Here is a 64,906-nt window from a genome sequence, read left to right on the forward strand (position 1 = left end):
GTCCCTGACCCAACTCCAGTCCAGACCTGCTTCTGGCAGGCAGGAAGCAAACAGCTCCAATGCAGCAGCCTCCCAGACCCCAGGCCCCTAAAAAAAGCCTCAAGGCCAAATTTCAGGCAAGCCCCTGCTTACTCCCACCTAATAATCTGGGTCTGCACCGCCACCTGGTGTTCACACTCAGAATGGCTCCAAACAGTGTGCCCTTGCCTCCTCCACCAAGGAAACTTGCACCCACCCCACCCACCCAGGTTTGGGATGGTCACCATTTGGGCGATGGGAACAGGCCTCCTGGGCCCCTTTGGAGGGTGTGGAGGCGGGTGCAGTCTCTCTGGGGGAGTCATTCAGCAGCACCTGTTGCCCCAGTGGCTCTTACAGAGCAGTGTCCAACAGATCCACTCCCCACCCAACACCATCGTCTGCGACAAGGGCCTCAGCAGAGCAGGCAGGATGAGTATCGCACATCGTGCTGGCCCAGCACCATGCGGGCGCTCCATGCCCGCAGGACTCACCTGGTGAGGTCACCATCTTAGTGTCCTGGCTGTGGGGAAGTTCACGTCCTTCACCCCTTGCCCCCTGCCCAGCCTGAAACATCCACTGCCACCTTTTATCAAACCCAGCACGAGGCCCAGCAGATGAAAGCCTTGCCTCGCCCCCAGGCAGCGGTGTCAGCTCCTCTGGAGTCCCCTGTCCTCAGCTGCCTCTCTGGTCACTTCCTCCTGAGGGGGCTGTCGTTGCTGTCAATGCTGCCATCCTGGCTCTCCTGCTGGTGGGTCTCTTCCAAGTCCAGAACCGACTGGGTGCCCCTCAGCACCAAAGCCCAGCAGAGGGCCTGCTGTAGAAGAGCTAGGAATGTGTGAAGAGAATAAATGAGTGGTGTCAGGAGAAGCCAGCTCTGTCTTCAGAGAATATTCTTTCCTTCTTCGGGGGTGTGAACTCAGGTTCACCCACCTGGGACCAAATTCAGGCCCTGCCTTGTGCTCAGCAACCCTACTGCCCTGTGCCTCAGTTTCCCCATCTGTAATGTGGGAGCAAAAGGGGTGCCCACTCTGTGGGTTGCTGGGGAGTTAAATGGGCTTGGATTCTGTCTGTGAGTGCCCCAGGAGGTCCACACGCACACAGACTCTGGGCCTGACTCATCTGCAGGGATTTATAGCAGGAATCTTCCTGCCTCCTTCACCTGGAGTTTCAGAGTGTCATTTTTATTGACCCATTATCGAGCCGCTGAGAAATCCTTTAAATCTCTCATAATCTGGTGTTCTCAGGCTCCTCTGGGTAAAGAGCTTCCTGATGAGCTTCAGCTGGGGCAGGGTTTGGCCCACACTCTCATTGCTTGGACCTCTGGGGCCTCCAGCCTGCTAGCAGGGTGCGGGAGGAGGGTAGGGGTTTAATATCAGCCTGCTGGGCCTCAGCTGGGGAGGGGCCTGAGATTCCGGTGAGTGAGGTATCCAGGGCATGAGATTTAAGGAAGCACACACATTAACGTTGGTGAAAGTGCAGTGTCAGTACCTGAAAGTGAGTGGCTCCTCAAATTTTGAAGCCTAGGCCCTTCATTCACTTGGCCTAGTCCTGTCCCTGCCAGTTGATCCCCACATCAGGGCCTGCAGTCTGGGGGCTGCTCTCCATGCCACATGTGGGAGAGGCCGAGTGCAGAGAAGAGATCTGAGGATGGGACCACAGAACCCCTGGGCCACCAGACAGGTGACCTGCCTGAGGGTGGCAGTGCCTGGAACTGCAAGCAGGTGGCAGAACAGGTTGGCATGGAAGGCTGGTGGGCAGATTGGGGAGTGAATTGGATAGTGCCTGCTGGGTGCCCTGTCAGGCCCCTGCACCCCCAGTCTCTGAGGCTTATCTGAAGCTCCTTTCTAGAATGGTGTGGGAGAAGGGCCAGGTCCCTGGCTCTGAGTCTGATGCCCTCAGTCTCTGGGTGCTGGGTCTCCTCCCCTGCAATAGGGGTGATCGTATACCCTGCCAGGGGCTACTGAGAATAAAGTGAGATGGTGCCAGATGGCGCCAATCAAGGGTAACTTATTAGGACCAGATTCTGGCCCTCGAGGTAGCCCAAGGTCCACTACCAAGGCCTTTCTGGCAGCTCTCCGGACTTGTTGGCTGGAGCCCCTGGAAGTGCATGTATGGAATTGTTATACATGCCTGGCAGCGCTCCTGGCTGGGGATACAGGGGCCTGTGTGCAAAGCCACCTTACAGGGCTCTCAGTCCAGCACACAAGAGATGTCCTGGGCGAGGTAGATAGAATTGGACTGAACTCTCAAACCAGCCCCCATCCCACTAGCATCCAGAAAGGTGCCATGGGAAACCATAGCCAGGAAGAAACCTCAAGGTGGGCAGTACACCAAGAGGGAGCTCTAGGGTCCCAGGATCAGCCAAAAGGTGGTCAGGATGAGGCTTCCTGGGGTGAGGGGCTCTGCTGCTCTTTGAGGAGCCCAGGTTTGGGGAGTCCCATTTGCCAAGTGCCTCACCCTTCCCACCTGGACCAAGGTTAGCGGTCCTATCTCTTTTACAGGGATCTCCATGAGCAAGACCACTTAGTCAGAAAATGGCCTGGAGGATTGTGAAATTGGCGACATTCCTGGGTGCCAGCTATGTGCAGGGAGCCGGCCCTGTGCTCAGGTTCTCCCCGAGCTCTGCCCTTGTGACCTGCCATCCCTGCCTCGCGGCTGCACTGCCCTGGGCCAGTCTCACTGCTTCTCTGAGCCCCCCTGTGCTTTCTCTGTAAGATGGGGCTAATGTTTGTCACAGGGATTAAATGAGATGATGGGAGGGGGTACACAGCAGGCAGTAGGTACTGTGCGGTGGGGTAGGAGTAGAGATCCCCATGGACAGCCCCTCTCAGGGTACCAGGCTCAAGACAGGCATAGGCTCAAGTCCAAGTGGGGACTAGGGACTGAGACAGGGCTTAGACCAGCCCAGGCACTTGCCTTCTTTTAGAGTAAAGAGAGAACATTGGCCAGGACAAAATTCAAAGAGAAGGTGAAGATGAAGGGGCCAAGGCTGAGGAGCCTGAGGGATCAGGGTGAGCCACAGGTGAGGGACATCCCAGGGAAAGTCCCCATGAGGGTAGCCTGAAGCCAGGGGCTTTGTGTGTTCTCCGTGCCTTCCCTGCCGATGGCTCTGGCACAGGGGACAGCTCCCCACTTGCCTTGGCTTCCAGCAATGGTGTACCCCAGGTAGAAGGGCGCACCAGGCCCCTGCCCTGCCAGCCCCTCCAGCTGGACTGCAGGCTTTACCCAAGCTCCAGCCACTGGCTGAACTGTGTCTTCTTCTGTCACTAGGACAGATGGGCAGAGGTGGTGCCCAGGAGCATCAGGCAGGCCTCCTTCTCATACCCACGACCCCCTGCCCTCTCCAAAATCAAAGATGTGAGGTCCGCAAGGAGACTTCATCCAAATCCCCCTCCAAGGACCCCTCCTGAGAGACAATCCTTGCCCTCCACTTTAGACCTGGGAGACTTCGGGGCCTGGGAAGCAGTTATATTTGGTGTGGCTGGAGAAGCTCTGAATCGTTGTCTTTTTCCCAGGTTGTCTCTCCAAGATTCTCAGTGAAGGGGAAGCACCTAGTGATTCTGAGCCTTGTTGGAGCTTGGCCAGGCTGAAGGTGGGCCCAGATGACAGCCCCTAACCCCTTCCCGTCCCCACCTAGGCCTTCCCTTTTTAAACCCTATCCAAGCAATTCCTGCCTCCCACCTCCCCGTGCCTGGGCAGAAAAAGGGGCAGGATTGCTTTGCCCACTTTACAAATGAGTCAACGGAGGGCCAGGGGAGGGAACAGATCCTCCCTCCTGGTTTGGTCAGTTCATGCCAAATTCAGGACTGGGGCCTGAACCTTGAGACTGCCGAGGAACAACCCCCTCACCCCCATTTCTTGCTCCCTCTATGGCCCAGGACCTGCTCTTTCTCAAGCTTCCACCCCAACTCCCCTCCCCATTGCTCTGCCTGCTCACCCAGGCTGGAACCATGGGGCCATCTTCTTCTGCAGCCCCCAAACTCCTCAGGCAGGGCAAGCCTGAAGTTGGTACCAAGAACTGTGGTAAGGGGCCAAGTGGCTGCCAACCTCACTTTCTCCCTTGGTGTTGTGGGAAGAGCAGATAGCATGGGACTCCAAAGCCCCACACAGTGGGGCAATCATGGACACTTCATTCAGCCCCTCTGACCACCCAGTTCCTCATGGGTAAACGGGGCTGGGCAGCTCTTGCAGGTCTGGCCCACTGGGGCCGTCCAGCAGCCCAGGCCTGGTGGCTTCTAACTGGTGACCTGCCCTCTTAACACCCCTTGGTGGGACTGGCTTTTACATTATTGGGTTCCCCAGGCTGGGAATGAGGGGCTGCTCTGCTGGGCCACGAGCTGAACCCAGCGAAGGGAAGCTGGTGTTGCTGCCACAGGAGGATCAGCCAGGAGTGTGGCACCTCCTGGATGCCGCTGTGCCTGCTGGGAGAGAAAGCAGCACTCCACTGGGTTTCTTGGGAAACGCCACAGGTAGAGAATGTTTCTCACTGGGTTCTGTTGTTCTGTTCCACTGCTAGACAGCCTGTGCCACATCTGTCACAGCGACGGCCACACCCACAGAATGGGCAGCAGAGGCTGCCACACCCTGGCCTGCAACCCAGGTCCTGGTGAGTCAGGCAGAAAGTGAAGGTGGCTGGTGCCTGCTCCTCTGCCTCCTCCAGGCAGGCCTCCCTGAATGCAACTCTTGGAGATTGGGAGCAACTCAGTCAGCAGACTTTCTCTGACCCAGCAGACTTGGCTCTCAAGGGCAGCAAGCCCTCATTCACCTCCAAGCTCACGGTTGAGCATACAGAAACTGCTTGATTCCTCCTGTGGACTCGGCATGAGGGAGACACCAGGGAGGCCCCTGTGTGATTTTTCACTTTGCTTTCAAGTTAAATGGTGTGATGGGCTACCTGAGATTTTGCTCAAAATGTGAACATCTGGCTCAGGCTGTGATCGACTGATCAGAGCTGACCTGGACTACTGAAGGCCTTGGTATCCCCTGGGTGAGGCCAGGGAGGGGGCCCCCTGGCCTCAGAGTAAAGACTGTCTAGACCTCCCTCCCCTGTCTGCAGATTTGAGTTCAGGGTAACATCTCCAGACAGAAACCTTGGCCCCAGGCTCCCAGAGGATCACCTTCCCAGCAGAACCCTGAGAGAGAGGGGGATCCTTCAAAGCTGAGGGCAGACCTGAGAAGCAGGTCCTCCTCCTCTGCCCAGCAGAAGGTCTCTTTGACACAGACTGCTTTCCCCAGGCCAGGGGTTGGGAAAAGGAAACCCCCTTCCCAGATGGGTCTCAGCTCCGCCCCCCTCTCTGCTTCCCGGACAGACCCTCTCCTGGGCTGAAGGCTGTAGCCCTAGAGTTTTCTCTGGGATGGGGGAGGGGACACCCACTTCTTGTTCCTCCCTGTATGCCTGCTGCCCTTCCCTTAGCTCCCTTGGGTTGGGGGAGAGGGGCAGGGAGTTGTTCCTGGGGAGCACTGACACCTATCCTGATCTTCCACTTGCAGGACCAAAGCACCTAGGGTGAGGGGGGCAGGGACTGCTGCCAAGGAGCTCTGATGGCTGAGGGGAGGTGAGAGAAGGTGCCATGGGCAGACCCAGGCCCAGGTGGGATGGCATCCTAGTCCCACCCCACCTAAGGGGTCTCCATGCTCTCCCCCTCCCTTCCTCCTTTCCCTGCAGCTGATGTCTACATACTTCTTGTTCTTTTCTCAGCAACTCTGGCCTTTTAGAGTGTCCCCTGGTTGACTAAGGCCCCCTGTCCTGAGCCCTCAGAGGACAAGGTGTGTGGGGATGTCAAAACAGCATCTCCTAGGGTTCCCCCAGATATCATTGACCACGGCTCTCCACACTGAGGCCTGCTGAGGGGTGCAGCTGGGCAGGATGGGGTGGGGGTGTCTGCCCTCAGCCTATAAAATCCCTAGGTGCACCCTGCCCCCACCCCACCTTCTTTTTCCTACAGATGTAGATATAGAGATATATAGACCTAAACAATGTGTGTTATGTGTGTACACACACATACACACACATCTTTTTTCCTATTTGATATCTGTCTCCTCCATCTAAAATGGAAATGCAGAGTCTAGGTTGGTTCACCCTCAGGACCGTGGTGCCAGGCTCATGATAGACGCTTAGCAATGTTTCTGGAAGGAATCCACAGCAAGGTCAAGCTGCTCTACTGGAGTTTCTGGGCCCTCCCCCGCAAGAACTTTCCTTTACATTCTGTAGGCATCCCCAGTGTCTGCCTGCAGACAGGCAATGGGATTATTTCATTCACTTTGGCTCGAAGGTGACATTTCTCTTTATTAAACAAGAAGATGGCCTCTGAAGGCGCCGAGCCACATCCACCCAGATACCACCTACCGCAAACTGCCCAGCTTCTGAGCCCAAGCCCTGGTTGCTACTCCCAAGGAAGGGTTTTACTTATGGAAGTGTGTGTGTGTGTGTGTGTGTGTGTGTGTGTGTGTGTTGTCGGGCAGGGGGCATTTCTCAAAGGGCTCCATTTAATAGTCAATTCCAGGAGCAGTGAGGCAGGCAGGCGACTCCATCTCATTCCACTGCCTGGCTGAGGGTGGTGACCACACCAGCCTCAAGGCCTCAAGGAGGACACACCAACCAGAACCTTTCACCCCAATATTTATTGACCCCACACTCTGGAAGACCTGGGAACTTGCTGGGAACTTGGTTTTCCTGCAGGACTGGGAATAAGAGCTAGAGGGCAGAAGGTGGGTGGAAGGGGGAGAAGGTGCCTGTGAGGGCACAAGAGGTGTGAACATGTGCCCTGGCACCCACAGAGACAGCTGCCCTGTGCAAATTGTCTAGCCAAGCCCACCCCGCAGGAGAGGGGCATGGGGCAGGCAGCAGGAGCAGATGGGCACTGGGGTTCTCCTGGAGCCCCCATCCAGGTCCTGGTCCCTGGGAGCCAGCCTTACTCCACAGGCCCCTTTTCTTCAGAATCCCCCAGACGCTGGATCTTCTGCAGCTCCCACATCCCTGGGCTGAAGGCCCACCCAACAGGGTGGGAGGACACAGCCCACCACCGCCTTTCCTCTCACTCCATGCCCCTCCAGATCCTGCCAATCTGCTGAGGGAAGGAGACCCCTTCCAAAGATCAAGGCCATCACTGACAGGCTGAGCTGTGACCCCAGTGTGGCTGGCTCATGGGCACGTGGCCCTCCCCTCACCTAAGGCCCTGTTCCCCAGCCCCTTCCTCTAGCTCAGCCCTCCATCGTGGAACTGGGGGAGTTGGGGCTCGCCCGCCCCTTATTTCCATGACGCTGGCCTGAAGGCTCAGCTCTCTGGGGAGAGCCTGGATGTCACTTAGAGTCCTGGTTTGTGGGACTTTCAGGGTTAAAACTGGAATAGTCCTGGGAAAACCAGGATGGCTGGTCACCTTAGTGTCATTCTCCCCCAAACCCTTCTGAACCCTGCGGGTGGATTCCACACAGATGACCCTAATGGCTTCCCACCCCCCACCGTTCCCCTGCACCCTTGTGCTCCAGAAAAAGCCACACTATTTTGCTTCCTTTCATGTTTCAGACCCAGCTCCTATGGGTCCTGAGGTGCCATATCCCTGCCAGGGCCCTTGGGGCTCAAGCCCCCTTCCTCCCCCGGTCTCACAAGGTCCTGTCCAGTTGACCTTTCCACCCTAGGGGGTGACAGGCCTTGGGACCCCAATCCACAGTTGGGAAATGAAGCCCCAGGGCAACCTCGAAGTCAGGGCCAGAGGCATTTCCTCAGACGGCTCAAGAGAAACCTGGGCTGCCACCTCATAGCTGTGATCCAAGCAACTATCCCCAGGCCCCCCACAGCCCCTCACCCATCCTGCCCCTCCTAGGGTTCCACACCCCAAGCGTCACAGGCTCACACGCTCTCCATGTAAACATCTTCATTACATCTTTAATGCTCTCACGTGGAGCTGCTCTGGGTTAAATTACAGCTGTATGCATCCTGAATTCTTGGCAGCCTCCAGTCGACTCAAGTGCTAACGTATTTATAGCATTTAAAGGAGGTTCTGAATAAATCCAGAACCTTCCCCATAGGGGCTTCCTAGGCCCTTCCCTCCTGACACATGGCATTTGCCCAGTGGAAGGTCTGCATACACTACCCCTGCATCCCCTCCAGCCAGCAGCGGACAGTGACGGTGGAGAGGCTGGGCATGGGACATGCCTCTGTGCATGCTTGTGTGCATATGTATGCCCAGCGTAAAAAAATGCCCCACTCTTGGAGTCTGTCTCTGCCCAATGGCTTGCCAGGACCCCTGGTATCAGCCCTGACCCTCCAAGGCTTATGGAGAGGCCAAGTGCAGGGACCCATCTCCCCACTCTTTAAACACTGAACGGCTCTTCCCATAGATGGGATGGAGGTGGGGAATTCAAACATAGACTAAGTTTTTTAGATGTTTTTCTGAGGTGCAATCCCTCACCCGCTTTCAGGCAGTCACAACTGCCCCCTCTAGCCTGCAGCCTGTGATTACTGCCCTCAGACCAACAGCCTCTCCCAACCCCAGATCCTCAGTAGAGCCCAAGACAGGGAGCCGTTTTCAGAAGCAGGTGAGCCCAGTGAAACAATGCAGTGGAGAGAGGAACCGTGCTGTGCGTGCTTCCCTCTTCCCTGCAGTCCCTGAAGATTGAAGGCAGAGAAGATAGCCTACCCTGATGCTCCACTACATACCATGGGGTAGAGGTCGACTTGGAGGGTGGGGCCAGTGTGGACAATCTCATCCTGCCTGCTGTGCTGGGACAGGCACATGTCTGCCCATGGGCACACTCATGCACATGCATGAGGCCTCTCGGCAGGTCCCGGGGGGCTGCATCCTTCCACTTCCATTCCCCTACTTCCTTCCCCCTCAGCTCCCATCCTAGCTTGGCCCCAGTAACATCTGGTTGCCAAGGATGGGTGGCTGGGAGACCTCCTGGACCCTCCGTAGTATGGATGGACCCTGGGTGTGAATTGCCCTTCTCCTGGCATCCTTGCATACTGGACAGTTTCAGCTCCATCTCTGGGCTTCTCAGGGCCCATAACAGATGCTGCCCTACCCTGTCCCTATAACTTGGGTGGTTTCCTCTCCCCACCCCAGAGGAGGCTCCAGATTCCAAAAAACAGGTCTCTCCCTAACAGAGGGAAACCTCCCCTTTCCTCCCCCAATCCCTCCCACTCCGTATCTCCCTCATTTCCTCCACATTAGCGGGGCAGACCCTGATGTGAGGGATCTGGACAGGGGATGAGGAAGCCAGCAGAGGCTCTTGACCTTCTCAGCATGAGGGATGCCCTCTGTGCCAGGGCCCTCAGGTCAGGAGAAGTCAGTGGTCAGAAGTCCAGCCTGGCTAGGGCCCTCTCTTAGAGTCTAGAGTCAGCAGGTGGGTCTGGAGAACAGCTAGGGCCTGGCTCAGCCCTCTTGTGTCTTGGCAGGGAAGATCTTCAGAGTAGGTCTTGACAATCAGGGAGTGGGGAGCTCTGTGGGCACCGTGATGGGTCTCTATCAGAAGTCCAGGCTTGTCCCAGGCCACTCACGCATGGATGGCATTGGCCACATCGGTAAACACCAGCTGGCTGGGTCTCTGCAGTGGGCCCTGGGAGGGCAGAGTAGTCTGCAGGAAGACAGGCAGGGGCATCAGAGACCATGGGCAAGGCCATGCACTCACTGGCCTGGTCACCTCCACCCTCACTTCCTGGTGCCTGCTTATGCTTGGCACTAGCAATGGCTTCTGCCTGGAATGCCCTCCCTGCAAGCTCAGCCTACAAATACGACTTGGCTCAGATGATTCCTCCCCAGCTTGCCCTGTCACCTTGGAGGCACTTACTGTGTTGATTTAATTATGCATGCACTGCCTTTTCCCAGTGGGGGATCAGAGGGCTGGACTCTGTACCCCCAGGCCCTAGCACAGGGGCTGGTACAAGGAGGAACATGGGAAACAAGTATCAAGTGGCCAGAAGTCCCAGCGGCTGGGTGGACCAAGGTTCTCAGTGCGAGTTCCTGAATATCCCAAGGGGGCAATATATCTTGACCCAGGTGATGCAGAGCTGGTGGCAAAACCAAAGGGTCTTCAGACTTCCAGCCTGGATTCTTTCTGAGCCCAAGAAGACGCAAAGAGGCTGGATAAGTCAGGGGCAGGCCAGGCCTGCTCATGGTGCTCTGGCCCTTGGGGATTTGGGGAAATGGTGGCAAGTGGTCAGGCAGCCCAGTGGCTACAACAGGATGGCCACACAGGCACCTATCCCTTTGGACACAGGAGGCAAGTTTGGCTGGGATCTTCACATGCCTGGGTCTGTCAGCCACTGGGAATCCACCAGCCTACTCAGAGGTACCGCTGCCCAAGAGTCTGACCCCATCCACAACCCACTCAGGACCATGGACCCTCAGGAAGCAGAGGAACCTGGGGTCCTAGCCGCCAACAATCTCTCCCATTAGTCCTTTCCTACTTTCCTAACCAGTATGTGGGGGCACATGGGGCAAGAATTAGGATTTTCAATTGTGGAAGAGAACACTGAGGCTCAGAGATGCCAGTGGGGCTCCAAAGATCAGCAGGCTATGGGGCAGAGCCAGGCTGTATCCCAGGACTGCTTTGGCCTGGCCTTGCGCTGTGAGTTTGTGGGTGGCCCCAGAGCAATATGACCACTTTCTGAACAAATCTGGAAAAAGCCGTATACCCAATACCTGCCATCTGACCACAAGGCAGGTGCTAGAAAGCTGCATGAGAAAGGAGGGAGGGTGAGGGTGGAGGACAGAGGATGCTGCAGGCGGGGTGGGGAGCCTGGTCAGTGCCCACCTTGCCCTGCATGGCCTGCACAGAAGTAGCAGCCTGTACAGAGGCGGCGTCCCGCCCATGCTCCAGCAGCTCCTGCTCCAACTCATCTTGTTCCTCCGTGGGGTCGAAGTTGTACATGGGCATGAGCTGGTGGCGTAGCTTCTCCAGCCTGGGGATGGGGGCAAAGGCTGCTGGGGACAGGGCAGGCCCTTCCCCTCCCAGCAGCCCTCCAGGCCCTGCCTCCTGACTAGCTGAGCCACAGCACACAACCATGCTTAGGGCCTTAAGATTTCCCTTGAAATGGGAAAAAATGACAGACATTTTTGCACCTATAGTACCAGCTCAACCCCTTAAATGGGTAGCCAGGGAGGCAGCAGTTACCCACTCCAGGGTAAGGCCATACGCCAAGTAGCTGTCATCCATGGGCCCCACAGAGATCACCTAGGCTAGGGCCTTGCTGTAATCCATAGCGTCTGAGTCTCAGGTGGGACTGGGGAGCCAGTAGCAGTCAGCTCAGAGCAGCAGGGCAAGGGTGGCTGGGCAGTTGGGTGGGAGTAATCCCAGCCTTCCCCCTCCCTGCCATCCCCAGTCCCAGGGTTATACCCACTTATCTAGAATCCTCACACCTGCCTGCCCTGTGTGTGAGATCCTTGTGCAAGGGGGGCCCTCAACCCTCCCCAAAGGGAAGTGGTCACCCCCAACCATGAATGCGCAGGACAGGCCTTGACTCCCTGATCAGCTTTTCACCCACTTCCTTCGGAGCCCAGCCCAGCACTCCCCATGGCCTCAAGTTTTGGGTGGGATTTGGGTTTGGATGGGGAATTACCTCTTCTTCTTCCTGATGTACAAAACCTGCAAGAGAAGGAGCAGCATCAAATGGCAAGGAGAGGAGGCCCTGAGGAACCCAGCAGCCCTTCTGGATGGGGACATGCTGAGGCTGATGAACAAGAGACCCGTGGGTCCCCATCCTAATGACACATACACCACTCCCCCTTCATCTTCATGCCTCCTCTTTTGTTTTTTGTTTTTTTTTTTTTTTTTTTTTTGAGACAGAGTCTTGCTCTGTCACCCAGGCTGGAGTACAGTGGCACAATCTCGGCTCACTGCAACCTCCGCCTCCAAGGTTCAAGTGATTCTCCTGCCTAAGCCTCCCGAGTAGCTAGGATTACAGGTGTGCACCACCACACCTGGCTAATTTTTGTATTTTTAGTAGAGATGGGGTTTTACCATGTTGGCCAGGCTGGTCTTGAACTCCTGACCTTGTGATCCACCCGCCTCGGCCTCCCAAAGTGCTGGGATTACAGGCGTGAGCCACCACACTGGCCCCATGCCTCCTTTTGACATTGTTAGCTGCAGACAGTGCCCAGACTGAGTTTGGGGACTCAAGAGGCTCCCTCTAGCCTGGGAGCCCACACAGTTAGGCCCGGCCTGGGGACTGGTGGGCCCCACCTATTGGCTGGGCTGCCAATATAACTGTAGCTCCAGCCACTCAGCACCTGCCTGTGGCTCCCCAGGGCTGAAGAAGAAAGGGAAAACTTCAGCACGTTCCCTCCCCTCAACTCTTCCCAGGCTCAAAGCCACGTGCAGGCAAAAAGTAAAGGGACCCAGTAAGGTAGCACATGCCTGTAGTCCCAGTTACTCAAGAGGCTGAGGCAGGAGGATCTCTTGAGCCCAGGAGTTCAAGTCCAGCCTGGGCAACATACTGACACTCCGTCTCTATAACATGTAAAAAGAACCAGGGACAGGCAGTGGCCAGACTCTGTAGCGTGTAGAGCAGTGGCTCTAGGCAAGGCTCTGAGCTGGTGGTCTCCGGAGTTCCTATGGGAGGCTGACGGCCCCCAGTGGACTAAGGTAGGGGTGGGGGACTGGAGCCCCTAGGCATCAGCCCAGGTCAACTCCCAAAAACTCTGATGCAAGAGGAACCTAAGAAGGCCCCTAGGTCTGGTCCCCCATTGTACAACCTTGAAGATGAGGACCTAGGCAGCCTGAGAAAACATCTAGAACCTCTAGGCCAGGGTAGGAAACCCTGTACAATGCACTGAGAGGGAGGAAGTGGGTAAGACTTGGGGGACCACCTTGGGCGGGGAATCCAGGGACTTCTGCCATCATCCTGCTCTTCCCTAAACTGGCAGTTTCTGACTACCAGGAGCATGACTACCTCTGCCTCGGGGAAAGCACAGCCCTGTGGTTTACCCCAAATCCTCCCACATTCTTTGTGCCCCATTCACAGCTTGAATCTGGTTTGATTTCCAGCCTGGCCCAGAGCTCCTCCTGCAGGACCCCCAAAACCTGAAAAGAAACTAGGGTATCAATCCTCACTCTCCCCTCCTGTCCAGGGTTGCATGTAGGGGTGCTCCCTTGCTCTCCTGTGGGTAGGCTGTGACAGGAACTCTAAGGTCTTCTGGCCCAGCCCCTGCCACCCTGAGCAAGTGGATCCAGCCCCAGCCCCAGCCCCTGTGGTCCCCACCTCTCAGCCCTTGCCCCAAGCCCTCCTCCCTCCCCTGAGACCCTGGGATTCAGAAGGATCTACAGAAAAGGCCAGAACCTTTACCCAATTTCCATGCCTTTTCCCCTCTTCCTCAGCTAACAGCCACCCCCACACCTTCCTTTCCAAATCTTCCCTACCCCTCACTGTCCAGCAGGTGCAGCCCCCTCTCCTCCAGGAACCTCCCCCACCACTGATCCTGGTCTGCCTATACCAAGCACTTTTCCTTCCTGGGTAAGGCAGAAAGCCTGGTGCAGATTTGCTCCTCCTTGTACCCACAGCCCTGCTTGAGGCTGGCATCGGGGAGAGGAAGCAGCACTCAGTGAGCACCTCTGGGCCTGTCTCCGGTCCCCAGGAGCTATCTTCTGCCCTCCGCTGCCTTTGTCCTATGAGCTTCCTACCTCTGATTTTGGCAAGAGGGGCATCCACCCAGGCCTTCTGAATGTTCCTCTAGAACAAGAGTAAGAGAGCGTTCTCAAGTTCCAAGGACAAAACCTTTCACTGAAAGTAACGAGGGCAGTTTCTAGGCCCCATTCTGCCCTTAAGGGTGCCTCCATCTGCTTACCCACTGCATGGGTGCCAAGGGAAAACATTGGCATCCTGCCTTACCTCCACCCAGGAGACCTCTCAGGCCCTGGCCTCATTCTGCCTGTGCTGCACCCTGGGCCTGCTTGCTGGCTGGCAGTTGCTCCCTGGCAGCAATCTGGAGCCTGTGGGGCCCATATGGCAACCCTGGTTTAACAGCAGCTCCAACCAGGCCATGATGGGCCACACCACAGCCCTACTTGTCAGAGCAACATGCTCCTAAGCCCAAGGCCAGCCATCAGAGCCTGCGAGGAGCAGTGGGCAGAATCCTACCATTGCCAGGCATACTGGGGAACCTCAGGGGCACCCCATCCTCCCTAGTCTCAGCCTGCACGATCTCCAGTGGTCCCTCAGTGACATTCTGAGTGTCCATGTATCATCTTAGGGGGACAGCCCATATCCTTAGGGACTGACACCAGATCAAGAGGCATCACACTCACTACTGAAGGATACCTGCAGCCCTCTCCCCAGCCCCCTTCCTTCCTGATGGCTGCCACCTCCACCCCTTCTCATGACACGGAGGCCAGGCTTCCATTTTGAGGTCTCAGCTCTAATTTTGCTCCTCAGCTGTCCCTAACCACCTAGCCTGGAAAGCATTCCTGCTTTCCTGCTTGAGTCCCCAAGTCAGTCCCTGCAGGCTTCCCTTGGAACCCTTGGTTTTTATCTGTTTCCCACTCCCTGTAAGAACCACAGGGCAGGACCTTGTCTTCCCAGCCTCTATTGGGTTCCAAAGGCCTGGTCCAGGGCAGGTACTCAGTAAATAATTGCCAAGTGAATAAATGAATGTTCACTGCCAACAGCCTCCCATGCACAGATCATCTTACCCAGACTCTGCAGCCCACGGTCCACATCAACCACCTTTAAGCCTTTTCTTCTATTGCAACCCCACATCCACTGCCCTAACTGTCCTGCTGGCTGCTCACAGAACCCTCTGTCTGCCTCCAAACTTTTGCCCATCAGGACCCTCCACTTGGAACTCCTTGACTACTATGTGGCCTTCATGACCCAGCTCAAGACACCATGTATTCCCAAGAACCTTTTCTGTTGTTTCCAATTGGAAGCGTAGCCTCTCTGGTCTCTGGGCCCCAGTGGACAAATCTCTGCAGGAGAGGAGGACCGCACTCTCATTAATAGATTGTTGGCGGGCACAGAGGCTCATGTCTGTAATCCCAGCACTTTGGGAGGCCAACGGGGGCAGATCACTTGAGGCCAGGAGTTCAAGACCAGCCTGGCTAACATAGCGAAACCCCATCTCTACTAAAAATACAAAAATTAGCCGGGCGTGGCAGCTCACGCCTGTAATCCCAGCTACTTGGGAGGCTGAGGCAGGAGACTCGATTAAGCCCCGGAGGTGGAGGTTGCAGTGAGCTGAGATCGAGCCATTGCACTCCAGCCTGCATGACAGAGCAAGACTCTGTCTCAAAAACAACAATAACAACAACCAGATTGTCTTCTGATTGATTAGGTTCTCTATAAATCTAAACACTGATTATCCTCCCCCAGCCTACCCCAGCTCTCACCATGGCCACAGCCAGGCCTATCACCGTGATGATCCCAAAGGACAGAAGCATGGTACCCACGCTGGCCGTGCCACCAGCTGCATCAGGGATTCTGGTGTCATTAAAGGTGGTGGCCTCTGGGCTGAGGGTAGTGGTCTCGGAGGCTGGCCCATCTGTGGCAGGTTCCAGGTCAGACTCAGAGGTGGGTGGGCGGCTGCTGAACCAGCCCCTAGCAGATGCGGTCCTGGAGTTCATGCTGATCCGGAGAGGGCCCTGGCTGAGAGGCTGCCTGATGCCAGTCAACCTGCCCACTCACTCCTGACTCCGGAGTGCCCCAGCCTGTGGTTCCTGCCACCTGTGGTGGCCACCTGCACAGCCACCTCCTTGGATAAAGGGAGCCCCCTGCCTTCCTGGGTGCTAGAAAGGAAAGAATAAGAAACATGAGGCTAAGGACAGGGGCTCAGTAGTGAGATGAAGTCTCTCTAGGTTCTGAAAGCACTGGGGAGGTAAAGGTTTGAGGGCAAGGATGAGGGTAAGTTCAGGAGACATTAGGACACATACTTTACGTATCTACGGTGCCCCTGTTTTTAGGAACAAAAATGAAGCCCTGCATCCTCTGTCTGTGGGTGAGATGATCATAGTGATCAAACCTGGAAGATATGAAAGGCAGCGGGGATGTTTGAAAGAAAAAGTCTCCCTCCCCTGATCAAAAACTCCCCCCAACCTGCGTCCCCATATCCCCCACCTCCCCATATCCACCTCCTCATTCCCTGCCTCCCACATCCCTCATCCTGCTTGGGGGGAAAAATACCACAGCTTTTTCCTTTCCTGGAGGGAAACACTTGCCCAAGAGTCAGACAGGCCTGTCTTTGAAACCTAGCTCAGCCGCTTAACTAGTGATCCCTAGAAAGTCACTCCACCTCTCTGTGTCTCCGTTTTCCTGAGTCTAAGGTGGGGATATTGAGAACATCCCCACAGGGTCATGGGGTTACAGAAATGGCAGAACAAACAGGTCTCGAAGAAAGACTTAGCTCAGCACAACCCCCATCCACAGTAAGCATCCACTACATGTTAGATTTTCTCCCCATGGCCAACCCAGTCACAAAGGGGAGCCAAGGGAGCCCCTGGACCCAGTCCACTGTATGGTCCAGACTATGCTTGGAGTGTGGGTGGAGGCTGATGTGGAAAGACCAGAAGACAAGAAGGAGAGAGAGGCTCTGGTTCTCTGGCGGGGCTTCTCCGCAGGCTCTCGGGGACATTGGACTGCCCTCCCTACCCACCAACAATAGAGGGGCTGCTAGGGTCAAGGAGAAAGGTGAGGCAGGAATGGAGCTCCCAGTTTGGGTGCCTTCTCTTTCTTTACCCTCCTCCCCTGGAAGCAGAGGGTGAGAGATTTGCCCAGTGCAGAGGGCCCTGGTTAAGGTGGGGTGGGAAGAGGTGCCAGCCAAGCTGCAGATGGGACGGCCTAGGGAGAGGAGGGATACCTAGCTCGTGGGTGCATACATCCCCCTGTGCTGGTTCATGGGCATTAGTGGGGTTGCCTCCCTGTGCAGATGCATGGGCGTGTGTGAGGTGTGTACACACCTCTGATGGTCCCTGAGGAAGGGGCAAGGCTGGCAGAGGGTTATGGGGTAGAAAGGCTCATCCCTCTTTGCCTTCTCCCTCCAGCTAGGCTGGGCACATCTGGGTACATAGGAAGTCCCAGGTTCTTTTCTTGGCTTTGCAACTGATCCCGGGCGTGACCTTGGGCCAAACCCTTAACTCGTGCCCTGGGGCTCTGTTAACATCGCCTCCCAAAGGAGAGAAGGGGCCCTACTGACCACTTTCCAGGCCTGCCTCAGGGTCCAAAGGGGAAGGGAAGGAAACCGGGGTAAAAGGGGTCGGCACCGCGACCTTCGAGAACCGGCATGCTGTTCTCCACCAGGTCTCTCAGTCCTCCCTGCCCCAATCCCCATGCCCGCCTCCGCGACCCTGTGATGCCTCCCTTCTTGCACAGGAGCAGTGACCTCAGCACTTACTTAATCCTCTCCCGGCGCCGAGCTCAGTTGGAGAGGCTAGGGGTGGTAGTGACTGGCAGGAGGCCGGGGCGGGGGGAACCCCCAAGCTCGGCGTCTGGGGCTGCGGGTCCGACCCGAGATCCGCCCTCCCTGCAAGCCCCGAGCCGCTGGCCAGGCCCGCTACTGCGCACCAGCCGCATCCGCGAGCGCTGGCTCTGCCGGCCTGAGCTAGGGTGGGTAGGGCCGGGACCCACGGCGGAGGTGGGGCCGGGCCGAGCAGCCTCGGGGGATCCCCGAAGCTACAGCGCCTTGCCTCCCTGCACGCTCCGCGCCCCCGGCCTCCGATTGGCTCTCGGGCCTAGAGCCCGCCCAGAATTGGACCGTTCGCTTGTCGCTCGGGTCTGGCTCCACCCCCAGAGGGAGCCTAGAACCTGGTCGCAGTTTTTAGAGACTACCCTCACCCCGTGGCCTGCGCCGAAGTTGGGCGGAGGACAGTGGGTGGCCAGGCCCTTCCGGGCCAGAACTCGGGACCCCTGCCAGCTACCCGTGCCAGGACAGACTCAAGCCCCCAAAACGCGGATGGATGTACAGAGGAGACTTGGGGAGAGCACTGGACTGGGAGTCCTTGCGCCTGCACTGAACTCTGGCTGACTTTGTGACCTTGAAGAAACTGCTTTTCCCTTCCTGAACCTTGGCTTTCTACTCAGACGGGTCCTCTGGTGTGAGGGTTCTAGACGAAGATGGGGAATCTTCGTCTAGAGAAGTTGAGAGTGGGGTGGATTTATTATTGGGCACCCCGACCCAGGCAAGTCTACATATACCCTCACAATAGCTTCCATCCACGGCATGATCAGCTCAGGGAAGGAGCCCTCAGATACTCCTGATCCGCCGGTTTTCAAAGGAGTTTATGGGAGTCACCGGGTAGCCTGGTACAAATGCAAACGCCCCTGTGTCTCCCGGTCTGGGAAGGAGGCAGGGAAACAGCATGTTTAATAGCAGTTTAAGGCCGGGCGTGGTGGCTCACTCCTGTAATCCCAGCACTTTGAGAGGCCGAGGCGATGGATCACCTGAAGTCAGGAGTTCGAGACCAGCCTGACCAACATGGTGAACCCCTGTCTCTATTAAAAATACAGAATTAGCCGGTCGTGTTGGCTCACGCCTGTAATCCCAGCTACTTGGGAGGCTGAGGCAGGAGAATGGCTTGAACCCGGAGGCTGAGGTTGCAGTGAGCAGAGATCGCGCCATTGTACTTCAGCCTGCGCAACAAGAGTAAAACTCCGTCTCAAAAAAAAAAAAAAGTAGTTAACAGTGTTCTAGTTAACAGTACTTTCTGGTGGGGGGATGTTGACAAGACACACTTTGCAGACGCTGCCGAGTATTTTATAGAAGGCGCAACTGAGGTCCAGAGGTCCCAACACCTGGAGGAGTTGCCAATAGAGTCAAGATTCGAATCGGTAAAAGAGCAGCCCCTGGGGTCTGGCCGCCAGTCGGCCGACCCCCTGGTGGACTCGGGCCACTGACCTCGGTAGGGTCACGACACTGGGACTGGACCCCAAAGATGGACCAGCCTTCAACACTGGAACCCGCCCATACACAGCTCCACCCGGCCCCCAGGCTAAGATAGACCACGCCCCCGGACATCTGGTCCCCGCCGGAACACCCGGGCCCTCTGGTGACACGCCCCCTTTCCGGCAGGCTACTGGGCTCCGCCCACACACCTCCCGGCCTGGTTCCTAAACGCCAGCTCGGAGCAATCCCCTTGGGATGGAGCCAAATCCCTGCTGTGATTTTAAGGAAGACCGGCAGGTCCGGGCCCCCAGGGGTCAACCCCACACACATCCCCGCACTTTCCTGCATGCAGGCCTGCGAGCGTACAGGGAGTGGAATTCACAGCCTCCCCACCCATCCGCAGGGGTCTCCTGGGAGGAACCCACCAGCGATAGGAACACTGAAGCTGGGCTACGGCGTCCGCCCGAGCCTTTTCTTAAACGCGCCGACCCCGGAAGCGGGGCGTCCGAGGGAGCGCGCGACGGGCCACGCACGTCCGGGCGTCCAGTTCGGGGCAGCTTCTCCGGCTGGTGGGTGGGTGGGTGGGGCAGCCTTTCAGGCAGGTATGCATGGGAGGTGGGGATCGGAACGGGGTGTTTCGACTGCAACCGCCTGGAGACCTGGCCGGTACCATTCTCCATAGTGCAGATGGGGAAACAGGGTTGGAGAGAGGGGACCTCATCTGGGTCGTTAACAATGCGGTGCGTAGCTGTGAGGGAGTTTACACTTCTGACTTCGGGCCTTGGCTCCTGGGACGGCGCACTGGTGCAAGAGCCGCTTCTGGAGTCTGGTGGACTCGGGTTCGTGTCTTGCCTGGGACAGTCTTTTTTTTCTTTTTTTTGAGACGGAGTCTCTCTCTGGCACCCAGGCTGGAGTGCAGTGGCATGACCGCGGCTCGCTGCAACCTCCGCCTGCTTGAACTGGGTTCAAGCAGTTCTCCTGCCTCAGCCTCCCAAGTAGCTGGGACTACAGGTGCGCGTCAGTATGCCCGGCCAATTTTTTGTATTTTTAGTAGAGACAGTGTTTCACCATGCTGGCCAGGCTGGTCTCGAACTCCTGACCTCGTGATCCGCCCACCTCGGCCTCCCAAAGTGCTGGGATTACAGGCGTGAGCCACCGTGCCCAGCTTGCCTGGGACAGTTTCTACCTGAGTGACGCTGGGCAAGTCGCTTCCCTTCTCTGACCATACTTGTATCTGAAGATGTGGCACTTAGCAGGTGCTCAATAAACGCTAGTTTGGACTTTTATCTGGAAGCAAAGGGGACCGCTGATTTTAAGCCTTCAGTTAAACTTGCTTGTGACCTCTTTAAATATACAGTTGTAAATTTTTTAGTTGGTGGTTTACGCTGATGTCCTGGATTATAGGTTAAATTAGGAGGAAATTTTCAGCATGTAAATCCATGACAGTACACACACAATGTCAGATTCAAAGCTCCCAATTAAAGGCAATCATCTGCCCCTTGTAACATCAGTTAAGATCATGTAACATCTGGTCCCTGCTGTGTGTTGAGCTGCCTCCCAGGCCTTGGATATTCATAGACTAATGCATTGCTTGCCATGGGTTTGGTGTGATTTTCCCCCATCTTATGGATTAAGAAAGTGAAAATCAGAAATAATGACTTGCTCAAGATCACACACGCTAGGTTAGACACAGATCTGTCCTGTCCCCACATATGTGCCCTAACCTACCACCAACCCGTTTATTAGCAGAGACTGAGCTATGGGCTCAGCCCACTCCAGCTAAAAATGTGAAGAAAACGTAAGTGGCCAAGACAAGAATGATCAAATAGGTGGGTAAGGCTCTAAATGGAGTCAAGGGGGTGTCAGAGCAAGAGCACAACTATTCTCAGGCAATGTATTGGTAGAAGGGGGGGTGTCATACAAGGCTCACCTGCTTTCCTGGTTCCTCTCACTCCCAGGGTAGCAACCAACTATATCTGAGGACCAGAGCCATTTTGGGGCACCAGAGCTTGTGACCTCTCCATCTTCACCCAGCTGGGTCCAGGGGCCACTCTCAGCACTCACCTCAGCAGCTGACATTATAAAGCAGACTTGGGAACCTGGAAGCACTCTGGAGAACCTTTCCCTGAGACATGGAGCTTTGGGGCCGAATGCTGTGGGCCCTCCTGTCTGGCCCAGGGAGGAGGGGAAGTACCTGGGGCTGGGCCTTCAGCTCATGGCAACCCCAACCACCTCTGGCTGGGTTATCCAGTGCCATAGAACTGGTCAGCCACTGGACTGGGGTCTTTGAGAAGAGGGGTATCCCTGAGGCCCGGGAATCCAGTGAGTACATCGTGGCTCATGTCCTTGGAGCCAAAACAGTTAAGTTTAGTGTTGTCAAGAGGACAGGAAGAGGGAGGAGGGAGGACTTGGGGAAGGGATATCCAGGTTTTCTGTTCACTAAGAGTGCTTAGCTGAGACTGATGGGATTTTTCTGAAGGAACGTCTTAGCGCCTGGCACACACTGTAACAGTTTGTTGGATGAACGAATATATCTCTGCCTAAGTGTTCTGGGATAGACACCTGGAAGCCTGGTGTTAGCTGTGTAACCTTAGGCAGGATGCTGCCCCCTCTGGGCCCAGATGATGAGAGGGTTGGGCCTCCAGACCAGTGCTGGGCAGGCATTATCCACATAAGACACCTGGGTTGGGGGCCTTGGGCCCAGTGAGCCAGCCACTTACATTCTCTGTGGGGACAGTTTCAGAGCCTGAGGCCGGCACTTTGGACCCAGCCCTTGACCTCTCAGCAACTACAGTGTATCCAGGAGCTGAGTAGCCGTCGATTGCAGAGGTGAGCACCCATGGATCAGACCTGAAGGATGTGTTTGGGGAGCAGCAGTCCAGCCTCCCCCATCCCCACCAAGTTCAGGGAGGAGGAGAATGTCCAAGGACTAGGGAGGTGTTGGGGTGCAGGAGTGGCAAGAGTGGGGCCGGGGTACTGAATAGGAAGAAGGGAGGGAGGGAGGGTTTTGCCTCAGGAGTCCCAAGGCCCTGGAGACATGGTCTTGCCTGATACCTTTGGCCACAAGTGGTATCTCAACCCAGGCATGGTCCTGTTGGTCCTAGCTCTGTCACTGATGACCACCCAGCTGCCCCCTCTGCAGGATGCCGGTGCAGTACATCCTTGGAGAGTGGGACTTCCAGGGGCTCAGCCTAAGGATGGTGCCCCCAGTGTTTATTCCTCGGCCAGAAACAGAGGTAGGTGTGCCACCAGCGCAAGGCAGGATCAGGATGATGGTGGAGTTCAGGACACCAGTCTTACCCCAGGCTTCCTCCAGGGGGCACTGGGGCCCCATGACTTCAGGGACAGTGCCTTTCTAGACATGTATCTCCTCTCTGACTGTGTTGGCAGAGCCCAGAGGACAGAGGATTCCTGTTGGTCCCCTTGACTGTTATGTTCCAAGCTATCAACCCAGCCTCTAGGTCTGGCAATGGCCCAGAGTGCCTCAAATAGTGCTGCCCAAGTACTTAGCCTGTTCTGCCATTTCTCTGGGAGCCATCCCATGGCTCACCCAATCCACAGGGAACAAATGTCCTCCAGCAGCTTCTCAGGAGGCATGGAGGAAGTGGAGAGGGCTCCAGCCGGAGACCTGGAGACCTGGTATCAGCTGTGCAACCTCGGGCAGGTCACTGCCCTCCTGCCATCTCTGGGCCCAGATGATGAGAGGGTTAGGCCTCCAGCCCAGAGAATCTGGTGGCCCTCTTAGGTCTACTGACTGGTCTGGTAATCACCTGTGTTGTCCCTCAAATTACTAGGACTAGGGATGTGTGGCGCAAGTGTGTTATCCCTTGGTAAGGCACCCTGGTCCTGGAAGAGACGCTTTCTATGGCCCTTCTTGGACTCCCCTCTGACCTTGTAGATGACAGAGCTGGGAGCCAGAGGGCGCAGACCAGGGAGTAGAGCTGGGTGAGAGCTGGTGGGCAAGCCAGAGGGCGCCAGGTTCTGAGAAGCAGTGTTTCCAGAAAGACCTAGGCACACAAACATTTCTGGGAAAGGTTAGTTCCCATTCCCCTGCTGTGGCCAGGGGGCCCCAAACCCTTCTTTCACTTTCTCAGCTTCTGTCCCCTAGCCAAGAAACTCTCTGACCCCTCTCCCCTCCATATCATGTGGTTGGGAGGCCAGGTCCTTGCTTCACTGCCCAGTGTCAGGGCAGGGACAGTAGGGAATCTGAGGCCTTGCTGAAGTCACAGGGCTGTCAAGGAAGGGAGCATGGGGGCAGCACGTGGACTTCCTGACTCCCAGGTCAGAGCCCCATCCCTCACATGGGGCTGCCCCATCTGGGATTGGCATGACCTAGGACACAGCATGGAGACCCAGAGCAGGGTGTGGCCTGCCACCTGCAGACTTTGGGAGGCTTACCTGTGGCTCCTGAAAACACGTGATCTCTGGCGAAGAAATCATTTGCTGTCTCCGGCTTCCCAGGTTCAGGGCATGGTGACATTTGAGTTCCTTCAGAGCTGACCTGGCACCAGCCATATGTGCCAGGGTTCTGAGTATCAAGTGTGGACTTTGGCTCCCATGTGGCCCCCTGATTCTTGGATGGGTCTGGGCCAAGAGAGCAGCTCTACTGCAAGGGGTGGGGTGAGGGGAGATGCTGTGATTGGGAGGCCAGGTGCTCATCTTGCTGTGCAGACATTTCTGAGAACTCACCAGGTTCACCCCAATGTAAAGCCACATTGGGGGATGCCTTACCAAGAACTCAAGAGGACGTGGCCTGTGGCAGGGAGTAGTGAGAATGGGTGCAGGGGATGGTTTCTGATGAAAGGGGAGTCTGAAGTGCAAACTTGCAGGAGGCATGTGACCCAGTGAGTTGCATTTTCCCTAAGGGTGAGAAGGTGGTTCAGCCCCTGGCCTGGCAGTGAATACAGTAGGAAACTCAGGGCTGGGGGTGTGAACCATTCTCACCCAGCCTGCTGTGAGGCTGTACAGGTTGTGGGAGGCTCAGTGTTTTGTCTGTGATTGGCTTGAAGGAGGCAATGCCACCTCCCTGGGTCTGCCCCACCAGGGATGCCATCCTAATAGAGGGTACTCATGGGCACTCAGGTTCTGCCCAGGCCTTGGGCCAACCTCTTGATGGGGTATGGAGTCCATGTTGGGGCAGCAGTTCTAGGCAGAGCCAACAACTGCCTGCCCCTCACCTCCTTCCTGCATGCGTCTGTGCCCCACCCTGTTCTTGGATTCTTACCATATTCACCTGGAGGGGGTGCCCTGAGCCTGTGACCAGCATGGCTTTTAGTCTTGCCGAAAGAGCCACCAGCGTTAGGCTGAGGGAGGCTCTTCACTAGGAGGAGAAGAGAAAGTTTCTGGACTCCTTGGGCTGTTGTCTACCCCTGCCCCAGGTGGCTCTACAACCAAGATGAGTTTCCTGTGCTCTGGAGTGTTATGGCAAACAAGAGGCCACTAGTGGTGGCAGGGGCTCAGTTTCTTAGCTTCTTACCCTCCCCAAGGTGGCCATCCACATACGTGGTGTGTGTCTTTGAGGTCTTTGAGTATCTCTGTGAGGTGGCTGGCCAGTGTGGCTGGCTGAGGGATCATTCTCCAGCCATAGTAGGTCTGTCTATGACCAGGAAACCAAGAGAGGCTTACACACCTGACAACTCCTGGTCACCCTACCAACCTCTCAGCTTGTGGCCTCACCACTGAGACGACAGGCTCTCAGCCACAGCCCTATACTGCTCACTCTGTACCTGGCCCAACCTTGCAGGCTCAGCTTGCCACAAGTACCTTAGTGGTCTCCAATAGTGCCTGGCACAGGGCTGGTGAGAGCTAGTGAATACACACTCTCTCCTGCTGGAGCTGGGCCCCCTCACCCACAGGCAATCATTTGTTAGGTGCAGAAGAGGCTTGGAACAGGGAGGGTTGGACCTGCTGGCCAAGTTCTGCCTACTTTGGACTTGCCACCCTCAGGGTGGGTGAACATTGTTGCTGGGGTTGGGGGCCTGGAAGGGTGAGATGCTTTTTGGAACCCAGCACTGGGGAACTTATGTGGAAAATGGGTGTGAGTGATCTGGAGCCCTCTGCTCCATTGGGCCTGGCTGATGGCATTGGGGTGTGGGGGAGACCTGGGGGTGTGAGACTCAGAGGGTGGTGCCACAGAGAGCTTGCCCATCACTTAGAAAGTAGCCAAGAGGGCCAGGCGCTGTGGCTTACACCTGTAATCCCAGCACTTTGGGAGGCTGAGGCGGGTAGATCACCTGAGGTCGGGAGTTCGAGACCAGCCTGACCAACATGGAGAAACCCTGTCTCTACTAAAAATACAAAATTAGCCAGGCACAATGGTGCATGCCTGTAATCCCAGCTACTTGGGAAGGCTGAGACAGGCGAATCGCTTGAACTTGGGAGGCGGAGGTTGCGGTGAGCCAAGATCGCGCCATTGTACTCCAGCCTGGGCAACAGAGCGAAACTCTGTTTCAAAAAAAAAAAAAAAAAAAGAAAAGAAAAGAAAAAAAGAAAGTAGCCAAGAGGTTTGTCTGTGGGCCAAGCCCTGCCAGTGTGGGACACAATGCGATGAGTCAGACCTCAGGTCTTCCTATTATGGCGTCTGGTGGGAGAGGCACACCCCATCCTTAGGCTAGACCTTAGGCTCAGGGTGGAGAAAGCCGTGGTAGAGCCTGGCCCAGGCTTGAGGAAGGCTTTCTGGAATAGGTGGTCCTCTTTTCAGATCAGGGAAGCACCCACTTGCTGCCCACCATCCCCAGCTCCCTGAGCCAGTCTTTCCTGAGACCTGGGGTCCCAGGAGTCCTGACCCTCTGGGGGGCTTCTCTGCCCACATCCAAAGGGATGCCTTTGAGAAGGGGCTACACTGCCCTTTCCTTGTCTCATGCCTGGCTACTCAGGTGTCCCACTCCACTGCTGGTTAGAAAAATTTTGGCCATTGGACGGCAGGAGCCTTCCACCCTTTACCCCTACCCTATGTTGGTTTACAGGCATAGTCCTTGCAGGCAGTGGCCGGGTAGGCAAGGCTTGAAACCCTCTTGTTTCCAAAGTGACAGTGTCTGAAAATGTCCTCCTGCTGCCAGGGCAGGTACAGTGCAGTCAGGCACCTCCCTCTGCACCCATGCCTGTTGACCTATGCCTGTGTATGCCACAGCCCTCAGGTCTTTAGTCAGGACCGTGTTCCCCCATGGCCCATCTCCTCCAAAAGAGGGAATTCCCTGTCCCTTTGGCCTAGGAGCCTCCCTGGGGGCCTCTGAAGCCCAGCTCTGTGAGGAGGCTGGGGACACACCAGCTCCTGATTCTTGGCCACCATGAACCACAGGCCAGGCTCAGGTGGGGCCTTGACCCCAGGCCTCAGTTTCCTCATGGGACACTTGTGAGGATTTAACAGATTAATACAGGAAAAACTCTGGGAGCAGGATCAGGCCAGAGGGAGTGGACAGGAACTATAAGATATGGTTCTTAGCTTTTTTCTTTTGAGATGGAGTGTTGCTCTGTCTCCCAGGCTGGAGTGCAGTGGCGCGATCCTGATCCACTGCACCCTCTACCTCCCAGGCTCAAGCAATTCTCCCTCTCACCTCAGCCTTCTGAGTAGCTGGGACTAGAGACATCCGCCACCGTGCCCATGCCTGGCAAATTTTCACACCTTTAGCAGAGACGGGGTTTCACCATGTTGGCCAGGCTGGTCTCAAACTCCAAACTCAAGTGATCTGTCCACCTTAGCCTCACAAAGTGTTGGGATTACAGGCATGAGCCACCATGCCCAGCCAGTTCTTAGCATTTCTGTAAGCACAGAATGGGAGGATGTCTGTAAAGGGCTTAGCTGGGGTTGATTGAACACTTAACATGAAACAGGTGTGGATTAGTGCATTTAATCCCCACCACATCCCCACAAGGTGGGCTATCCTCAACTGGGCTCAGGTGTACAGATGGGGAAGCTGAGGCCTGGAGGGGCAGGGTGACTTGGCCATGCCCCAGCTGACATGAAGGTCAGTCTGGCTTTGGCTACCTCCCCTTCCTACGTTCACAAGGGTAACTGCTTAGGCCTCTGTACCAAGACCCCCAGGAGCCACGTTGGCACCAACTCTGATCCAGATCCCTCTGCTTCACAGGAACTGGTTGAGTGGGTGCTGGAAGAGGTGGCCCAGAGGTCCCATGCTGTGGGATCCCCAGGCAGCCCCCTCATTCTGGAGGTGGGCTGCGGATCAGGAGCCATCTCCCTCAGCCTGCTGAGCCAGCTCCCCCAGGTGAGCCCCTCCACCCACTCTGGATAGACTGTGACTGACACTCACTGTCCCTCCCATTAGTGCTTCCCCCACATCCCTCTGCTAGGAGCGCTTGAGGGGAAGCAGCTAGATGAGGGAGGACAGGGCTGCCCCTAGCCCAGTGTTTCACAGACTCTAACGCCTACCACATCTATCTGGCTAGACTTTGGCCAAGAAGAAAAGGCTGTTGGGTATTTCCCTTCTCTTCTGGTGGGGGGTTGGAGGACGGTCCCCCAGGCCCAGTATCTCCCAGCATCTCTCAGCATTGCCTTCCACATATCCTCTGTTTGTTCTTGGGACAGAGCCGAGTCATTGCTGTGGATAAGGGGGAAGCTGCTATCTCTCTGACCCATGAGAATGCTCAGAGGTAGGTGGGGGAGTTGCACTTTGGGGCCTAATCTTGACTCCTTTTCAGGTTTCAAACTCACCAATGTCTGATTTCTACTCCCAAGAAGGAGGAAGCAGTGGGGTAGCCTGGCATGGGTCCCACGGGGTTCTGAATGGGTAGTGGGCAGTGAGTATCTTGCCAGTCCAAGAAGGGTTGACTACAAGACCTCATTCTTGTAGTGAAGGGTAGGGGTCTGCCCCCGTGCCTACCCCTTTCTCCCTATCTGTGTAGGCTTCGGTTGCAGGACAGGATTTGGATCATCCACCTCGACATGACCTCAGGTACCCTCCCCTGCATGTTCCTTGAGATAGGGAGACTAGATGCAGGTGCTGCTGGGTGGATGAGGCACTCCGTGGAGATGGAGGGAGAGCTCCCCCAACAGCCACACAGCCACACACAACACACACACATACACGTGTGTGTGTGCACGTTTGTGGCAGCTCAAACGAAGCCTTGGCTGAGGACAGACAAGTTGCTTTTGCCTCCTAGGCTGACCTGACCCATAAGGGACCAGCCACAGAGAACTTCCGAATTCCTCATAACCAATGAGTTAAGGGCTTGCTTGTTGGCAACAGATAAGCAAAAGCTTAAAATAATGCCTTCAGGACCAAAATACTTGAGTGACCCTTTCCCCCTGCCTGGCAGGGGAAGTGGTCCAGGCACTGCACAGCTCAGCCATAGCCTTTACAGTGTCTCCAGGCCTCCAACTCCAGTTCTGGCTCCATTGCCTTACCCGTGGGATCCTTGAGCCTCAGTGCCCCCTCCATGGAATGTGATATACTTGGTGTAGCACCTGGCACAGGGTGAAACCAGTAGTCAGAGGCATCAGGAATTGGCTGATGAGGCCAGGCCTACCCTCCATGTACTCTCAGTCCATGTTGGCTATAAGGCTAGTGGAGCTACAGAAGAGAAAGGCTCTTTTCTGCCTAGGCAATCAGGGAGGACACCCTGGAAGTGGCACTTGAACAGAGTCTTGCATAATAAGGAGGATTTTTGGCAAGGACACTCTATGCCTTGAAATGAAGGGCTGCCATGTTAAAGCATGCACATTCCCCACCAGGCTGCCAGCTGGGGACCCTGGGCACTAATTTGCAGGTCTGGCTTATCAGATCCAGAGGCAGGCCCAAGGTGTGGCATGGTGAGAGGGACATGGTGGCAGGTGGAGCTATCATCCTTTACCTCCCAATGGGTTAGTCCCTACTGTGTGTCCTCTTCTTTGATGACAGAAAGGAGCTGGACACACCTGCCCTGGGGCCCCGTGGACCTGATTGTCAGCAACCCTCCCTACGTCTTCCACCAGGACATGGAGCAGCTGGCCCCTGAGATCCGCAGGTGCTAAGCAGGGTGGGCCAGGGAGGCCAGGCCTGAAAAGGCCTAATGGGATTAGTCTGCCCTCGAGGACCACACCATCTGGAGGGACAGGGGAGTTGGTGCTGAAATGGGCAGTGGTGTTAAGTTGACGCACTCGAGAGCCCACAGTCCTACCTAGATTCAGCTTCTACCTTCCTACTTCCTTACTTCCTACTAAAACTACTGGACAGCCACCGAACCTCTCTGGGCCTGTTTCCTGCCTCTAGAAAAAGAGAGGTAGTGCTCTGCAGGGCCATGGGAGGACTCAGTGACGACTTGGAAGCATCAAACACAGTGGAGGGCTCATACGGGGTGCTCAGTAGATGGGCACACCATTTTATAGAATACTGAGGCCCAGAGAGGGAAGGTGTCTTGTCTGTGGTCGCATGGGGGCTCAGTGGGAAAGCCGGGACTAAAAGCTGGCCCCAGGCTAGCTTTGTGCCAGGCCATCCTGCTGTTACACAGGGGCTGAGAACCAGGGGCAGCCCAGGAGTCCTGGATGGGGCAGCAGTCATGTTGGATGGGGTTCGGGTGTTGGCTCTCCCTTTCTGGGCTCTCAGGAGTGGTCAGGGCTAGCCCCAGATCTCCCAGACCAAGAAGAGGAGCAGCCTTGTGGGGAGACACTCATGCCCTGACATGAGTCAGTGCATCAAGAGAGGCCATCAGCCAGTGGGATTCAGCAAGCATGCCTGGCGCTGCCTGGTAGGGTGCTGCCCATGGGAGGAAGAGAAGAGGAGCTGCCACCCATTTGGGGCCCTCCTTCTCTGGGTCCTCAGAATTGCCCTTCAGCCCAGAGTGTAAGTTCCACAGGGCCCCATTCATGGAGGCCTTGCCCATGCCCTCCATGCATTTCAGATACCCCTTTCTCAGGCTGTCACCTCCCACTGCTTTGCCTTTCAGCTATGAAGACCCCGCGGCCCTGGATGGTGGGGAGGAGGGCATGGACATCATTACCCACATTCTGGCCTTGGCACCCCGGCTCCTGAAAGACTCTGGGTATGAATGGGATGGGTCTCCTAGGTCTGTCCCCAGCAGGCTCCTCTGCTCCTAATGTGTACTGGGCAGGCCCTGGCAGAGGTCAGCACAGGACCCTCACCTCGCCAGCCCAAGCAGCCCAGAAGGGCAGGCGCCAGACCTGTCGTGCTGAGCCCACCCATTTCTCCCCCATGTAGTAGTATCTTCTTAGAAGTGGACCCAAGGCACCCGGAGCTTGTCAGCAGCTGGCTTCAGAGCCGGCCTGACCTGTACCTTAATCTTGTGGCTGTGCGCAGGGACTTCTGTGGGAGGTAAGATCCTAGCCCCCTTTAGCCCTGTAGCATGCTGGTCTTTCCACTGGGGCCATCCTCAGCCCTGGCTGTCAGGAGAGTGTGCTGTTCCCACTCCCTGTTCATTCCCTGAGGCCCAGGCGGTAACCAGCCCCTGTCCCTGTCTCCTCAGGCCCCGGTTCCTGCATATCCGGAGGTCTGGGCCATAGCATGGCTGCCCTGTGGATGCCTTGTCAGTGCTGCCAGCCTGACCAGAGGGAGGTGGATGGCACTTTCCAGAGCCCAGGTTCTTATGGCATTTCCCAAGGTTCTGTGATTTCCCCATGCTCTGCATTTCTAGGATATTTCTAGGACACCTGGATTGGCTCCATCACATCAGAGTGGCTGAGGGCAGTTGCTCTGTGTTGGTGAAATTGCTGTGGGGGTATTGGGGGATATGGCCAGTAAAGTATTGAGAGACTAACAAATGGTGACCTAATGTTTTGTCCATGACTTGCAGGTCCCCTGACCCCCTTACTCCCAGGTAGCACTGGGGCAAGGGTTTCCTTCTGCCCCAGCAGGGCTGGCCGTCAGTCCCCTGCTTGGTAGTGGTGTGGGGGTGCAGTGTGGAGGAAGGCACGTGAGTCCTCACTCCTGGCATTGGATACCATGGGTCCTGGCATAGAGCAGCTCACTCCCAGGGATTGATTAGTCCTCCACTGCCCTGGGTGCATGTGTACACAATTCCCTGGCCAAGCCTGGCTCGAGCACAGGAAGCTCATCTGCGTTTGGCTCAAGGATGACTGCCTGCTTTCTGGAGGGGAGGGTCTGGAGGTCTTTGCTGCACAATTCCTGGGTCGCACATCCACGTTCATTTAACTGAAGGCTTGAGCCAGTGAGGGGTGTTTCCTTTTTATCCCCATAGCTTTTAGCTAAAACATCCCTCCCGAGTTGACCCCTGGGGTTTCAAATAACCCATGTGTCCCTGGTTGGGGCTGGGGAGAGTGAGAAGCTGAGATACTGGGCATAGGGTTGTGGCCTCCACCACAGCTCTGGTCTGTGCAGACTCATGGCCACCAGGAGGCCTGCAGATCCAGCCTTCCTGTCAACAGCGACAGGAAATCTCTAGGTTGGTGAGTGCTGGTGATGTGAGCCTGCATCAGGGTGGGTCCTAAGGAACATGGCAAACCAGGCTGGCTCATTCCACTAGACTGCCCCCTGCCACCCTGGCACTTCCCAGGGCCTGGCAGTATGGTCTGATGGGCAGTATGGTCCAATAGGCAGCATCCTCTGCTGCAGCTGGGATTGCTGAGTTCCAGGGCTGTGTCCTGCAGTGGGACCTTGGGCAGCTCCTTTCCCTGTGAGAAGCTGGCTCTTCTGAGTCCAAGGCCAACGCCAACTGGCAACCTCTTTACTCTTAGTCAAGTGGAATGTGCGTGCTGGCGTCTGAATGTCCATTCTCCAGGCACGGAGAGCAAGAGAAGGTATGGACTGCCTGAGGTCACATGACAGTGACCAAGTGGAGACAGTAAGTTAGATCCCTCCCTTTGGGAAGCCTATATTGCTGGAGTCATACCCAGCCTAAGTGTTGCCCTGCACTATGGCTGGAGGACACATTTGGTAGAGGTCACACTGCAGCTCCCAGTGCCCCAGTGTCCTGCCCTGTGCCCAGCCCCAGCTGCATGGACCCTGAGCTACCCCTGGCTTCCTTTAAGGAGGCTGCTCCAGAAGGAACCTGGGTGGGGAGGGCGAAGGGGGTGCACAACCAGGGCAAGGCTCCCCACTTCCTTAGTCCCCCATGCTCACAGACCTTTGCCTGCTAAGGTCCTCACCAGTATTGCCCTTTCTGTCTTTCTCCTTGTGCCCTTTGGCTCTTGCTGTCTTCAGCAGCATCTCAGGGTAGCTGCCCTGACCTCGGAGCAGTCTGTCGCCCCCCTACACCTCAGCCAGTCCTGGCTTCCCTGATGGTCTCTCCCTCCTGGCCTCAGGCCCATTCCTGAGGAAGGGCCTTGGCGAGCTTGTGGATGTTGCACCAGAAGAGAGTGCAGTGTTGGAGAGTGACACTGTCGGGGCAGCTGGGGCCACAAGCAGGAGCCGGCCTCGGGCACAACTTTCTGCCCAGAAAAATGTGCAGCTTGACTCTGCTGAGGAAAAGGTCCAAGCCAAGAGGACTGGCAGGCGGGGCCTCAAGCCTGCAGCCACCTGCTTGATTGGGCCCTGGACATTGAGCCCAGATGTTGGAGCCACACCAGCCTGGATTTCAATCCCAGAATCTGCCCCTCACCAGGATGTGACCTTGGGCAGATGACTTCACCTCACTCAGCCTTGGCTTCTAAGGCTGAGAAATGGGACTTAATGCTTTATTTTATAGGATGCATGTGAGGAGCCCATGGAATGTGCCTGGCTTGGCACGTTGTGGCATTTTTCCTTGCCTTCCTCGGAGGGCAGACACAGGGAGGAAGGACCCAGTGCCCTCAGGCGTCCATCTGATGCTTGGGACCAACATAAGGCAGGCAGGGATACAAGGCAGTCTGGAAAGAAGGGAAGGCAGGAGTTTCAGTCTTGGGCTCTTGACTCCTCACTGTTGTCTAGAGATGGAGCCAGCAGGCTGGTAGCCTGGCAGCCCACATCTCCCCTCAGCCTCTCCTCACTATGGCCCCAGTGCCTGGAGGCCCAGGCCAGGGCAGCCAGTGGCTCCAGCTCAGGGAAAGCCAGGCCCACCTGCCCTATCCCCTCCCTTGCTCCTGAGGCCAAAGCCAGAGACTCGAACAGCCTCCCCACCACCACCAGCATATGTCAAGGAGCACTTGCAGGCAGAATGGGAGGAGGACATGGAGCTGATGGAGTCCAGGCTGTGCAAGCCCCTGAGGTCTTGAGAGATGTGCCCACTGCCCATGCAGCCTCCTTCAGCCAGAGCCCAGAGCATAGACAGGAGTGTAGGAGTCCCTGTTTGATGTACTCTGGGAGAGTAATTCTATCTCCTCTTCTGATAGTTGGGGAAACTGAGGCCTTTTCTCACAGTTGGATGCTTTTCCCAGTTGTCAGTGGGTTTCTCCATGGGTCTCATACAGCTGCCTTATTGAAATAGGCCCCGAACCCCCTAAATGCAAGAAATACTCTTTTTTGCTCCTTTACCCCCACCTGGACCCTGGGCTATTGGCTGCTCCCAATCCCTGCCCCAAACACTTAGCTGGCTCCCCATGACTTAAGTGTGTTCTCTTGTGTCCTATGGAATCCAGTTCTGAAGAGGTGGGGGAGGACAACTGTGGGAAAAGCCCTGGGGGCCCCTCCCAAAGCCCCATCAGTGCTCTGAGTAGGCTGCCATCAGAACAAAGGGCTCCACTGCTGACAAGGTTTGAGAACTGCTGGCTTGAGGTGAGAACCCCTTTAACCTCTGCGGGACAGCATGTCTTTCCCTATCCACCTTCAATTCTTTTCTCTTTTTTTTCTTCATTGGCTCCTTCTTAGTGGATTCTCTTCTCTACTGCCCTGGGCTTCAGCCTTTGTGCAGTACTCTCGATGCCCTGAACACACACCTTCCCTTTGCCCAGGCAGTGCAAACAATCCACTTCTTCAAGCTCCAACACAAATGCTGCCTCCTTTAGGATGCCTGCTCTGTGCTCTCCCTGCCTCCCCTAGCCCATACCTCTGCTGGCACCTTCTGTACCATGCCTTCAGAAACCCTCTTATCCCCCTCATCTCTGGGGCCCCCTGTGGATCTGGCATACCCAAGTTCAGTAAATGTCTACCAGTAAGCTGATGGTACATGCATTTTCTAGAATAGAGCTAGGACTTCCCATGTGGCCCACATCTGACCTGGCGGCCCATGTATTCCGGTCATTAGGGATGGGAAGCCATGAGGACCTGGCCTTCTGCCCGACCCAGGCAGCAATTCAAGTTGAGCAATGGCCACTTCGAAGACTCGAGTGCACCTGATCCCTGCGCGACAGCCACACCAGGAGAACAGGCTGTCCTTGGCGGCAGTAGGAGCAGGCGCCAGGTTTCCTGGAGCTCTTGGCTTCAGCCAGCCCCCAGCCAGAGTCCTGGCTAGGACAGTGACCTGATCTCCTCCTCATGACCTTCTGTCCTGGACAAGCCCCCTGAACTGGATTTGGGACTGTCAAAGCAACTCTACCCCTGCTCTGGTAGGCTGAACAGTGACCCCCCAAAATGGCAGTGTCTTAATCACCTAAACCTTAACATGTGACTATATTACCTTCACATAGCAAAATGGACTTTGCAGATGTGATTAAGGATCTTGAGATGGAAGGAGTATCCTGGATTTTTCAGGTAAACTGAGTATAATCACAAGGGCCTCTGTAAAGGAGGCAGGAGTGTCAGAGTGACGGAAGAAAATGTATGTAACAATGGAAGCAGAGGTCAGAGTGATGCAATTGCTGGAGAAAGAGCCATGAGACAGCCTCTTCTCCTCTGGGGCCTCAAGAAGAATGCAGTCCTGCCAATACCTTGATTTTAAGCCCTGTGAAACTGATTTCAGATTGCTGACCTCCAGAACAGTAAGATCATAAATTTGTGTTTTCACATGTGTGAAAACACATCTGTGATAATTTGTTACAGCAGCCACGGGAAACGAATATAGATTGTGGTGCCCAAATTAGAGTGCTGCTGTAACACACGCCTACTGATTGAAGTGGCTTTGGAATTGCAACGTGGAAATGGGCAGAGGCTGGAAGAATTTTGAGAGTCATGATAAATTGCCTTAACCACCTCTCTTCTGATAGGTGATGTGGCCAGGGGAACTCTTCCTCAACCTTCAGACCTAAACTGCCCAGGCCCCCCCTTTTTTTACTCATATTTGGAGAGAGGTGGCCCTTTCCCAAAGTGAGAAGACTGAAAGACTGACCAGCATGGGTCCCAGAAGGGAGTGGGTGAGGAATGGGACTGGGATGTGGGGAGAAAGTGCAAGGCTGGCCTCCATGGCCCATCTCCAGAGACTGGGTCCAGAGAGGACCTCAGAGACGGGGACCAAGCCTGTTCCTGCTCTCCTGTGGAGTTATGTGACTGGCCCAGGACCCCTTGGGTGTGTGAGGATGAGCAGGGGCCCTGTACTCTCTGGGTTGCAGGTACTGCATCTGTGAAATGAGCACAGCAGCCCCTGACTTTGAGCTAATGGGCCTGGCCCCTCCATGTAAGCCATAGGCCTGAGCAGAGCTGTGTCACCATTCTGTTCCTATGGTGGAGTGGGGCTATCCCTGGGGTTCTCAACCTCCTGGTTCCTAAAACTGAATTGGCCAACTGGTGCCCTCAGCCCTGTCCCTGTCCAAGCTGGGACTAGGACCTCCCTTTCCAGGGGTACTAAAGGACTCTGGAGACACCATCCCACCCAGCCAAGGCTTGGGGCTCCTGAAGCCAGTCCTAACCCAGGAGCCACATGGAGAGCTACTGGGAGGCCAGACATGGGCCTCATGCTGGGTTTCAGAGCTGAGAAGCTGGGGGACAGAGAGCATGGACACCTGGGTTCAAGGGTCAGCTTGGCCCCAAATCACCTGGATACGCTTTGGATGAAGCCTGGAGGGCCTGTTTATACTGGAAGGGGTGGATCATGGCAAGACTTATATTCAATCCCTGATCTTTTTTCCCAGAGAGGGATGGGGCTTACTTGAAGTAACACAGCACTTGACTCCTGACTCCCAGTATGATGCTCTCATCTCCTATTGCTTCCAAAGGCCTGGGGTTAGTTAATTAAGTTAATTAGGTGGTGCTCATATGGCTGTCCATGTAGCTACTAAACCCAGGGATTCTGGCCCATAAAGCCCTCTGGGCCAGGTTTATGGGCAGGTAAGAGTCACATTAGGCCAACTGTAGCCCTGGGTGTGCAGACAGATCTGAGTCCCATCTGAAGCTCTGGTAGCTGTGGGAGGAGAGCAGGATTTCCCCCGCTTGCAGAATGAGTGGGTGCCTTCCCCTCTGAGGTAACTGGCTGTACAGCCCCCAGCCTCTGCCCCCCAGGGCCCTCCTGAGGTGTCTGGAAGGACCTTTGGGATCTTTGGCCTCATAACCAGGAATCAGAAGCTTCAAATTCTAGAGGCCCCTTTTCTTCCAAAGACTACCTCTCACACATACAGCAGCCCTGCAGGAAAATGGTCAGGAAAGGCCAATTTTACAGCTCACAAAGTGGGAAAGGCAGGGAAGCCTACCTCAGCTTCACGGAAAGCCCTGAACTGGGCTGACCTCCACCTGCCCCAGCTATGCCTAAAGGGGGAGGGTGAGACAGCTTAGAGTAGCCATGCCCCGTGGTAGGCAGGCCTGGCTAAGTGGCCCCCTTCCCAGGGGCTGGGGTCTTCCCCAAACACTCTACCTCTCAGAGCAGAGGATGTCACCTTATTGCTCCCTCTTGTACTAGGTCTGCGGCCCTCTTCTGGGGCATGTGGCTGGGGAAATGGTGGGATCAGATATACCCTACTGAGCCCAGGGAGCAGATTGTTGGTGCCTGAAGCGCTCACAGAGATCCCTGTGCTACAGATGAGGAAATTGAGGCCTTAGCAGGACAGGAGCAGGGCTGGGGCACGAGCCAGGTCTCTTCTCTGGCTCACAGCTGCCAGTCCTTCCTTTGCCAGCTGAAGACCCCCCACCCCACCTGGCTTTCCAGGAACAGGGCTGCCTGCCTGGAGAGGCGTCCAAGTCCCTCTGCTGTTCCTGGAAGTCAGTGTGAGGCTGAGCTACGTGACCAAGCAAAGCAAACTAGGACTACAGGTGTGAACAACCCTGCCTGGCTAATTTTTAATTTTTTTTTTTTTTTTTTTTTTTTAGAAACGGGGTCTTGCTATGTTGCCAGGGCTGGCACATGGGGTTTTTAGTTGTCCCCACATTACAAAGTTGAGGACACCAAGGCTCAGCAGGGTGCAGTTGCAGGTCAGGTTGCATAGCTGGACAGGAAGGGAGGATGAGGCTGCCACTAGTGTCCATTTGACTATCAGAGACGCTGAGGCCAGCATAACTAGGTCCTGGGCTGTCCCCTGCAGAGCTTAGCGCAGAAGTTACCTGGGCTTGTGGACCCTTGGAGCAGGAGCAAGGGTTTCCAGGGCTGTCCCTAGAGGGCTTTCTAGAAGACCTGCAGCTGCCCCTGGGTGCATCTCCTGAGGTATAGGGCCAGGGCCTCAGTCTCTCAAGACCTACTTTGTGTCAGGCACCAGGGAGATGATACCAAGTGGAGGGTCCTATAGAATATGGTGCATCCTGCGCCAAGTACTTCCAGGATTATCTTACTCAACCTTCATGACATCCTCAGAGATGGAGGCTGTGAACCCTCTCGTTATATTGACGAAGAAACAAACTGGGGCTAAGAAACTTGCTCATATGCTGGCTGAGCTGTGATTCTGGCATAGGCTGAGTGACCTGGAGCTGGAGGCCTTAGTCATCACACCAGGCTTGAGGAGGGGCGGATAGGACAGGAATATACCAGGCAGTAGGGACAGTCTGGACAAAAGCCTGGAGTTCTGCAGACATGCAGGTAGGGATATGTAGGGGTGAGGTGGTGCCGGGAGGTCCCCTTGGCTGAGCTCTGAATGCATTTCTGGGGACCAGGGGCCTAAAGAGCTTTTTGAGCTGAGTTACAGGGTTAGAGAAGCATTGAAGCTGCTCTTTCTGGCTGCCAGGAAAAAGGGGCTGGGGCAGGAGGCTGCAACTTGTCCAGGGTCTGGAGGTGGCTAGGGTCTGTAGCAGTGGCATCAGATATTCTGGAACAGAACTGACTCACAACCATTGCTGAGGGTTTGGATGTGAGATGGCCAGGACCACAATGGGCCCAGGGATCTGATTGGGACCTGGGGGAAATGGGGCCACCCTGAGTTGGAGACTGGGGTGCTGGGGGGAACAGTCGGGGAGCTTGACAGTGTAGGATGCCTTCAGAATATCCGAGAAGCAGCATTGGGGCGTCTGGAGATGCAAATGTGACCATGTGGGGACACAGTCCAAAGGCAACCCTTGAGGTAGAGTTGGGAAGACCACTCTCCTAGACCTGAGTGCTGGCAACAACAGTACCGGGCATCTGCAGTGTGTAAACTAGTGCCAGGTGCTGCACACACGTTGTCATAAATCCATCTGTTGGCACATCAGGGATCCCTTCCTTGGCCCACTGTATGGATGAAGGGACCGAGGCTTAACATGCCCAAGGTCACACAGCCAGCAACTGGCCATGCTGGAGTTTGAACCTAGTCCTCTGACATCCCAGTCAGGAGAGGCGTGAGCAGGCTGCAGAGGCCAAATGCAGCCCAGGGCCTCAACCCCCCAGAGGGGCCTCAGGAGCCAGTGAGGTGCCCCACAGCCAACGTGGGCTCCAGGGTGCAGGGGAAAGTGATGAATCAAACAGAAAGCAGCAGACGCAGACTGAGCTCTCTCCCTGTCGGCCCGGGTGCCAGATTTTCACGCCCACAGCAAAGGGGCCAGGCAGAGCGCTAGGTGTGGGGCAGGAGAGGGCAGCAAAAGTGGCTGCCACTGAACCCAGACTCTGATGTACTCCGGATATGGGTGGCGTGGACTGACAGACACGCAGCCCAGTTCCAGACTGAAAGTTGAGTCTGTCTCAGCATGTGAGGATATGAAGTTTGCCTTGTCATGGGGAGCATTTCAGGTCCCTAGGCCTGTGAGGTTCTGGGATGAGGCACCAGATGGATGTGTCTAAAAACCCTTGTTGAAGGCACTCCACAGCTCAATAACTGACCATTGCTCACTACTCTCTTGGCCCGCACTGAAAGCCACTGTTTCTTCATCATTTCACTCAGCCTGCCTGTCTCAGCCCCCCAGAACTTTGGAGCTCATTCTTTCAAAGTACATTTCATGTGCAATTGAAATACATATTTTTAAAAAGATAAAATGAGCATCTAGTTAGCAAAAATGTATTTTGCAAGTGCAAATTCTTTCTTAGCATACAGTCCATCAGGGTGAAGAGCAATGAACACAAATGTTTGAACTGGGGGCTGGGATGGTAGTTGTAGTCTTATGTTGGTCTCAATGTCCATTTTCTTTCAGTGTTTGATTTTGGTAGCACAGGACAAAGTGACCGCTGATTCTCACAGATAATTGTTTACAAATGCTAGCACTGTGTCTGAAGCCCACCTTGCAGTCTCTTTGATTGACAGGGACAGCAAGAGAAGCCTTATCTCAAGCTCAGCACAAACCCTGTTCTCTGAGCACATGGGAAGGATTCTAATGTGTCATAATTTGGTGCTGTGCCCATTTGAGTCTGTGTGTGGTTTTTAAAATTGGGTTTTTTTTTCAATAATTAAAAATATGAGCTGGGCATGGTGGCACATGCCTGTGGTCCCACCTACTCTGGAGGCTGAGGCAGGAGGATTACTTGAGCCCAAGAGTTTAAGACAGCAGTGAGCTATAATAGCGCCACTGCACTCCAGCCTGGACGTCAGAGTCAGACCCTGTCTCTAAAAAAATAAATTTAGGCCGGGCGCAGTGGCTCACGCCTGACATCCCAGCACTCTGGGAGGCTGAGGCAGGCAGATCACCTGAGGTCAGGAGTTCGAGGCCAGCTTGGCCAACATGGTGAAAATCCGTCTGTACTAAAAATACAGAAATTAGCCGGGTGTGGTGGCTCACGCCTGTAATCCCAGCTACTTGAGAGGCTGAGGCAGGAGAATTGCTTGAAACCGAGAGGCAGATGTTGCAGTGAGCCAAGATCACGCCATTGTACTCCCACCCAGGCAACAAGAGCGAAACTCTGTCTCAAAAATAATAATAATAGGCCAGGCGCAGTAGCTCACGTTTGTAATTCCAGCACTTTGGGAGGCCAAGGATCACAAGGTTAGGAGTTCAAGACCAGCCTGGCCAACACAGTGAAACCCCGTCTACTAAAAATACAAAAATTAGCTGGGTGTGGTGGTGGACACCTGTAATCCCAGCTACTCGGGAGGCTGAAGCAGGAGAATTGCTTGAACCCGGGAGGCAGAGATTGCAGTGAGCCGAGATCATGCCGCTGCACTCCAGCCTGGGCGACAGAGCTAGACTCCATCTCAAAAAAAAAATTTAAAAATAATAATTAAAAAAAAATGTTTTAAAAATGAAAGAAAAGGAAGAAGGGAGGAGGAAGCAAGAAAGAGAGAAAGGGGCCGTGCAGGGTGGCTCACGCTTGTAATCCCAGCACTTTGGGAGGCTGAAGCAGGCAGATCACCCAAGCTCAGGAGTTCAAGACCAGCCTGGCCAACATGGTGAAACCCTGTCTCTACTAAAAATACAAAAATTAGCCGGGCGTGGTGGCTCATGCCTGTAATTCCAGCTACTCGGGAGGCTGAGGCAGGAGAATCGCTTGAACCCGGAAGGCGGAGGTTGCAGTGAGCTGAGATCACGTCACTACCCTCTAGCGTGGGCGACAGCAAGACTCTGTTTCAAAAAAAAAAAAAAAAAAGAGGAAGAGTGAAAGGACGGACGAAAGGAACTCCTGTGGGGTGGGGCATCTGGGGCACTTGATGCCCCACGTGACCATTCCCTTCCCAGAGGTCTGCCCCAACTGCTCCAGCCCCCATAGCCTGAGGCTCCCGGCACCTCCCACCCAGCATCTGTCACAGCAAATGAATTTGGGCCACATGCTCCTGAAAGATCCTTGGGAGCCCCACCTGGCTCCAGTGTGGTTGCCCCAAGTACTCCATGAGTAGACATGGGCTAGGGACTTACCCAGGCCCTTGGTGGTGCCTCCAAGGGTGGAAAGACTGGGGAACCCTGTGCCCCTGAAAGCCCAGAGTTTCACTGTTTCTGGGTACCTTCATTTCTGGGAACTAACTGTGCTTTGGAAAGAGAGAAATGAGAAGCAAAACCCTAGGGCCCCAGTATCACCCCTCCTTTCTGTCTTCCTTCCGCTTAGTCACAGCCAAGAGCTCAGTACCTCAGCCTCCCTTAGGGCCACTAGGTGGGGCAGAATACAAGGTCAGGCGAGGACACAGCATCTGGGACGAGTCCTTTCCTGCCAACAGCCTCCGTGAGGGGTCCTAGGATTGCTGAGGGCTGAGACCACCTTCCCAAAGTTGGGAAAGGGGTAACTGAGGCTGTCATCTGGCCTGTCTCACCTGTCTTACCTGCAGGCCCATCATTCCTGCACAGTCATTTATTAGGCACCAACTGTAAGCCAGGCCCAGGAGGTTGGATGGTTCAGGTGGGGCCCTGGCCTTGCAGAACTCATGGACTTGCACATAGACTCCTCCTGACAGGCCCCTCATGAGTAGCTGGGTCCTTACGATTTTTCTGGTCAGCAGTGGGGAGCCGTGGGAGGCATTAGGCTCTGGGGAAGCCAAGCCACATCACATGTACACAGCATAGAGACTCACACACCCCTGCACAGGCACCCACACGTACGTGTACGTTCATGGGTGTGGGCCTTGAGCACTGGGTCCCGTGAGCCACTGCACCTGGCCAACTGGGTTCATGTCCATAATCATAGGTGTCCACGCAGGGCCTCCCTTGGATGGGGGAGCTCCAGGCTCTGGAAACCAAGCCAGGGTTGCATGCATGCACGTGTGTGTGTGTGTGTGTGTGTGTGTGTGTGTGTTTGTGTGTGTGTGGTGTTACTCTGCCTCGGAGGCCCAACCACTGCCTCCAAGTCATGGGAGCGCAGAGCCCATGTAAGCTCAAACACTGCCCCATGTCATAGAAAAGAGGGCCAAAGATGGGGCTGGGCGTGGTGGCTCACTCCTGTAATCCTAGCACTTTGGGAGGCTGAGTCAGGTGGATCACGAGGTCAGGAGATCGAGACCATCCTGACTAACACGGTGAAACCCCGTCTCTACTAAAAATACCAAAAAATTAGCTGGGCGTAGTGGCGGGTGCCTATAATCCCAGCTACTCAGGAGGCTGAGGCAGGAGAATGGCCTGAACCCGGGAGGCGGAGCTTGCCGTGAGCGGAGATTGCACCACTGCACTCCAGCCTGGACGACAGAGCGAGACTCCGCATCAAAAAAAAAAAAGAAAAGAAAAGAAAGAAAAGAGAGCCAAAGCTCAGAGAGGGCCCATGACTTGCCCAGTGTCACACAGCAAGGTGAGGCAGGTCTGGGAGGGAAATGAACCAGACCTTATCCACATCCCTGACCTTTTTGGCTTCATGCTTGGAGCTTGGCACCCCCTGAGAACCACACTCCGTTGACCTCTGGGAAATGGAGGCTGGTGATTCTCCCAGCAAACCCGCCTGGGAACTAACCACAGGCTCCTCCCAGCTTTCACTAACCAACCCCAGGATTTCCAATACCGGTGCTTTGCTTAGCTGTGCTGGGCACCTGGAACTCATTCTCCCTGCCACCCTCCCTCCCTGATTCGTTGAATAAAATTCAGCCTTCCAAATTTTACTCAAATGCTTCTACTTTCTCTGACCCTCTGGAACTTTCCCCTGTTGCCAGCCTCCCTCCAGCATCTGTCCCCTCATTCCCACCTCCTGTTTACTTCCCTACAAAAGCCAAAAATTGACCCCTAGAGCCTGAGACTCTGGATGGAGGATCTTCGTAGCTGGGGCCACACCCAGGCCAGCCCAGCCCTTCAGACTCTGCCAGTCACAGTGGGGTGGGCCCTGGAGCTGGAAGAGGAAACAGAGCCTCTGCCAGAGTCACCACCTGCCCCCAACCCTACTTCTCCTCCGAAGGCCCAACAAGGTCCTGTGCGCCCTCCAAGGGCAGAGGAGGCTGCTGGCTGTGGCTGTGGGAGGAGACCTGGAGCACTGTGCCCGAGGCAAAGCTGGCCCCGTGGAGTTTGCTATTCCAGCTTTTATTTACTCCTCTGTACCCTGAGCACCATCAACTGGGTGCCAGGCCTGTGCCTGTATTTGGCAGGGTGAGGGGTGGGGGCCAGACAAATTGTAGAGGAGCCTCAGGTCTTTGGGGTGTTGCCCCTCCACTACATGGCCCCAGACCAAGTTCTCTGCCAGTTTGCAGAGCTCTTCCCTTCCACTTGGTCTTGAGGAGGGGCCAGAGAGGCTGTCTTTACCCCATGAGCTCTGAACCCTCTCACTATCTGGCTGTCCCCTCATTCTCTCACCACCCACTCCCACTCCCGATGGGAGCCTCAGGCCTGGCTTAGGAACCCTGCCCATAGCTGTACTAATGCCCTTGGCTTTGCTATAGGGAAAGAACACAGGCACTCCACGCTCTGGGACAGTCAGCTTGCGTCCAGCCCCTAGTGCAGAGGGCTAGTTTAGGGAAGGACGTTAGGACCCTGACTGTGCACCTGACTCAGGGGCCCCGGAGAAGATTTGGTGGGCTAAGGGTGGGCAGGAGAATACAACTCACAGCCAAGTGGAAGGTGGCTTTCAGCTCCCCCCTTCTCATTTCTTCTTACTGTGGCTGCACCAGGGCCGTGCCCCTCATGGAAGGTTCACTTTCCTGCTTATCTAGTCTCAGATGTTACAGTTTTTCTTGTTATGTATTATACAGAGAGATGGTCTAACTGGTTCTTGCTGCTGCATGGGCAAGTCATTAATTTACAGGGGTTTATCTTATAACTGGACACCTTTTTGTTTTCTCTTACAAGATGTGCTTGTTGTTGCTTCTCTTGGATTTTCTACATTGACATTTTACCACTGAAAATAATGACAATGACAAATTTGTCTTTTCCTTTCTTTTTTTTTTTTTGAGACAAAGTGCCACTCTGTTGCCCAGACTGGAGTGCAGTGGCGCGATCTCCCGGGTTCAAGCGATTCTCTTGGCTCAGCCTCCCGAGTAGCTGGGATTACAGGCGTCCACCATCATGCCAGGCTAATTTTTTTTTTGTATTTTCAGTAGAGACGGGGTTTTGCCATGTTGGCCAGGCTGGTCTCGAACTCCTGACCTCAAGTGATCTGCCACCTCGGCCTCCCAAAGTGCTGGGATTACAGGCCTGAGCCACCACACCCGGCCTGTCTTTTCCTTTCTAATACTTATGGCTCTTATTTATTTTCCTTGTTTAATAGCTTGGCTGAGACGTTCAATACAATATTGAAAAACTGTAATGACTAGAGCATTTGTATATTGTTTCTCACTTGGGGTGCCTCTGGTCCCTCCCTGTCAAGTGCCCTTGCTATTGATTTTGGATAGATGGCCCTTTTCTACTTAAAAATGGTTCAGTCTAGTTCTGGCTGACTCTGATTTTTTGTTTATTTTAGAGGCTTTTTTTTTCATCTTTCATTCATGCAACAGACCTTCAGTGAGCTGATTGCCAGGACTATACTGTCATACTGTGGTACCAAAGAAAAATTGACACGGTCCCTACTCATAAGGAGTTCATGGCCTGGTGGAGGATACAGGCAGGCAAATAGATCCTTATCCTTAGGCCATGGGGCATGCATTCAGTCACCATCTGCTGGCACTGTGCCGGGCACAAGGAATGGGCACTATTCAGGCAGGCCCCCATCACAGTCTGGTGGGGTCCAAGCAGTTCATATCCCCTCTCACTCAAGTTCCCACAGAGTAGTTGCAATGGTGAGCTGAGGTTTTCTCTGCTGCAGAGGCCAGGTGGGTAAGTAACCAAAAGTGCCTGAGAGCTAATCCCCTGGAGCAGCCTGAAACCAAGGAAGACAGAGAGTTGGTAGACACATGCCCAGCTCCCTCACCCCTTGGGTGGGACAACCGTGGCTTGTGTTTTCTGCCAGCTCTCAACTGAAGACTGAGCCTCAGTTGCCTACAGAAGGAACCCACTCATAAACCCACCTACCTCCTTTGGCTTCCTTTCCTTCCCTGTCTCACCCCCTCTCCCATTTTATATCAATAAGTGTGAAGGCTGAGATTTTATCCGACTTTCTTTTTTTTTTTTTTTTGAGACAGAGTCTCACTCTGTTGCCAGGCTGGAGTGCAGTGGCGCGATCTTGGCTTACTGCAACCTCTGCCTCCCAGGTTCAAACGATTCTCCTGCCTCAGGCTCCCGAGTACTGGGACTACAGGTGCGCACCACCACACCCAGCTATTTTGTATTTTTAGTAGAAACAGGGTTTCACCATGTTGGCCAGGATGGTCTCAATCTCTTGACCTCATGGTCTGCCCACCTCGGCCTCCCAAAGTGCTGGGATTACAGGAGTGAGCCACCGCGCCCAGCTTATCCGACTTTGAAGCAAACAAGTTAGTCTATCATAGTCTATCATATTCTCAAGGATCATGGCAGAAGGCACAGAACTCTGGGTTCAGAAACAGACAACAGATTATTGTTTACAGTAACGGCAGTAGGCAGAGTAAAAGCATTTTCTTGCACCACTTCCCTGAACCACAGTTCCCACAGAGTGATGTGATGATGGCCCGGTGATGCCTGCATATGCATTGGGTTGCCCTACAGTGGAGAAACTGCATGCTGAATTTAGGGGACCCACGTCTTTTATAATAAGCTGCAAGCAAACCTGCCCAGGTGGGAGATGTTATCTTTAGTATACGGGACAATAAAATCTGCCTTTTGCTCTGGAGGGAGATACTACCTCTATCTTCTAAGGTTACTCACTATAATAATCACCCTTGTAAAGATTGTTTAGAACAAGGGCAACCAGTGCCTCTACTGGCAAGTGTGCAGAAATAGGAGAGAACCATGGGGAATTGTCTCTCAATACCTTACTGGTGCTTCTTGGCATTACTTCCCAAATAATCTATTTGCATTTGGATGCTTGTCTCAGAGTGGTTTCTGCAGGGAAAAACCCAAGATAGAGAGACAACACTATATAGGCATCGATGTATTTCTGGGGTGACTCTCTTTCCTCCAGACCTCTCCTGCAAACAACGCAGGGGAGCCACGCAAAGGAAGAGGTTTCCACACCTGGAATTGATACTGCTGGGACTCCAGGGCAGGTGCTCTAAAGGACTCTTAGAATTTCATTTTTAATGTTTAATATTTGGTCCATCTAGAATTTATGGTGGAAGGTGTGAGGTAGACATTGCACTTTTTTTTCCTTCCAAATTGCTCCAATATCACTTACTGGAAATTGTGCTTTGTCTGTTACCACTCTCTTCTAATCTGCCTGTGGCCTGTTCCTTAGAGTGTATCACAAACATACAAGTGATCAATTTCCAATAAATTGATTAAAGAATTCATGTGCATTCCCATTTTGTCAAACCACTGATTTGACACTCAGTGCTGATGCAGTGTGAGACAAACCCAAACACCCACTGTCATGATAGCACCGTTCAGGTTCTAGGGCAATGCATGGAGGTTGTGCTTTTGCTAACTGCAGAGCAAACACTACTTCAGCCTTCACAGAGAATTTAACTGTGAATAGTGAAGATTTCTTTTCTTCTCTCTATTTCTTTTTGAGAAGAGTTTTGCTCTGTCACCCAGGCTGGAGTGTAGTGGCACAATCATGGCTCACTGCAGCCTCGAAATCCTGGGCTTAAGTGATCCTTTGGCCTCAGCCTCCCAAGTAGCTGAACTACAGACATGCACCGCCATGTGTGGCTAATTTTTAAAATATTTTTTGTAGAGAAAGGGTCTCACTATGTTGCCCAGATTGGTCTCAAACTCATGGACTCAAGCGATCCTCCCACTTTGGCCTCCCAAAGTGCTGGGATTACAAGTGTGAGCCACCACACTCTGCTAAGATTTCTTTTTATAAAAACATTTAGCAATATTTAATAACAATTTCAAAAAGTTAAGTAAAATTTTAGTTTTAAATCTTAATTTAAATTTTAATACAATTATAACTTATAGTTTGTTTTGCCTCAATTTTACTAAGTGATTTTGATTATTTTAAAAATAACTTTTTAGGCTGGGTGTGGTGGCTAACGCCTGTAATCTCAGCACTTTGGGAGGCTGAAATGGGTGGATCGCTTGAGCTCAGGAGTTCAAGACCAGCCTGAGCAATGTGGTGAAACCCTATCTCTATAAAAAATACAAAAATTAGCCAGGTGTGGTGGTGGGTGCCTGTCGTCCCAGCTACTTGGGGAGGCCGAGGTGGGAGGATCCCTTGAGCCCAGGAGTTTGAGGTGTCACTGAGCTATGATCACACCACTGTGCTCTAGCCTGGGTGACACAGCAAGACCACCCCCCCCCGCCAAAAAAAATAATTAAAATTAAGGCCAGGCACAGTGGCTTACATCTGAAGTCCCAGCGCGTTGAGAAGCTGAGGCAGGAGAATCCCTTGAGCCCAGGAGTTTGAGAGTAGCCTGGGAAACATGGCAAAACTCCATCTGTACAAAAAATACAAAAAAATTAGTGGAGTGTGGTGGCACACATCTATAGTACCAGCTACTTGGGAGGCTAAGGTGGGAGGATCACGTAAGCCCAGGAGGTCAAGGCTACAGTGAGCCAAGATTACACCACTGCACTCCAGCCTGGGCAAAAGAGTGAGACCCTGTCTCAAAAAATAATAATAATAATTAAATTAATTTTAAAATAACAATAACTTTTTGGACTATATCATCTTTTGAAATTTTGAGATATCTCATTTAATTTAACATATTTTTGTGTTCTTTGAATGTAATATTTTATTTCATTATTTAATTAATTTATTTATTTTTTTGAGATGGAGTTTCACTCTTGTCACCCAGGCTGGAGTGCAATGGTGTGGATCTCGGCTCACTGCAACCTCTGCCTCCTGGGTTCAAGAAATTCTCCTGCCTCAGCCTCCCAAGTAGCTGGGATTACAGGTGTGTGCCACCATGCCTGGCTAATTTTTGTATTTTTAGTAGAGATGAGGTTTCACCATGTTGGCCAGGCTGGTCTTGAACTCCTGACCTCAGGTGATCCACCTGCCTTGGCCTCCCAAAGTGCTGGGATTACAGGTGTGAGCCACCAGACCTGGCCAATATTTTATTTTAGTCTTTTTAAAAATTATTATTTTTTTTTATAGACAGGGTCTTGCTCTGTTGCCCAGTCTGGAGTACAGTAGTATAGTCATAGCTTACTGTAAACTTGAACTCCTGCCTCAAGCAATCCTGTCACTTTGGTTTCTCAAAGCTCTGGGATTACATGTGTGAGCCACCATGCCCAGCCTTATTTTAATCTTTTTAATCATTACTATGAAAAGAACAGTAATAGTGTAGAAGTCTTGACTGTAACAACATAATCAATCATTTTACTAGACTAAAGACGAGGAGAATCAATGTTACAGAATAAATACAGAATATCTTAGGCATCAGGCAAGTCTTCATTCTCTCACTTAAACCTCAGGTCACTGAACACCTGGACATGAGTGATAATTACTAAGTTTCATCATTTTGGATATCTGCTGACTTTCAGACATATAAAAACTGTAGATTTACAGATGTTTTTACTCCTATGAAAGCTTATTTGCTCAGTAGGAGGATAGAACACATTTCATTAGCAGTTTGATTTATGGTTGTTTAATATTTAGATTCTGGTATGTGAGCCTCCACTTGTGCTTTTGCCTGGAGCACTGCAAACATCAAGGCCTATGCTCCAGTGTGCCCACAGGTACTTCTTGCTGCAATAGAGACCAGAGAAAGAGCTCTCCTGGGGCTCATGTCTCCATGGGCTCATGGTGAAGTGGGAGCTGGAGGGGTGAGTTGGGATCCAGGGGAAGACTCCGAGGAGAAACAAAAATCACCAAGTCTACACATTTCCTACTTACAACGATTCCATAAGGCAAGTGATAACATTGTCCCCAAAGTAGAGGTGGAGGCCCGGTGCAGTGGCTCACGCCTGTAATCCCAGTGCTTTGGGAGGCCGAGGGAGGAGAATTGCTTGAGCCCAGGAGTTCAGACCAGCCTGGGCAACATGGTGAAACTAGATCTGTACAAAAAATTAGTGGGGTGTGGTGGCACACACCTGTAGTCTCAGCTCCTTGGGAGACTGAGGTGGGAGGATCGCTTGAGCTCAGGAGGTAGAGGCTGCAGTGAGCCGAGATTGTGCCACTGGACTCCAGCCTGGGCAACAGGGTGAGACCCTGTCTCAAAACCAAACCAAACCAAACACCAAAAACAGAGTGGGAAACTGAGGCTCAGAGTGGGTTCATGACTTGCTCAAGTCACGATGCAGGATACCTAGCTCTAGAACCACCTGCAGCAGGGCACCGGTGTCCCCTGTAAACCCATAGCTCTTTTCACTCAGGTCACGTGGGTCCCAGGTCAACTTCATCCACAGCAGGTTCTTTCCAGCCACAGCCAGCCTGACCTGGGTGCAGGCATCAAGGCCTCTAAGTGACAGAGAATGCAGCACTCCCACCCACTGCCAGCTGCCCCAGGTAGCTTCTGAGAACTGGCCACTGCAGAGTACAAGCACAGCAATGACCTGTGTCCTTGGGCTGCCCCACTGCCCTCCTACAGGGGTGGGAGACCTCTCTGCCATAGCCCCACCTCACAGCTGCCACCCACCCACTGGGTCCTAGCCCTTCTTAACCCCAGCATTGTCCCCATCTTCTCTGTGACATTGGGGTGGATGGGTAGCAGGCTTGGGGCTGTGCTCAGTGAGGGCCAAGGAGTGACCTGAGGGTGGGAGGAGAGAGGCAAGTTCTTGCCGACACCCCGTCCAGCCTTGGCCAGGGGAGGTTCTCCATTCTGAAGGTAAAGGGATCATGAGTGGTTAAAAGGTTGTCCTAGTGCCTCCCAGCTATGTGACCCTGACCTGCTCACTCAGCACCCTCAGCCATACTTCCAGGCCCCTGCTCTAACAATGCTGCTCCTGGGATCCTGTGATGGGAACACTCATGGCCATTCCCTTGAAATGTGGCCAGACTTCAACCCAGTCCCAGAGAGGTGTCAGTGCCCACTCACTGCAGCCTCTCCTCTGCACTCTCCAGGCTATTCTCCAAAAGGCCAGATGCATGTCCTGGGTGGCTTGATGCTGAAGCTGGGGCCTGGGCCCCCTGCTGTGGGACAGGGAACTGTGGGTGAGACAAGGCTGTCCTGAAGGAGTGACTAGAGCCAGAGGCTGCCCACCAGCAAAGGGGGCTCAGTGAGCAGGGCCTGGCACTGCTGACCCCACCTTGTTTTCCCTCCTACTCTCCCTTGGTGCTTCACACCCCCGGCTGCTCACTGGCCTAGGCAGGACACTCCTGTCTAACCTCCTGCTTTCACTGTGGACCCACACCCACATGCTGCCTCCATAGGTACACATGCCCTTTTTTTCTCTACTAACACCTGTTTCTCGTCGTCCACTCTGCCAGGCTGGACACCGGGCACTTCAGAGGTCATGCCAGATCCAGCACCGGGATGGAGGAGTCAAAGGAGGCACCTGCAGTCAGGGAGGGCTTCCTGGAGGCAGAGACCGAAGCTAAGGGCTCAGTACCCTCTCTCCCCACTTACCCCAGGTCACTGGCTGTCCTCTGAGCCTCACTCCCTGGAAGGGCCAGCAGGTTCCAGGAAGTGTCCCCTCGCCCTGCAGTGCTGGTTCCAAGAACTGCAGCTCTTGGCAGCATTTGCTTAGGATCCTTTCCTAGAACTTGAGACCTGCTCTGCCCAGACTGCTGGGGTCTCAGAGGGCAGCCAGTGGGGGTAGTGGGGGAAGGGGGTGCCCTGGGAGGTGCCTCTGCAGGGAGAACATCCCATGGACCAGACATTGGGAGGTGGGCCTAGGCTGTCAGCCAGGAGTGGTTGGCCACACTAGGGTGGTCAACACCTCCAACAGGAGGTAGTGAAATGCAGGTGCTTTGACTGCAGTCAACCATGGGGTGCGGGCCCATGAGTTCTCCCTGCACAAGAAGGAGGCTCATTCCCTAGGTCCAGAACTTCCACCAGCTTGCCACATGCCACCCTCCACCCCCCGACTCTACTCTACAGGGTCCCATCCCATAGAGAATCAGCACAGGCCTTACCCTCAGAATAGGCCCTCATCAGATAACCTCCAGAGGACAGGCCAGGGTGCAGGACAGGCAGGTTCTGAGCAGGGAAGGGGGATGGGATCGTCTTGGGGCCCTTGGAAGGCCATGACACTTGTGTTATTAATCCTGTTATAATTTTACCTTGCCTGGTTAGAACTGAATAAATTACCCCACCTCACACCCCCCCAGCAAAGTTGGGTCGGGTGAATGAGGGACAGGCCCTGATAAGTGGTCAAGGACAGGGCCCTACTTCCCTCAAGGTCACCAGGCCTCCCCCTGGGGCGTGTCCTCCACCCGCCACCTCTGAGCTGGCACCAGGCCTGCCCAGCCGCCTGGGACCTGCCAGATCACGTTGAGCAACCAGTTCCTGAGAAGCGTTGAAGGCAGTGTGGTTTAAAATTAACTCCCCCGCTCCCCCTCCCGCCTGCGGCCTCCTCTGAGTTCTTGGAAGAGGCGCTCTGCTCTTCCTGGGAAGAGGCCTCCAGCCGCAGCTGCTGCAATTCTGGCGAAAACACCTCACCCAGGCTGGGGGTGGGGGGTGCCCACGCCAGGCCTTCTCTGCCCTACACAAGGCCCAGGGATCCTCTGGAAGCTAGCACCCACCCTAGTTACTCACTGAGACCCAGAAGAGAAAGGGGGTGATTGTCAAGGTGCTGGGAGGAGGTGCTCCTGCCCCCAAAGCCCATAGCTCCCAACCAGGCACCTCTGGGTAGGAGAGAAAGTGAATTGATCCCACAACAGCAAACCCAGGACCCTGGCCTACTTTGAGCCATATATGTCCTGGCGAGATGCAGCAACTTCCTAGGGCCACCCAGCTTTGCCTGCCCTTATAAGCTCAGCTTGCCCACTAGGTGCCAGGCTGATGGTGCTGATCTGGCAAGGATGCCCGGGAGCACGCCCCCGCAGGCATGCACACACGTGGGTTAACAGTGATCTCTGCCAGGATCTCTCCTTTTCTCTCACCCACACCCCTCAAACTGCCCTTGGAACACCTCTCCTCCTGGTTAAGCCTCATTTTCTCATGTCTCGTGGGCTCCGTGTCCCTGGGGCTTTGGGGGAAATATTTCCTGAGAACCTACTCTCCCAGCAGCTCCTCCTCCCACAGCCATCCACTGGAAGGAGCTGAGAAAAACAAAGGAATGTTGGCCAAGTGGAAAGGTCAGCACAAGCACGCGTGCGCACACACACACACACACACACACACACACAAGTGATGTCGCTGATGTGGGGCTGGTGGGGGTGGGAGCAGTGAAGTGCTTCCTGGGAGGAGGCTGAGGGCTGAGAGGCACTTTGAAGAACAGAGCTTTGGCCCAGTCTGGACTATGAGTGCAACCCCCACCTCTGGTGGAGGAGCCCAGCTCTGGTGACAGGAAGGGCCCCATCTGGCTCATGGGTGCTGGGTGTGGGGAGAGTCCCTGGAGCAGGACTCTGCCCTGAGGAGCATTTGCTGGATACCACCCTCCCCACCAGGCATGTCATCAGGGCATCATCGGTGCCAGCGCAAGCATCTCACTAGTAGGGTCTGTGTGGGTGAGACAGTCCTGGAGGGCTGCCTGGAGGAGTCATGGCAATCCTAGGTTCCCATAGCCCTCAGAGGCCCTGCCTGTTTTAATGAGGCCCGGGCCATGGAAGCAACTGTCTTTCCACTGAGCAGGAAGCTTTGACCACATCAGAAAAGCTCCCCTTCCCTGGGCCTGCTGTGTCTCCTCCTGCTCAGAGATGAGCATCGGTTTCCATTCACTCCCCATTCCCCAGCATCCAGGCCCAGCCACTCTCCAACCACTCTGAGGTCTGCATTCTGACCAAAATCAAACCTCCAGGGACCTCCTCTAGCTTGAGTCTCAGACGTGGGAACTCCAGCCTGCTGCCCCAGAGTGACTCTTGGAGTGACCCCTTGGGTGGTCCACGGGAGCCAGGGAGGGATAGGGAGGACACATCCACCATAAGAGGCTGTTGAATTTCCGGCAAAGCTCAAGCCTACTTTATCTTAAAACTGGTCTAGCAGGTTGGTGTCAAAGGCTGCCCAGGCTTGCACAGGGCCTACTTCTCCTGGAGGAAGAGGGCCTTTATGAGAGCTGGAGAAGTCTGGGATGTCCTATGCACAGACCCTGAGTCTTCCTGCCTTCGTAGTCAGGCCTCTAGGCCTTTAGGCCCCCGGCCCCTCGCCTTCCACTTCACTGTGGGCAACCGTGCAGGACGGGAGGGTCCCCATCTGAGAGTGAGGTGGGCCTAGTCATGGACCCCAGCCCCACTCAGATGTGTGTCCAGCCTTGGCCAGGAGAGATTTGCTCAGTCAGTAGATTAAAAGTCCAGCCTAGGTGCAGGGACCTAGTGAGATGTACACACTGGCACCAATGATACCCCAGTGGTATGGCTGGAAGGGGGGTGGTATCCAGCAAACACTCCTTGGGGGCAACAAGAAATACCTAGATGGCTTAGCAGCGTTTCTGTCCGAAGGTTGTTCCAGAGGGAGGCTTGTGAATCCAGGGAGGGACGCCACACAGGATCAATCTCCAAACCCATTTCCCACCTGGAGGCAGAATCCTCTAGGGCCCAGCCCCCAGAACCCCTCCTCCAGAAAGCCCTCCTGAATCTCCCCATCCTTCTGCATGCCTTCTGAACCTGTGGGTGCCTAGGCTTTAGCAAGCCAGACCCTTCGAGGCAGAATAGAGCAGTGGTTACACAAACAATGTCTGGAATCAGGATGTGAACTCTGGCTCTGCCTCTCACCACCCCTCTCTGAGGCCTTCCCTCTTCAGCTGTAGATGAGAACAACCTCTGCTAGTGGGGTAGGAACCCAACCCAGAGTCACAGAGTTGCTGCCCTCACCTCTTTCTGCCCCCGCTCCCACACTCTACCCTCCAGATCCTTCTTTCTGGCCTCTTGCCTCCAGGCCCTCATGAGTACAGATACCTCCCTTAGAAATGAGGGTCAGATCACAGCACTCCCCTGCTAGGCTCTGAAGAGGTGCTTTGCCATCCTCAAATAAAATCCACCTGCTTCCTTTGCCCTTCCCACCCCTCCTGGGCAGCCATTCTGGGCTCTAGGTCTCTGCCTCAGGGCCACTGCACTTGTAGTTCTTTTCACCTGGGACATCCCTTCTGCAAGTTGTCTGCATGGCCAGCTCCTGCTCATTGCCTGGGTCTCCAGGCTCAGTGCCACCCAAAGCTGCAGAGCTATCCCCAACGCCCTCCCAGCTGCAGGGTGTCCCCATTCCCAAAGTTACTCTTCCCACCCCCACTGCTTTTCTTTCTTTACACTCTCAAAGCTTGTCCTATGCACCCATTTGTTCACTAGTTCACTCTCTGTCTCTCCCACTAGCCCACGAGCCCAATCAGTATGGGGACCGTGTCTGTCTTGTTCCCTGCTGTCTCCAGGACCTAGATGGAGTCTGGCCCAGTTGGTGCCTTTGGAGCACATGTGCTGGTGGAGGACTTAATGATAAAGTGTGACCTTCGTTACTGTTTGTATGTTGTGCAGGGTCCTTGCACCCACCAGAAGGCTCATCCCTTTGTTCCTGGCTAGTGTCAACATGTGTGCCCCTTTTACTAGGCCAGGACCACACAGTGGTGATCACGTTGGCCAGAGGATCTTCAGCATCTGTTAGGCTGAGTCTCTGATTGGGGTCTGGGCAGGCATCATTCACTGCCCTGGCAGGGAAACAAGAAAAGAAGATGGAACCTGGAACCTGTTGGGGGTCAGAAGTAGCTGGCAGCCCCTCCCCAGACAGGAGCCGGGCCCTGGCTTGAGCTGAGGCCAGGGTGAAGAGAACAGGACCTTGGTGGCCAGGCCAGTGGCCAAGAGCTCTCAGCAGGCAGGGATACCAGGAGATAGAAAACAGCATCCAAGAGCAACTTGCCTGGAAGCCGCCATCCCTGTCCTCCCCATCTCAAGTAGTAATCCGGGGGACAAAAGGTCAGTCAGGACCCCCCAGGGTTAGCTCTGCCCTGAGCCCCACTTGTTGAGTGGCCGTGGTCAGCCCCTTCCCTGCTCTGAGCCTCGGTTTCCTCATCTGTGTAGCGTGGGTAATATTTGGACTTCACTCCCAAAGTTGTGGTGAGTGCTACATGAGGTGCAAGCCCTCGCCCCATGCCCAGCACCTGGCAGGCACCTTGAGACATTTCTCTCTGTGGACAAAGCAGTTTTCTGTGCTTCCTCTCGCCACAGCAGCTTTCTGTCCAGGCTGCAGCACCAGGTGAGGAACAGCTTGACACTGGCCCCTCTGTATCCACTACCCATCCGCTAGGTGACTCAAATCTAGGGGTGAAGCAGACAGAGGGGTTACCTCAGGCATTCTGGAAGCAATGAAGCAGCTGAAATTCAGACTGAAGGAATGAGGAACTGTAAATACCCCTGGCTGGGTCATGGTGACCTGGAGGAAGCGTGCCATCTGGCCCTACAGACAGCCAAGTGCTCAGGCCGCCGCCAGTAACAGGGAAGGCACGTGGCTGGCCACCTGGGTCTGGGCGCCACATCCAGGAAAGACAGCCCTCCCTCCATCACCCACCTCTTGCTCACTCTTACCTAACGTCAGACCTATTCTTTGCCATGACTGCCTCCATATCCCCAGGGTCCTGTGTGAACTCCATGGTTCTTGCTGTCTATCCTCGTCCTTACCCCTCCCTGTAATCAGCCTGTCACTCCTCACCCCTCCTTGCTCTCAACCTGCCAACAAGTGTCTCTTCTACTCTAAGACTTCTAATTGCTTGAGGGCTAAGACAACAGGAAGGTTAGGATTGTTTCCAGAATAAAGGTTAGAAAGCTTTAGAGAAGCTTTCCTGTGGGGCCCTCAAGCAAAGGTGCAGAAAACTTTGGGACACAGGAAGATCTCAACGGATAGTGTTCCAAAGTCAGACTGTCCGGTAATGGAGGGTGTTTTCATTGAAATTGCTCTTCCACACACTTTTGGTGTGCTGAACCCTGAGAGAGAAGAAAGGATCCCCCAATCCCAACCAGTCTGGACTAGAACCCGGACACCTCCGCCCCAGGTCAGACTCCGCCAGCTCACTGGCCCCTACCCCGATTCAATTGCCCTGCCCCACTGCACAGAGCAAGCCCTCTTCAGTTCTGTGTGTCAGGAACACACGCCTCCCAGTCATGCCTTGGTGCCTTTGCACTCACTGTACCTTCTTCCTGGGAGAACCAGCCCTGACTTCTCTGACTACTAGTTTCCTCATCTCAAGACACTGACCCCAGGAGTAGTCCACAGCTGTCTCTCCCTGGGTATTCTCCACTTGCGATTTGGAGTTGGCATTTCTTGTTTACACATCTCTCAGGGCTGATGCACCTCTGCCACCCTCCCCCCAGCCCTCGCCTGGCAGTGGCCAGGGCAGTCACCCTGCAGGCAGTCTAACTGGCCTTTGTCTCCTAGCTACCATTTCCCAAGGGGACCCAGGGGAGATGAGAGGAGAGGCTGCTCCCTGTCTCCTCCACTCCTTAATGAGTCCCCAGCAGGGACTGCTCAGCCACATAGAATTTCTGGGCCTCTCCGCTAGCCCAAATATCAAATGGGGGCTAATGATAACAAGATCAAAGGGGACACACTGTGTACACAACTGAAAAGCGGCCCCATTGAGGGCTCTGTACATGAAAGGTATCATTTTATTATAGAGGTAATAAAATAAAGAGGTAATAAAGGTATAATGTCATTACAGAAAAATCAGTGGAAGAGAAAAGACCACCAAACTGTTCTTTGTTATAATTATTATTTCATGAAGTCTTATCAGACGTGTATTTCTCTCCTCTCATGTGCAGGCACCTTCCTGGGCAGGAAGCAGACCTAGCAGAACTGCAGTGGCGGCCCTCAAACCAGCACCCCCTCTTCCTGACAGCACAGGCACTCCCCCCGGGGCCTGTGCCACAGTGAGACCAGCTCTATGCAGATACAGCTCTGTCCTGTGAGGGGGTGAGACACAGGCTCTGCTGGGGACTGAGGCTCCGGCTGCATTTTCTTATCTATTGTAGTTGTCCATCCTCCCCAAATATGGCTGGGGGCAGAAGAGAGTGGACACATTCACAGACGGGTGGGTCAGTACCAGGACATCCAGGATTGCCTTGGTTCCAGCAAGATGTCTCAGGATGGGCTTTCCACAGGGAAGAACCAGAGAAGCCAGGGCAGAGCTGGGGTCTCTGGACTACCAGGGCTCAGGGCATAGAGGTGGGGTTGGCTCACCCCTGACACCAACCCCAAGGAGAATAAATAAATAAATAGTGTATAATTGTGCAGTCCCCTAGCCTGGCTTACCCCTCAACAAGGGGTCACTAGTCACTGTCGATCTCAGTTCCTCTGCATGTCATCCTCCCAGAAACAGAGGCTGGCTGCCAGTAGGGGTCCTACCCGACCCTGGGGATTGAAAAACCAGGGCTGAGAGTGCCCATACAGTTCAGGTGGCCAGGGCAGGCAAGCGAGTGGAGGTCTGGGCCCAGCCCACAGGTGAGACAAGGTCCTGCCTGTCTCCCCATCCTCTGACACATGGCTCAGTATAATGAAGCCACATGCGGCCTGGGGGCATTTACCTCCAAGTTGTGTGACACCTCCCCTCTCCTATGCCTTGCTCTTGCTGGCTCTTCCTGGGCCAGCTGCCAGAGGTATGCAGGCACCAGGATGCCTGGAGGAGGGACAGTGGGGGCCCAAGTCCAGCTGGGGCTTGATGTCCCCTCCAGGGTGCGACTGGGTGAGGCTGGGCAGATTGCCCCGTACAGTCAGAGCTGGAAGGGGTACTGTCGGAGGTAGTCGGCCATGCGCCGGGGCAGTGGCAGGCAGTCCACGTCGGCCACCAGACGGTTGATGACAAGGCGGCACAGGTGTTGCAGGCTGCGGGCACTGCTTCTGCGTACAAAGGGCTGCACCAGTTTTAGGTGTACAGCAGTGGCTGGTGGAGGAGCAGGCAGTGCTGGGTCACTAGGCGCATCCTCCTTAGGCATAGGCAGGGCCGGGGTGGGAGCAGGATCGGGGCTGTCGCTTCGGGTATCAGCAGTGCAGGAGGCCACATAGTGCTGCACAAGGCTGACCACATCCGGAAAGGCCAGGATGCGTGGCCTGGACAAGCAGTTGGAGTCCAGACGGAAGCTGGAGTCGGCATACTCAATGCGTACATTGGTGGGGCCACGAGTGGTTTTCACTGACAGCGTGAACAGGTAGCTGGGGTGCGTGCTGTCACGTACTAAGAACGTGCCTTCTGGCATCTTCTGCAGGTGTTGTCGGGCCTCGCTGGCCGTAATGGAACCCCAATACCAGCCTAGGCAAGTGCAGAGGGGGCCAAGTGACATAGTGGAAATTAGCTGGGGTAACCAATCCAGGGCAAGTCAAGGCAGTGCCTCCCGCTTCACGCTTCCCTAGAGAGGGCTGTGCCTCTCCCATCAGACTCTCCTGGGCCGGGCTATGCCTCCCAAATCAGACTCAAAGGCAGAACTAAGCTTCTCCCACCAGACTACTCAGGAAAAGGCCTGCCTCCCCGCTCAGACTCACCAGATTCCCGAAGGTAGGAGAAGGTCTTGGCTATGCACAGCAGATCCTCCTCTGGGTCCAGCACCTTTGGCTCACTCTCTGTCTGGGCTGGGGTACCCTCTGCCACCTCCTCGAGGAAGGCCCCAGCAGGCAAGGGCTGCATGACTGGCTTGGGCAGTTCCAGGGACGGGGCCCACAGGGGCCGCTGCCCAGTCCGCTCCACAGCCAGCAAAGGACGAGGTCTAGAAGGCAGTGGATGAGCAGTGAGTGGAGGACCCATGCTTCCCCCATCTCCAGAGACCCCCCCTATGCCCCAGACTAGTTTCATGACCTCTGGCTGGCCCATCTCACTATGAGCCTCAGCTTCCCCTCTACCCAGCCATGGGCTCAGTTAGTCCAGTATCTCGTTCCCCACTTGTCATCACAAAAGCCACCTTGATTGTTTCCATGTGGGGATCCTCTTTTGAAAGATTCTTTTCCACTGCCCTGCATTTACTAAACAGTAATTAATTGCTCTCTATTTTATATCAACCAAAAACATAGATCATTCCCTATAGGCATGTCTAATGTTCTCACCACACTGACAGGATTCAGTGCAAAGTAGCTTCATGTTTGTGCCCTCCTGGCTGAAGTGGGCTGATTAAATGGCCCACTGATGAATGGTCCTAGTTGAGATAGATCTACGACAGACAAGTAGATTTATCCTATGATAGATCTGTGTGGGGTCCTCCAGAGAAGCCCCAGGATTATGGTAGGCTGCCTGAGGTCACACGCTACCTCCCCATGGATAGGAGTGTCTCTCAGAGGGACCTAGGTCCACATTGGCCAGGACTTAGAGACTGAAATAATCCCCTACCCATACAAGTCAGCCTATCCTGGCCTCTGCTTCTCCCAGTGGAGGGTCTGGGGTAGACAGTGGCCTCTAAAGGCACTGGCAAGTCTCACCTCCTGTCAGTATGAGCTCCCACCAAGGGCAGGGACCTAACCCACACTCCAGTTCCCACCCTGGCAAGCCAGCCCTACCAGGCTCTACGATCTTGTACAAAGCTTGCTCTTCACTGGGCTTCAGTTTCTCTTTTCCGCAATAAAGGGTCCCACCAACCCATGCACTGAGAGGTTCAGTAACACCATATTCTTGGATGGCTGGGGTTGGGGGAGCTGAGCCGACCAAAATCTGAGTAGCAGCTTTCTCCTAGGGGAAGCCCACCCAGCAGGGTGATACTAGGGCTTCCTCCTTGGGAGGGCAGCAGGGACTGGCTCTACTTCCCCAGGAAGACAGCTGCTCCTCCCTCACTCCTTGCAAAATACATCTCCAAGCCTTAGTTCTGGGTCTAGTCCCTGGCTGGGCCTCAGGACACCGCGATAATGAAACCATGGCCTTGCCCTCAAGGAGAACCAGACTGGCTGGGGAAGATGACACTAAGAGTAATTATAATGCAAAGCCATAAAACTGCAGGTGTCATGGGGGAGTCAGGGTCTGCTTGCTCCTGAGCTGTGTCTTCCAGGCCAAAGGAAGGAGCTGGGGGAAGGGAACCCAGGTAGAGAGGACAGCATGGGCAAACAGCGCCAGTATTGCTTGTGAGGCAGGAAGGCGCAGGCATGAGCTGGTGGCAGGAGCCAGACCTGACTCCTGTGTAGGTTATAGGTGACCCTCTAGGTTCTAACAAATCATGGCCCTATGACCACTCACAGTGAGAAAGGGCCACACAACTCTGGCACACCACAGCCTGCCAAAAACTTTTCCACACCTACCCTGGCTGTACTGTGGGATCTTGGAAATCCCTCTTGGAGAGCTGGAGGCCAAATTTTGAGATGACCTGCTTGCTGGGGCCCAGAGCTACCTTCCCAGGAGCATGGTTGGTGGCTAGCCAGTCAGGCTGGAACCTCTGTGGGTGGCCACGTCCAGATAGCTTAGCCGGTCCTCAGATCCCACATGTAGGTGTGGGCACCTTTGGGGCTGATGTGGTAGCTGGGTGTATGAATAGCTGTGTTGATCACCACAAGCTCCTGGTGAGTGTGTACCTGGGCAGGGGTGTGTCCATGGCTGTGTCATCATCATGGTGGGGACAGTGGCTGGTGTGTTCTAGGTACATGTGTGTGCCCGCTTTGGAGCGCAGCAGTCTAAAACTTTGTTCCCTGACACCCAACAGTAGCCCTGAGCTTACAAGGGGGTGCTCACCTAGGGTAAAAAGTGAAAGAGGCTATGGGACCCCAGAATGCAGGGGGAGGCTCCTGGGGTGGAAGGCAGTGGTGGGGCAGGTATTCAGGAGTCCCAGAATGCAGACAGGAGGAAGGAACTTGCTGGAGACAGCAAGGGAGAAGTAGTCTTCCCAGCACCTCCATGTCCTCTTCCTTGGCCTCACCTTCCACCCTCCCTCACTTGGCACCAGGCCAGTTGTGATAAGCACAGCCACCCAGTCCTCCCTGAGTGCAGAACACCCATTTATACCTTCTTCCTCTCTCCTTGGAGCTTCCTGAGCTCCTGTCACATCACCATGGCCAGCATCAGACCCTTTGGTTGAAGGGGTTGCTGAGGTTCAGGACAGAGTGGATGGCCAGGAATGCTCAGCTCAGGTCAAGACTCTGTCTTATCAGCATCCCCTCTCCACTGTCCCCTACCTCAAGTCTGGGAAATTTGAAGATGAGAGGCAGGAGCCAAGGTCCTTCTCACATTGGGATCCCAGACTGGGCTGAGACAGGGTTGTGAGACGATTGTGGGGGTACCCCAAGCAGAACCAGGTCAAACCCAGGGCCTCCCGAGAGTTGCAGACCATCAGGTGCCAGCCTGAGGAAAGGCAAGGATCTGCGGCTGGCTTCCCAAGAAGAGCCTACTTGCTAGCCTGGGGCAGGAGAGGGGACACCAGGACAGAGGGGGCCAGGGGCTGGTCCAAGGTTACTAGCAGGCAGGGCAGCAGGCAGGCTAGCGTAGAGTGCTCTGGGCCCAGAAGAATATCTGGGATTGTTGGCCACATCTTGGGGGACGCCGTGCCGTTAGCATCCATCTGCTCCAGTGAGAACCCAGGCTGAGCCCACCCTGTGAGTTCCTCCTTTAGCCGGCCAGCCCCCGGTTTCCCAATCCACAGTGGGAATTGAGGTAAGTGTGTGGGGGCGGGGAGTGGGAGTGTCACAGCCCCACACAGAGCCTTGCTCCTGAGGTCCCTCTGGCCCGTCAAGCCCTCCCAATGCCCGGCAGCTAGCACGAAGCCCCTGTTCTCCCGTGCGCCCCTCGTGGTGGCCGGGAAGGGGGCAGAGAGCCGCGCTTACCCCTGAACGCAGAGGACCATGTCCCCGCGGCAGCGGCGACTCCGGTGTGGGGACTCGGCTGGACGGCGGCGGCTGGAGGGAACCAGTGGGCGCGGAGCGCGTGCTGGGTAGGCTCCCGGGGCGCGCGGGCGCAGGACAGGGACTGAGAGGCAGTGGCGCGGACCGCCTGCGAGGGCGAGGGGGGCGGGCCAGACGAGCGGGGCGGGGCGAGCTGCTGCCTAATCCTTTGTCTGCCGCGTTCCAGCCCTTCCCGGAAGCGGCGTCTTCCTAGAACCGCGGGCTGAGCGGTGGGGCCCGGGCGGGGTGCGCGGGCGCCGTCGCCGGGTCTGGGGCCCTGAGCAGTGAAAGGAAATACTTTGACAGATTTCCAAGAACTTTCCAGGAAAACGGGGCGGGGCCCCGCGAGCTGACCAATCGCGACGCTGAAGGTGGAGCCGAGCGGTCGGGGAGGGCCAATAGCAGCGCGTGGACCAGGGGCTGAAGCTACCCAGCGGGGCAGGTCGGAGAGATCAGTGGGGAAAGACCGGGTCGGGGAAGTTAAGGAGGGGCCCGGGCTCAGCAACCCGCGCCCAGATTGCCTTCTGGCATTCTGCGTCGTTGGGGAAGGGCCCTCTTATCTCGCGGTGGAACTCGTGGCAGGGCGGGGGGCGGAGTCCCGGGCTTGTCCTCCCTGCGAGCGGCTCCTCCAAGGAGGTCTGTCGGCGTGTGCAAGCGCCCCGTGTTGGGACGGCCGCTCCTGGACCCTAGGACTCTGTGTGTCGGGTGTCGGATTGGGTGGCATGGGGTGAGATCTGGAGCGGGACTTAGGGCAGGGCGGGGTGCAGAGGACAGTTCCAGAAATGAGTAGGTCCACTGAGGTCAAGCCGGCGGTCACCACAGCCAGAAAGATCCAGACAAGAACGTTTTCTTTGAAAGAGTTGAAGGAGAAAGCACGCCCCAACTTTTCGAATCAGGCAGACCATCCAGTCTTGGCTGGCACTGGTTTCTGGCCGGCCCTGCCAGTCAGGGGAGAAGAGACTACAGATTTGAGAAAGCAAGCAGAGACAGCCCCAGATGGCCCGGACTCTGGGTTGGTACCCACCACCCCCACCCCCCGCCAGAAAAAAAAAGCTGAGAGAGAGAGTCCTGCAACTCAAAACATAGGGAGATAATCTGGGAGTAGGGTGATAGAGGTTGGGGCAGGATGGCGGGGGCAGAGTAGTAACACTCACTCTTATCTACAGGGGGTACTTGCTGCATTTGATCCTCTACAACTGGTGTTGCTCCCGTTATGCGGACAGAAGACAGCCCCAGGGAACAAATGCTAGGAAATGGCAGGGTAAGAGCTTGATCCCAGCTCTGAATCAGAAGCCCACGCTCCTACCAGGACCCTCTCCACCTTTTTTCAGTTCACTGGATTCACTATGGAGCATCTTGAAGGACTGTAGGGTCTGTGAATCTCCTCCAAACCCTTGGGCCAGAAGAACTGTGGGATTTGGAGAGGTTGCAGGGTCCACTCCCCACCCCCATCCCCCTCCCCACCCCCATCCCCCTCCCAGTGTGTGCCCCCAGGGTCCCCAGAAAGGAGTCTAGCTCTGAGATCCTGGGCAGGGATGACAGACCCCTGGCCTTGTTGAAGGGCCTGGACGATAGCATCCAGGGAAGACAAGGCTCAGTTTGCTCTGCCTAGAATGGCAGAGGGCAAAAGAAACCTGAAAGCAAAACCCTGTGAAACTGGGGAAAAAACATTAAGTTTCAGATTTCAGGGCAGTCACTTCTCTGTAGCTTTCCTGAAGGGAAGCCAGGCTTCATGAGTGCAACTCTGCCAGCCCCCTCCTGAGTTGGCCAGAAGCCACTTTCTTGGAATGGGGGTAGGGGGGATGGATACCTTATAACCCACTTTGAGGGTTGGGATACCTGGATAGCCTGATATGCGGCCCCTGTGTGGACCACTGACTTGCCAGTAGGAACTGTCCACTGTCTCATTACTATGAAGACAAAAGGACTTTGCCGCTGCCAGGCAACAGAGTTACAATTTTGAACTTGGGTCTCTTATGGGGCCAAATCCCAAGCTGTCTACCAAAACTATACTTCTTCCCCCTCACCATGACTATTCAACTGAACACTTACTATGTGTCAAGCACTCTCAGCAATTTGCAGCCTCATGTCATTGTCACAACTACCACATATTATCTCCTCTTTACAGGTGAGAAAACTGAGGCATAGAGAGGTTACAATATAACTTAGATCTCCCAGCTGGCAAGTAATGGTTTAAGCCAGGAGCCTACACACTTCCTCCTACTTCCTCTATGGGTGCTGGTGATCTGCCGACTCCTAGACATCCAGCTTTAAGGTCCTCAGTGAAGCTTCTCTGCCCCCAGGCCTGTCCATGTCAGAGCACCATGGGTGTCCCTTTGAAAGTGTCTCCTACAGGTCAGTGATTATGCGGTCTATGTGTAAACCAAAGGGTTCCAAGAGTTTTGGCCTTCCAACTATTTTTGTGTGTGTGTGAATATGACAGCACTGTGCACCTCACCTGCATGCTGGGAACAGTGATGTGCCCCTGTTCTGCCCCAAGTACTAAGTTGGGTCCCTCTGGCCAACTTAGTACTTAATTCTCCTGCCCTGGCTGCTCCCTAGAAACCCTGGCTCTGATTGCTGGGCCCACACTGCCACCTAGCGGTGCTCCCTCTCATGCCCTCACTAGCCAAATTTCCATAGATTCCTCTCTTCTAGGATAATCCCTCTCGTGCACCCCAGGGATTGACCTTACTGCAAGATTCCCCTGCCACTCCCTACCCAGAACAATCACAAGATGAATCACAAGAATACACAGCAGTGCCTTCCCCAAAGTCTCGCTCATTTGGCCTCCATCCTCTCACCATGTGCAGCCTCCTCTCTCCAGTAAGGACAGAATGTGTGTGTGTGTGTGTGTGTGTGTGTGTGTGTGTGTGTGTAGGAATGTGTGTGTGTGTGTGTGTGTGTGTGTGTGTAGGATTTAGCCCCCCTCACTTTAAGCTATTCCAAAGTCTCTGTCCCCTTGGACACACAGCTACATGAAGGGCTGTGTGGCAGAGTCTGCCATCATGAACCCACTCCTGACCAGACCTAGCCATCCTGCATGCCAAATCCTCCCATCATTGTGGAGGGGATGCTGCAGGTGGTTGCTGGAACATGAGCACTAAGGGAAACCACATATTCTGACTTTCCTGGGCTAAGTGAGTAGTTTCAAGGCATCTCTCCGATGGACCCATGTGGGGAATGCGTGTGCCTGTGGAAGCATGGACACTGGTTATAGGGACTGGGAGGGGAGAAGCAGCACCTTTGCCTTACTTTTCATACTTCTGTATAATTTGAATTAATTACAATGAGGAAGTTTTACTTATGCAACTTAAAATTTTAATAAAAGAGACCAGCTTAAAAAATACAATTATAAAATTTGTAGAGCAATTATAATCTAATTCCATTTTAAAGAAAGAAGACATCTTCACAGAACATTCAG

General features: G+C 54.7%; 3 protein-coding genes across 18 annotated transcripts; 1 reads left to right on the forward strand and 2 right to left on the reverse strand.

Moving 5' to 3' along the window:
* Positions 1-7,880: 7,880 nt before the first annotated feature.
* Positions 7,881-17,664, reverse strand: LOC100970098 (uncharacterized protein C3orf18). 3 transcript variants are annotated; one of them, XM_003818805.5, is made up of 6 exons: positions 17,337-17,664; positions 15,880-15,968; positions 15,340-15,735; positions 11,576-11,601; positions 10,771-10,918; positions 7,881-9,591 (listed from the first exon to the last, which is right to left on the reverse strand). In XM_003818805.5, the coding sequence occupies exons 3-6, from the start codon at positions 15,571-15,573 to the stop codon at positions 9,511-9,513; spliced, it is 489 nt and encodes a 162-aa protein (XP_003818853.1). In that variant the 5' UTR covers positions 15,574-15,735; positions 15,880-15,968; positions 17,337-17,664; the 3' UTR covers positions 7,881-9,510. The 3 variants fall into 3 exon arrangements, with proteins under 3 accessions (XP_003818853.1, XP_008970441.1, XP_003818852.1); XM_008972193.6 differs by lacking the exon at positions 15,880-15,968 and having other exon boundaries at positions 15,400-15,735; XM_003818804.5 differs by lacking the exon at positions 15,880-15,968.
* A 490-nt stretch (positions 17,665-18,154) lies between these two features.
* On the forward strand, positions 18,155-30,534 carry HEMK1 (HemK methyltransferase family member 1). 13 transcript variants are annotated; one of them, XM_063602777.1, is made up of 11 exons: positions 19,132-19,426; positions 20,783-21,184; positions 21,562-21,653; positions 21,967-22,060; positions 26,912-27,046; positions 27,367-27,431; positions 27,684-27,733; positions 28,679-28,784; positions 29,703-29,798; positions 29,975-30,088; positions 30,240-30,534. In XM_063602777.1, exons 2-11 carry the CDS (start codon positions 20,957-20,959, stop codon positions 30,274-30,276), a joined length of 1,017 nt encoding a protein of 338 aa, XP_063458847.1. In that variant the 5' UTR covers positions 19,132-19,426; positions 20,783-20,956; the 3' UTR covers positions 30,277-30,534. The 13 variants fall into 13 exon arrangements, with proteins under 13 accessions (XP_034812438.1, XP_063458847.1, XP_057157755.1 ...); XM_057301772.2 differs by having other exon boundaries at positions 19,132-19,393; XM_063602776.1 differs by lacking the exon at positions 19,132-19,426 and adding an exon at positions 19,521-19,835.
* Positions 30,535-56,297: 25,763 nt separating this feature from the next.
* Positions 56,298-61,778, reverse strand: CISH (cytokine inducible SH2 containing protein). Of its 2 annotated transcripts, XM_003818802.5 has the most exons (3): positions 61,426-61,778; positions 58,183-58,403; positions 56,298-57,952 (listed from the first exon to the last, which is right to left on the reverse strand). In XM_003818802.5, the coding sequence occupies exons 1-3, from the start codon at positions 61,443-61,445 to the stop codon at positions 57,417-57,419; spliced, it is 777 nt and encodes a 258-aa protein (XP_003818850.1). In that variant the 5' UTR covers positions 61,446-61,778; the 3' UTR covers positions 56,298-57,416. The 2 variants fall into 2 exon arrangements, with proteins under 2 accessions (XP_003818850.1, XP_063458453.1); XM_063602383.1 differs by lacking the exon at positions 61,426-61,778 and having other exon boundaries at positions 58,183-58,456.
* Positions 61,779-64,906: the final 3,128 nt, after the last annotated feature.

The sequence above is a fragment of the Pan paniscus genome, chromosome 2 (genome assembly GCF_029289425.2).
Source record: "Pan paniscus chromosome 2, NHGRI_mPanPan1-v2.0_pri, whole genome shotgun sequence".
In the NCBI taxonomy this organism is placed as follows: Eukaryota; Metazoa; Chordata; class Mammalia; order Primates; family Hominidae; genus Pan; species Pan paniscus.

Bases quoted from the DNA above. Each gene is read 5' to 3' on its own strand.
- LOC100970098 (XM_003818804.5), bottom strand. From the start codon at position 15,573: ATGAACTCCAGGACCGCATCTGCTAGGGGCTGGTTCAGCAGCCGCCCA. The intron at 11,602-15,339 runs GTGAGAGCTGGG...CTTCTCTTGCAG, and splicing joins TAGGCCTGGCTGTGGCCATG to GTTTTGTACATCAGGAAGAA. The intron at 9,592-10,770 runs GTGGGCACTGAC...GTCTTCCTGCAG, and splicing joins TGCAGGCCATGCAGGGCAAG to ACTACTCTGCCCTCCCAGGG.
- HEMK1 (XM_034956543.4), top strand. From the start codon at position 19,433: ATGGGAGGTGGGGATCGGAACGGGGTGTTTCGACTGCAACCGCCTGGA. The intron at 21,654-21,966 runs GTGAGCACCCAT...CCCCCTCTGCAG, and splicing joins AGTAGCCGTCGATTGCAGAG to GATGCCGGTGCAGTACATCC. The intron at 27,432-27,683 runs GTAGGTGGGGGA...CTATCTGTGTAG, and splicing joins ACCCATGAGAATGCTCAGAG to GCTTCGGTTGCAGGACAGGA.
- CISH (XM_063602383.1), bottom strand. From the start codon at position 58,441: ATGGGTCCTCCACTCACTGCTCATCCACTGCCTTCTAGACCTCGTCCT. The intron at 57,953-58,182 runs GTGAGTCTGAGC...GCACTTGCCTAG, and splicing joins CTCCTACCTTCGGGAATCTG to GCTGGTATTGGGGTTCCATT.